We start from the raw sequence: 72,089 nt of genomic DNA, 5'->3' as shown, positions 1-72,089 counted from the left end.
GTTATCATTGAGTTTGATGTTTGAAATTCTTGCATTATATAGGTGCTTGATGTAAACTCTTGACTTTATCATCGTTCGAGGAAAAATGTACCTAAGGGAGAGATATTGTAACATCCCATACCATTCTAACTTATACTAGAACCAAGAGAAAATTTGTGAAAAATGGAACTAGGAGCAAGTCCGCATCATGGACTTGGGCAGGTATTTTTTGGGTAAAATTTTGAGACAGTAGAGTGCATGATGTGTCCACGGCATGGAAAAAGAAAATGGTTGAAAATCGAATATAGGGACCATATTGACCTGGATGTTGATTTTTTCCTGATGTTTGTTTTAACGAGAGGCACTTCGATCTTTTCCCTACCTTTTCCCACTTAATATTTTGGGACCAAAATCCATCCCTTATCAGTATCCTAGGGGTATGTGATCTCATTAACACTTAGATTAATTGAGTGTAAAGATTGGAGAGGAGAAAAGGGCTAGGGTTCAAATGTTCAACTTTCATTCTTCGAGTTCGATTGTTCTTCAATTTTCAGGTATCTAAGGCTACCCAACATACGGATTGAATTCTTCCACGTGCCCTATATCTCTATTGAATCAAGTTGAGTTTAATTTTATGGTTCTATGAATTGAGTTCTTAAGTTATATTTAATTTTTATTGAGTTTTTTTGTATAAATACAGATGTATTGAGGATGTCTATGAGTTGAATATTTGACATATACATTCATGTCTTTATTCACATGAACCCTAATTGAGATTTTATTTTAATTTTATGGATTGATGGAGTTTTTAAAGTATAATTTGTGTACATTTTTGAATAAGAATGATTTGAGTCTGAAAGATTCCTAAACTTCTATTATTTTGAACATGAGTATTTTGTTTATAAATAATGGTTTGACATATAGTTTTGAGGAGTTACGAATGAGTTTGAAAGCATGTTTTAAATGAAAGGATTGATGATTGAGATGGGATTGAGTTTAATAAGAGTCTAATGAGACTAGATGAGATGATTTGATTAAATTAATCTCGTTGAGCATATGAGCACATTGAGTCTTTTGGGAGTAATATGAAGCACCAATTTAGTAAGAGTAAATAACAACTCAAACCCCATAAACTATGTAGCTAGCTTAGGATAGAGGCTATTCCTCTCTAGTCCTAAAAAGAGGACTTTGATTGATTGCGGATCCAATGAGGTTGATCGTCCCTTACTCTTTCAAGGTATTGGACGGCTGCAGCAATGACAGTGCAAAGTGTTGTATCATCACTAGCTCATAAGTAGTGGTTATCGGTTAAAGAAACTCTCTAAAAATTGAATAGTTTGATTTGGTTGAGTTTTATATCATTGAGTCAATATTTAAAGCACTATTTATTTGTAAACTTTCATGATGATTGAGTTGAGTCATTATCAGAGTGAGTCTCTTGAGTTGAGTTGCGGGATGTTGAGTATTGTTGATTGTATTTTCTTTCAGCTATTTTACATACTCGTACATTCCATATACTGGCGTCATTCGACATGTATCATTTTATGATGCTAATACAAGTGTTAGAGATCCTCAATAGATGCTTTGTTGAATATCACCTGATCCTAACTTTGGGTGAGACCTTCTTATTTTTGGATGGATATATTTATTTCATTTTAGTTGATTTCCTTTATTAGATTATCTCTTTTGAGGTAGCCGTGGGCCTGTCGTGGTACCATCCTATCCTGAGTTTAGAGGTTTCATAGACATAGACTGAGACAGTGACAGAGTAGAGTTGATGTTTTCATTTTGAACTTGTTTTGAAAAAAATATTCTTATGATATTGAGTTGATTTGATCTGTTTATTTAAAACCATTCCTTTATTGAGCTGTTGAATTGTTAGACCATTTGAATATCTTCTTTGATTTATCTAAGTCTTCCATTGAGTAACTGAATAAGTGATCAGACCAAGTGGTTCGCTTGGGGCCAACAATTATCTCTGAGTGCCGGCCACATCTAGGGTACCTCTCGGGGCATGACAACTATATAAATAACATGGCAAAGTATGAAGCTTGAATTGAACTATCAGATTTAGAATGGCTATAGATATGAACGTTAAAAAACTCTTGGTAATAGGTGATTCTGACTTATTGGTTCATCGAGTGCAAGTAGAATAGACCACCAAGAATGTCAAAATCCTTCCTTATTTGCATTGCATAAAGGCGCTGAGTAGGAGATTCTCAAGGATTGAGTTCAAGCATGTCCCTTGAGCTCAAAATGAGTTTGCTAACACTTTGGCAATGTTGTCCTCGATGATTTAACATCAAGACAAGAATTACATCAACTATATAAAGATAGAGATATGTGATCAACATCCATATTATTTTCATGTAGATGAGGAACTAGATGGAAAGCCAAGGTACTACGATATCAGGAGGTTGATAGAAGTACGAGAATATCCTGAAAATGCCACAAGAAAGCAAAAATGGAATTTAAGAAGGATGGCCAATCATTTCTTCCTTAACAGAGAAATCCTATAAATGAGAACTCCTAATTTAGGATTTCTGGGATGTGTCGACGCCACAGAAGCAATAAGGCTTTTGGAAGAAATACATGCAGGAACATGTGGACTCCACAAGAATGGTTTCAACTAGCAAAGAAGATTTTACGAGCCGGATGTTTTTTGATGATTGTGGATAAAGATAGCATCCGATACGTGCAGAAATGTATCAGTGCCAAGTGCATGGAGATTTTATATGGGTTTCGAAAAATGAGCTCAATTTGATAGGTTGCTCTTGGCCATTTTCCGTTAGGGCATGGACGCAATTAGACCCATAGATCCTCCCGCATCTACTGGATATCATTTTATCCTAATTACTATCAATTTTTTCACAAAGTGGGTTGAAACTTTGACATACAAGGCAATGACTAAGAAGGTAGTAGCATACTATATTCGCAATAATATTGTTTGTTGGTATGAATTCCAGAATCAATCATAACAGATATTACAGCCAATCTTAACAATGATATTATGAGAAAAACTTGTGAAATATTCAAAATTTCTCATTGAAATTCCATAGTTTATCGGCCATATATGAATGGAGCACTTAAGGCTGCTAATAAGAATATCAAGAATATTTTGAGGAAAATAGTGGACAATCATATGCAATTGCATAAGAAGCTACCATATGCTCTGCTCGATTAGCGCACCACAATCAAAACATCCACTAGAAACTCCTTATATGTTGGTTTATGGTTCAGAAGCAGTAATACCTGCTGAAGTGGAAATATAATCTAAGGATTATTCAAGAGGTTGGTCTAGATAATGCAGAATGGATACGTAGCAAGCATGAACAATTGATGCACATCAATGAAAAGAGGATGGATGCAATCTGTTACGGTCAACTTTATCAAAATAAGATGACCAAAGCATTCAACAAAAAAGTCAAACATCGACAGTTCACATCCGGAGAGTTAGTATTGAAGATGATATTTCCCCATTAAGGAAAAGCTAAAGGAAAATTTGTGCCAAACTGGTAGGGTACCTACATGGTTCATAAAGTAATCTTTGTAGGAGCAGTTATCTTAGAAGAAATAGATGGCACAGTGAGCACAAAGCTAATCAATTCAGATGCCATCAAGAAGTACTACATCTGAAGACATCAAGACTAAATGGTTCTTATACTTTTGCAGTTTTTAATGTAACAAAACTACGCCTCGACCTGACTTCCTATGGTGGTGTACGTAGGCAACCCACATAGGGTCTAATCTTTCTTAGAAAAACCAAAATATCATTTTTTTTGTATTCATAACTATGCTCGACCTGACTTCCTTCATTGGGATACGTAAGCAATCCTTGTCAGATTCGGTCCCTTCATATTTTCTCTTTCACATTGTACCTGACTTCATCCTGGCCTGATTATACTTCGATACATAGGTGCCTGAGTCTGGCCCGTTCATTGTATTATTTTCGTTTTTTTTGTACTTAAAATATGCTACGATCTAATTATTCTTTGATATGTAGGCAGCCTGAGTCAGGCTCGACCATCGCATTGCGTGTTTTTATTTTTTTCCCTATAATTAAACTATATCCTGACCTTATTCCACTTGGATATATAGGTAGGTTGAGTCAGGCTCGATCATTTCATTGCATAATATTCAATATTTTGCACTCGACCTATGTACAAAAGTTATTCCCATTTAGGAATTTATAGGCAACCTTAAAGGTTCGGTCATACCTGTAGGAAACCTTATTTTAGTTATGTATCATTAAAAAATGAATGGTATCGCGAAAAGGTCAAGAGAAGCATTATCAAAAGGTAAGACTATGAGAAATATTACATTTGGATTTGGAGAAGCTCGATGGATTTCGAAGCATGTCATAAACTAAAATGATAAAGGATTACTCTCTCTTTCTCTCTCTATCTCTCTCTCTCTCTCTATATATATATATACACACTCTTTTACTAAGACAAATCTATTATTTTTTCAAAATATTTCTTCAGTATTCCACCTACCAAGTCTCCAGGGAAGGAAATCGTGTATAACTAAGAAGGTGCTGAAGGATTCTAGTGACAAGGCCTAAATATGTGAGTCAATACAAATCAACACTTTCTCCTAAACTAAAACAATTTCTTCAAGCGCAGGAATACAAGAATAAAAAAGATAACATCAAGTCTTAGAGAAAAATCAAAGACGCCATTTGACTTATCACAATCATAAGTCAAAATATTCACTCCCTACTTTATTTCTTGGAAGTAATTTAATCTGAATCTTATGTCTAAAAGTGCTTCATCAAAATCTTTGCAAGTTTGAAAATGATTAGGATCAAAATACTGAAGACAAAAAGGCCCCATAGGACAAATAGGATAATTTCCTTTTGTCAAAAAATAACTCCACCAGCTGGAGCTTGTCATCTGACCTCGTCAATAACTCCGCTAATCGGAGACCACCATTTGATTGTGTCAAATAAACACAATCAATTAGAGAATGCCATCAAACAACATCAAACTCCATCAATCATAGGTTGTACATAGAAAACATTGTCCAAACTTTCAATTGGAGGCTGTACATAACTAACATCATTCAAACTCTTCTGATCGGAAGTTGTACATAGCAAACACAGTTCCAACTCTGCCAATCAGAGGTTGTACATAGTAAATTTCATTCCAAATCTGCTTATCAGAGGTTGTACATAGCATACATTGGCCAAACTCCGCCAATCAGCGGTTATACATAGAAAACATCATCCGAAATCCGCTAATAAAAGCCTGTATATAAGCAAAAGAAGCATCACTCCGCCAATCAGAGACTACACCATAGCAATGTTATTGAAGATCCATTAATGAGGCATGCATTCTAGCAACACCATCATACAACAACAATTAGTCTTTAAAATACAAGCTTTGTCTCTCTATATGAAGGCTTTACATTACAACCGCCTTGACAATCGGAGGCTCTACATTACAAGCTTTGCCTTATCCAATAAAGGCTTTACATTACAACCGTCCCACCAATCTAAGGCTCTATATTACAAGTTTTGCCTACCAGAAGAAGGCTTTACATTATAAGCTTTGCTCCTCTAGACGAAGGCTTTACATTACAAATGTCCCGCCAGTATAAGGCCTCTAAATTACAATATCCTTTTTCTATATCACATTCATCCCACAAAATAGAGACATCAACAATCATTTGAATATCTGCACTTTACTCTTTACATTATTATCTTAATTTAGAATTTTTGAACCACAATAGGTACTTTTCACCCTTTTACCTATTTTGCAGGACAATGCATTACATATGGAACTCCCTCTAAGCAGCAAACTAGGGAAAGCTAGTGAATGTCAAGCATCCCTAGCTACGTCAAGGATTCGCTTGAAGAACTCAACTCTTTTTTTTTTTAATTTTTTATGGGAACAGACCCTACACGAGGCTCCCACCTCTCGTGCACAGTCAGGGGTTAAGTAACACCCCCAAGCCTTAACATAAATAATCAAAATAAAAATACAAGGAGGGGGACATAAACCTTACCTCCGATCCTATGGTGGTTCATAAGTCGGCTAACCTATTAAGGTCGGCTAACTCATCCCCGATACAAAAAAAAAGAGACTAACTATAACTAGAAAGCAGTAAACCTATGAGAGGACTCCTCCCGGTACAATTCAACTATGAAAGCATAAATGAGGGAGACTCTCCCCTTCTATGAGAAAACAGGAAAGTAACCTACACTAGTCCTATTCAACTATGCTACGTACCAGACATAGCTACATTGAAGAAGAACAAGTATACGAAACTTCTATCTCGCATGGGATGGGAAAATTCTTTTCATCTTTGCTCTTTTTAGTCTTGTCGTACCAAGAAAATCCAGGTGAAATGTGCCATTGCATCAGTATCATGATTATCAGCTATGGGGGCTGAAAGGAGAGGAAATATATGGATCTATAGTATCCAACAGCCTTGGAGTTGTGGAGAATTAGGTTCAGTAGTAGATCCCTCTTTTGGTACCTGCACAGGCAAACAACACCAGAAAAACACACAAGCAAACTATTGTGTGCTGCATATGTTGTATACTGCTGCTGCTGTGCTGCATATGGTAGGTACAGATGGTGGGTGATGATGATGGCTGCAGTATCCTTGTGAAGCCAAGAATTCTCAACTTTGAAGTTGTAGCAGGTGTGCATCAGTGAACCTGCATTAGCAATTAACAAAGGGGCAAGCAATTGTGGGAAGAGAAAAGGCTGATGCATGTTTTTGTGCAACTCCTTGTTGCTGCCTTTGTAGTTAGGCTGCTTGTTGGTCTTTGTTTTGAGGTGGTTAAGCTTCTTGGAGTACCTGCACACACAAATAAAAACAACAAACCACACAACCAAAGAAATCTGGAAGCTGCTGTAACCATGTTTCTTGTGTGCTGCAAGTTGTTGGAATTGTTGCTGCAAGGGGCTCCAAAAAATTTGGTGTTGCTGCAGGTAGTGAAAATTGTTGGAGGGTGCTGGAGAGTTCCTGGTATGTGGACATAGACATACAAAACCAGAAGAGTACAGAAACAAGCAACTGTGCATCTCCTTGGTGCTTCCTTTGTGCTTTGGCTGCATGTTGGTGTCAATTATACAAGAAGGGAGGTCCTTTGTTGTGATCAGGTTCGGCTTCTTGGAGTACCTGCACAGACAAACAAAACCAATAAGCCACACAACTAAAGAAATCTGCATGCTGCTGTAGATAGCTTGTATTTGTTCCTTGTGTGCTGCAGGTTGGTGGAGTTGTTGCTGGGGTGTGTTGATAATAGAGAGTGTGGTTGGCAAGCTGAGTGTGCTTCTCCATAGAAGCCCCAGGTTACTGCAGCCCTCATAGCATTGCCAAAGAGATTCTAAACAAAAACTGTCAACCAAAGACAAGCAACAAAGCAAGCAGGTGTTGAGCTGCTGCAGGTGTTGCAGGTGTTGAGCTGCTGCAGGTGTTGAGTTGCTGCAGGTGTTGCAGGTGTTGAGCTGCTGCAGGTGTTGAGTTGCTGCAGGTGTTGTCCTCTATGTATTTGTTGTTAAAGCATGTTGGTGTATATCTCCAACAACCTGCAAATACACAACAAATAACCAGGAACAAGCAAAGATCTGTACAGGTTAATAGAGAAGAATGGGTCTCAAAGAGAATTTTGGAGCCTGTGAGCAATTTCCATGTCGCTCGACTAACGTCTCCACTTATCCGTTTGAGCTGAAACTTTCTGAAGTTTGCATATATATCCTTTCCTTTAGCCATGCAAAGTTTGAAGGCTTGTTTCCCAAGTTGGAGCTTCCATTTAGCAAAATTATTCCTTTTTAAGCTTAAGACAGCTGATTGTTTCAAGCTCGCTCGCCTAACGTCTTGGATTTGAATCTTATTTATAACTCCTTCATGTCTCAGTATCACCATAACTCGACATTGGACAACCCTTTCAAAATTCATGTTCATTTCTATATTATAGGTTTTTAGTAAAAATTACTACAAAGCATTTCTCATTTTTAGTTATTCTTTAGAATTACATCCGACCTGATTTCCATATCTTATGATATGCAAGTAACTTCAGTTTGAGTGTGGCCGTATTCACTCCATTCATGCTAACATCTTTGTACATCATTATCCTAAATAATTTAGTATTACCATAATCTAATACTAGGGAAAATTTTAAATTTAATTAAAATTTGTTGTGATTCTATCCTCTGAAACTACTTATGGCCTGATTTCTCATGAAAGCTAAGATGTGTAGGCAGTTCAGAGCTACAGCTTGTCCATAAATAATCTTCATATCATGTTGTTACTCAAAAAGATGTTTTGGTGGTCAGCAAAAATTAGATTGTGTCAATATTTCTTTGTCTACGCCTTCTTTACTCTCCTTTATGGACAAAGAAAGAGAAAGTTATTGACACCCTTGGCTTTTCATATTTAATTAATTAAGCATCAGTAAATACTAATAATAATAACAATAAAAATAACAAAACTTTTGTAAGGGTAGGAAAATATATTTTTGATAAAAACTCCTTTTCATTTCATTCGGCATGTTTATCACACACACACTACCTGCTTTATCATTTTTGAGAAATTTAACCAAGTAAATATCATTCTTAAGGGTTAAACCAATTTTTTATTAAATATAATATCTTTTATAAATAAATATTTTTCATATATTATTTGAATTTAAGAAGCTTAATTAATTAAATAGTTACTAATTCATACCAATTTTATCAAATAAGTTACTCTTGCAAAGTATTTATTTTCAATTCAATTAATTATTATTATTATTTAATAAAAAAAGGGGGTTATAATTTAAATAGGATAATTGGAGCTAAAATATGGAAATTCAAGTCCGTTAATATCAACCAATACGTGTATGCCATGTAGGAAGCACAAGGATTGTGTGTTTCTTCATCTTTAATTTCACCCCTCCAATTTGATCTAATGGTCCTCATTAATTCAGTCTTTCACCCATCGTTAGTTAGGTGGGACTAAATATTTTGTGAACTAAGCTAACCGGACCTGTACAATTCCTCCATAGCAAAAGTATTTCTGTTACAACTGTGATGCCATGGAGGCATAGGTCCCGCCATAGTGGGACAATTGGGGGAAGAATTAAAAGACCCAAATTCTTATTTCCTCCTTCTTTCCTTAAGTGCCAAAACATACGAGGGCCACCTTAGAAACCATCAAAACATTGCTCTTGTCTTAGAGAGAAGGGAAGAAGAAAACTCTAGCATGAGAGAAGCTACAAACCACAGATTTCAGGTCCGACTCCATTGTTTCTCCTTCCAAAAAATAAGAATCGTGCGATAATCCTTCTACAGCTACTTGGCGCCCAGGAAGGATAGGTTTCTCTAATTGGAGTAGTTGTAACTCTATTCCCATGCATATTATACCATAGTTTATGGGAGATTCCATGCTTAGGCATTCAGGCACATAGTTTAGATGGCTAAAAGTCATTATTACTATGTAGGATAGGAATGTATGTGTATACAGGTCGTGATTAGCCTATGACTAGTAGTAGTAGAACCGTGTTTGAATATGAAACTTGGTAATACCATGGAGGAAGTTGATGACCCTGTGTGGTTAACTATAGAGTGATTTTCGGGTATATGTGTGATCTAAAGTCTTCTGGCGATCAAAGGGGGAGGTTCAATATTTATTATTAATATATATAGAGGAATCAGCATGAATGTATAATTGTAGGTGATGATTTATATTCTCGTATGTGCTATAGGTGCTTCTTATTGTAACTAATCATATTTCTTGAATATATGAGACTAGGAAAGTGTAATTAACTTAAGGAAATGACTATTGTAATTAATTACATGTAATAAAGCAAATACTTGATTTGTAAATTGTGAACTATTCATTGTGGATTGTGATTGTGATTGATTATGATTATGATATTGGATCGGGTGTCACGTTTTGATATATGCGTTAGATTGAGTGTCATATTTCGACATATATATTGAATTGTGTGTTACATTCTGACATATACATGGGATCAGGTACCACACCTATACAAATAACAATTTCAGTCTGGATTCCATGAGAGAATTATTGTTGCTTGAATACTTGTGATTGAATATGAATTCCTGTGCATGGATTGTAGTATTTGAAATTGGCATAACTGTAAGTGATCAGACCCATCCTGTGCAATAGTTAATGCTAGAAGATCAGAAATTGGAATATTACATGTGCTATTACTCCGTGGTAAAGTCATCTGTCAAACTGTATAATGCTTATGAAATAATAGTTAGTAATATGCTATTGCATTTGCCTGTTTATCATATTATGGTGATTTGATGTGTTCCAGTATCCCAGTGTGGGAAGGGGTACAAACAAGAATCGAGATGGTTGACTTGAGGACGAAGTGGCTAGTAGAAAGTGTGTGAAGAAGTTTAGTCTAGGGTTGTTATTAAGTTTTGATATAGTATACTATGTGGTTAAGGGCCAGTTTGGGTGGTGGAGATTTACAGAAAATACAGTAAACGAACTAGATGGTTTGGGGTGATGTGTAGTCGGAAGCTCATTCATGTGTGATGAAAGGGCTAGGTCTTGAACTGTATTATAGTTGGTACGGACCAACTAGAAGGGATGATTACCAAGATTTAATGGCTTAATGAGGCTAGAAACAAGTGTACTAGTTACGGTCCAGGTAATTGGGATGGTAAGAATTATGTGCATAAAGGTTGGGCAATGTATTTTCTTAAGTGCATGCTTATTTGGTCAATTATTGTATATTATGTGATGGTTATCGGGTTGACCAATGATGTCTATCAGTACTTGTTGTTTGTAGTGATACTACTCTTGCTATGCCTCTTTGTATAGTCTAGTTACAGAGTCAGTGATGTTTCTTAGGTAAAGACGATGATGATTCTCCAACAGTTTCTACTCTTTCTTCCTTATGGTGGGCGTTGTGCCATTGTCCTATGTATATATTATACCTTTAGAGGCTCTTGTACCTGTTTAGACTAGTATCCTCGGGGGTATAAGAATGTTTCCTGTAAATAACCTTGGAGTTCTAATTTAATAAAGATGGTGTTTTCATTCCTATTTTTTGGTAATATTTTTTTGTATTTTGTTAAATTTTCGCATGTTGTTCTTCTAAGGGATTGAGGGTTATCCTACATAGGTGTCAGAGTAGATGACTGCACAGTCTTATGGGTTGGGTCATGACTAATTGATATCTGAGTCCGGGTTACCAGTCTCCTAGTACAAAAGAAAATGTGGAATAGACTCCTACAGATTGATGTGTTGACATCCACACTTAATCTTTGAGAATATATGAAGCATCATATGAAGTTGTTCCACTTTTTCTCTCTTATTTGTAGTTTGTCGGTTGTGGTATGGGTTAAGTCTAATTGGAATATCTGGATTTCAATTGATATCTCAACAAAATAAAATTGGATGCCATTGTCACCATTGAAGGGACACAAGCAAGGGAAAATGGAACTAAGAAGGTTTCAATTGGTATTTGGCCTTACAGGTTGTGTAAGTGCATGAATAATCAACTGATGGTCATCTATGAAGCGAACTAAGTAAAGGATCTGACTTGCGTCTGTGAAGTAGTTAAAATTGTGACTATGTGAATAGTGTTGTACGCCTGATTGACAATATGTAAAGTGCACTTATATGAATAATATGATGTGTGAATTATTCTTGGATGGATAATATGATATGTTGTTAACCTTAGGTTATCTGAGATAAATGTCTACTTACGAAAGGTACTTGTGTGAATGTTGAAATTCGCAAGGAGGCAGAATCGCTTGAACCTCTATGAACTTGTGAATAGAAAAAGAGTTGGACTTGTGAGAACAATAGTCTAGTACAATTCTATAAGGTGATTAATAAAGAGATTCTTGTGATGTGCATGTTATTTATGCTGGGATAATAAGGAAAATTCTTGTGTGTGTACTGCTGGGTTCGATCTTGGGGTGAACTCTAACAAGTCTATTTAATAGAAAGTTAATTCTTTGGCTTTATTTGACCCCGAAAGTCAATAAGTAATCCCAAGAGCAGGGAGGGAGGGGAAAACCTTCTGGAAGTTTTCCCCAGAAATTGATCCCCTCCAGGGCCGCCATAGCAGGTTGACCCCATCGTAGTGGAAATTCTCCCACTATGGAGGGACAAGGGAAGACAAAACCTAAACTTGTCTCCCCTATTTTGCCTGTTTTGCAACTCATTTTTTAGCACGTAATGGCTAGTTCTATCTTTCAGACCAGTGCCCAATAATAGAAAAATGAGTTTAAAATAGACTAGTATTCAATTACGATTAAGGGAAATGAGAATTCAAGCATCCATGTGCTTAAAAAACTGAGTAAAAATAAGAATAGAATTATTGTTTGTTATATTTCCCAAATGGGGCAAACACAAATTAGTATCAAGATATCTAACTAGAGGGAGGGAGGTGTCGGCATTAGAATATAGGTCCTTTGAGGAAGACTCACATGTCCAGTACCTACTCAAATGAAGGTACTCTACGAAATCGTCCAGGTCAAGTCTGGGGAGCTTTCTCTAGGGGAAACACAAGAGAAGATAATCTTGATTGTCTTCCACATCTTGACCATCAAGCGATCCCTTTCTAGGCTCTTTCTTTTTTTATTCCTCAACTTTTGGTGGAGCATCTCAACCTCGAGAATAGGGGAAGGTGGAACCGAGGATGAGGACCAAGAAGTGGTACCTCCAAAGGCCCTCTAAATGGTGGCCAAGTCATCCTTCAGGGGTCGCCGGAGAGTGGGTGTTGTGATAAAAAAGGGTGGGCATTCTCATCCTCTTTCTCCTTGTCCTCCGCCTCTACAACCTCTCTGCTACTCTTATCCCCACCTATCGTCTTCTTCTTATTATTTATAGTGGAAACCTGTCTGATCAAAAGGGGGTGGATGGGGGGATTCATAGGGATTAACTCTTTAGCATCCATGAGTGGCACCTCTGCCTACTTGCATATTGCTGTCACGAGCTCTGGTAGGAAGAATATCTTCTTGTTGTCCCGTAGAACATATTTCATTCTGACATTATCTATTCCCCCACATTCAGTATGATGCTGCTTATGAAGGAAGCCACCATTAAAGCCCGAGGGTATGTCACATCGGTCCAGTTTCCCGAAGGGCGAATCCTTCTGGCCACCAGGTTCAGCCACCTCTTAGCATTGGCTGACTAACACATGCTATTAATGTCCTTGGGGTTACTCCAATAGACCCAGGTACTCACCCCACACTAGTGTGTCCCATAGACACACCAAGTCCGTCTTCCTTAGCTTGGCCTCTTAATTAGCATTTGAAACCTCCAGTACCTCAAGCATAACATTGATGAATTGTGTGCTCATCGGGATGTCTACCCGCGAATGCAGATGGAGGGGTTGGTATCATCCCAATGCACACTGGGTAGGATAGTGTAGAACTCTCTCACCCATCTGGAGAGTGTTTCAGGTGGAGACTTTAGTAGAGGACCCCATCTAAACTCTGCCAATCGTGCACAAAAGGCTGGAGCTTTCCCTCCAAGCCTAGCATGTGGAAGGTCCTCTTACAAAGAAATTTGTTTTCTCTCTAGTCCTAATATAACTCTCAACTGGCCTGGTCGGGGAATACGATAAAGGGAAGGCTAGAAGCATTAAGTTCAACCATTGATGTTTTAAGAAACCTGCAATTCAGAAGAGTTTAGGTTAGAAACTGGTTTATATAAGAGAATGTGTGTAAACGAAGGGGTTGGGTTTGGCCTAGGAGGCCACTATTTTTTGGCTTCCTGCCATGGAGAGGCCACCATAGCGAGAGAAAGGCCGCCATTCAAAACAAGCACCCATTTCCATCAAAACACTTACACCCATGATTCCTTCCACACTTGGTGCACATAGGGAGAGTAGTACCACTAGCATTCACACCTCTATCTTAGCCCTTAGGGTATGGTAACCTATCCTTATCAAATCTTTGGTCCAAAGTTTGAGGGGAACCTTGACTTTAGAATCTTTGGCATTGTTGAAAATGGCCATTATCCTCACCAGTCTTAGCATTAGAAAATCTACTTTCAAATCGGGCCCTCTTAGACTCCCTCGTCTTTCTCTCTTCAAGCTTCTCTCCTTCTATTTGTTCAACATAGGTCATGATCCGAGATATGTCTATTTCTTTCATAAGCATAGCGGCTCGGCATTCTCTAGCAACTAAGTCTGACACCTCTGAAATAAACTTTCTCATTCGGGCACGAGAATCAACTACCAAAGAAGGAGAATACTTGGACAACTTTGTTAACTTGAGGGCATACTCCCTCACACACATATTACCTTTCTTGAGGTTGATAAACTACAACACCTTTACCTCCCCCAGCTCAAATGGAAAGAAGTGGTCAAGAAAAGCAACTTTGAAATCCTCCCAACCTATAAGGCCTGTTTCACCCCTTTGGGCCTTCTATTGGTCACACCAAACTCGAGCGACACCCTTAAGTTGGTAGTCCGCCATCTCCGCCTTCTCTTTAGAAGACATCCCCATAATATCTGTAATCTTATATACCTTATAAATAAAGTCATGGGTATCCTCATCCCCTTTTGAACCATGGAACTCAGGAGGGTTCATCCTTGTGAAGTCTCTAACTCTTGAAGCCGGTGTGATCATATTTGGAGGAGCCATTAGCTTGAGGGATTTGTCTTCTTGGAGTCATGTTCTAAAAATCACAAAGAATAATCGTTAGGAGGGAAGGGCTTAGAGTACCACTATATCATACGATATAGATCATAAAAGAAGTGAGGATTTCCTAAGATGCCTCATAGCATCCTACTCATAAGTGTGGCGCCCTTCACACCGATGAATAAAATACTACTTAACACAGTATGTTGGACACCCTAGGACACTTGAACCTTCTGCTCTGATACTAAGTTTGTCACGATCCAACCTAGGTCCTAGTCATAACAAGGCGATTGAAACCCCAAAGGGATCCAACCAAGACTCTTGTACATATCATAAGCATACATAAGGTAAAATAAAAGAGGAAACATCATAAGAGAGTCTAAACCATGAGTAGAAAAAGAAGAATTTCACATGACAACATAGACTCGAAACGTTAGTCCAACTAGATGCCTCTATTCATGAGCATGGACAGGGACTAAGACATGTTCCTATCTCACCCACAATATCAAACATAACAAAGTTATTTAAAAACAATAACCAACTCGATGACTAGTCCCCAATAAATGAGGACTCACCACAAACACCACTGGATAGGAAAACTTAACTAGTCATGTGGACAAATATGATCTTCAACCTCAAGCCCTACATTATGAGACAATGTAGGTAAAAAGTATGCATTAGTACATTGAAATGTACTAAGTATAAGGGCATGACATGCAACGTAAATCATGGGATGTAATGGTCAAGTAAAATACATTATAAGATGAGATAAGTAAAGTCATGAGAAAATCATAATGACCAAACCATTTAAAAAGCATAATTGAGATCATAAAAATACATATGAGACCATACATATGTGGGATAAGAACCATAACCGACAATAAGACCATTTGAGCTATAACATGGAATCCCAATGTTACCCCTACATCAAAGGAAAGGAGAATCTACTTTCCCAGGTAGACCCTACCCCGCTAGGCGGATCATACATACACTATTTTTGGATCCAATAGCTAGGCCATGAAGGCAACCTATGGTGGCACATAGTTTAAGAGACATAAGGTTGCTACGAGGGCTTTTGGTAGGGCCCCCACCTCAAGTCCACTCGGTGCTAAGTCAAATATCACGGAATACATACATAGCATAGAGATCATAATTACATATATCATAGTCATGATCATAGCTTTGAAATCATAGAGTAGCTCAATTTCATAACATAAGTGAAATGCGGGTATTGTCCTTCCACATTACAAATCATACATACATAGACATAAATCATACTTCGAAATTCCTTGGCCCTCCTCATTACTTTTTTGATTATGTTTCTCTTGATACATTAATTTATTTATATATATGTTTACATATATGTGAATATTCATACTAATATCTCTTCTTTTTTTTAGATTTTTATGTGGGCTAATATTATTTGTTAATAAGTTTAATAGTATGTTTAGGTTTAATAGTATATTTAGAATAAAAAATTGAAATTACTCTTTAAGAATAGTTGAACATTTAGTTTACTTGTCAATATTCATTTAAGCGTTTAAGTTAAGTAAAGGGGATAAGAAAACTCATCGCTTAAAATTTTCAGATGTGTTTTGAAACTAGTTAAAAGGTCTAAAAGATTATCTTTAGAAACATATCTTTAAGAAGGGAGGTTGGTCTCATATTTTATTTACAAAATTAATGTAATTATGGAATAAGCCCCAATAGCTAGGCTTATTTTAGATTCTTTAAATCAACCCCTTATGAAAATCTGATTGATTATTATTATTTTTCAAAATAAATATAGCTTAATTATTTTACTTTCTCTTAATATTATATCATGATTTTATATTTTCAACACAAGGTATATACATATATATGTCATGCACATGAGGTATATATCTATATTTACTTTTTCTATATATACTTGAAATATTACTTTATTATTCTTTCATATCTGTTATCTATTTTGTTTTCACTGTTATTCTTCTTTTATAAAAAGGTTATAAATTCCTACACTTTCATATATCATACATATCATTTTTAATACATACATATATCAATTATTATTTTGTCCATACATGTAAATAAAATAATAAGCTCATTACTCCATATGACCTTAAACATACATTTATATTATTAATATATAAAATTTTCATCCATTTTGAGTATATTTATTTATTTACTTTACTTTACTATATAATAAATATATCACATTTAATTTTTTTCATACATATTACAGACGTATATATGTCATATCTTGTATGTCTTTTCTCAAATTAATGAAAATTTACTTATCACCAATTTTTAAAGTAAATGAGTGAATAAAATATCCCTAATTAATTGTTTTTTAAAAAAAAACTAACTTTAAGGACTATCTTCAGATAGGCTCTGAGGGATGCTTAACACCTTTCCTTTGATAATTAAAACCCTTGCCTAGAATTTTACTGGTTTCACAAATCAAAATAGAGTTTAGATTCACATTTTTCAAATAATGATTTTCCCAATCTTTTCCTAAAAAATAGGTGGCGATTCTAAACAATTTTCAAAATCAGAGGCATAGTCAGTTATGTTGCAAACTATTTTGATCAATTTGACAATGGGGTGTGATATTTTTTATTATTCTTCCACCAATCCATTGTGCTAAGATTATTTGGATAGAACTCTGGGCACTGACTCCAATAATAATTAAGCTCGTTTTGATTTATGCTCCTTTATGATGTAGGTTGTATTCTATTCCAAAAGATATATTAGTAACACAATAGGCAGCAATACCTTGTGTCTGACTTTTAAACGATAATGATTCGTCAGAAGGACGAGATAGAGAATAATATGAGTAGGGTAGCATTGTCAAGTAAAAACTTGAAGTAGATCAAGATTTCATCTATAAATACAATCACAAAGGAGTCTAGAAATAACTTGAAGATGACATTCATCAAACTCATTAAAGTCATCGGCACATTGGTCAATCTAAACAACATTATTCAAGAACTCATAATGCCCATATTGAGTCCTAAAAGTTGTATAAGGTATATCCTTAGGCGTAATTTTCAATTGATGGTACCTTGACCTTAAGAAAATCTTTGAAAACACTGAAGCATCCTACAACTGGTCAAATAGGTCATCTATGTGGGGTAATGATACTTATTTTTTATGATAATCTTATTCAATTAATTGCCTGCAGTCTATACACATCCTCATACTACCATCCTTCTTTTTTCACAAACAAGACTGAAACACTCCAAGGAGAAACGCTAGGATGATAACTCCTTATCTAGAAGTTCCTAAAGCTTAGTTTAAAGTTCTCTCAACTCTTCTAGAGCCATATAATAAGTAGGAATAGAGATTAACCGAGTGCCTAACACCAAATCTATGCATAGGTCAATGTTCATGTTTGAAGGCATACCAGGCATATCCATAAGGAATACCTCTAGAAATTCCTTAATCATTAAGACCAATTCAAGAGACGGGGACTCCGCACTAGTATCCTGAAGATAAGCCAAGAAGGCTAAACAATCCTTCCTGATTAGATTTCTATCCCGAATAAAGGATATGATATTCGTTGGGTTAGGCATATACACACCTTTTCACTTAATCCATCCCTACCCAAAATCTCTAGATTATTTGTCTTAGAATTAGAGTTTAACATAGAATAATAGGGAGACAACCTAGTCGTACCTAAGATCACATCAAAGTCTAGAATATTCAAAGTAATAAAATCGATCCAAGTCTGAAAATACACAAACACCATCGAGCATACAGGATACATATGGGTCACTTATACAAACTCCTCAACCGGGGTAGAAACATGAATAGGAATATCAAGAACATCACAAATTAAGTCTATGCCCAAGGAAAATTTAATATATACATAAGAATATTTGGAATTCGGATTAAATAAAATAGAAATTATCTAGTCACGGACAAGAATTGTACTTTTTATCAAAACATCTTATGACCTGGCCTCAAACTTACCCGAGAAGGCATAGCAATGGGCCTTATCATTGATCTAGGCAACCCCTCTAGTTATCTCGGTTGCTCCTCTCCCCATATTATCATTACCTCAGTTTCCACGACCTCCCTAGTTATTAGCTCGCCTACCCTATGGGCATCCCCTACCATAGCCACCTCTACCTATTGGAACTACAACATTGGTATGTTGCTGCATCTGATTACTGGCTTGTTTTAGAGGGCATTCACTTTTAAAATGACACCAGATCACCATAATGAAAACATCATTAGTCTAGAGAAGGCCTGATGGTGGAAGAATAAGAAGCTCCCTAAACGTTAGGAGCCGTAGACTGTTGAGTGACTCTCGAATAACCACCCATAAAAGCTGGCAAGGCTTACTGAATAGGAAGAGCCGAATAAACCTATTGGTTGGGTCATCTGAGTAAAAACCATTGATGTTACCCATACTTAAGGGGTTCTTAGTTAAAATATTAGCCTACCCAACCTTCCTAAACCCCTCCAATTTCTTTACATAATCAGTCACCTCATTAAAATCCTTCCCTGTAGAACTCATGTAAATATATAGAACTTGCACCTCTGTATTCAGACCCTTAAAAACAGACAAATCCTCTCCTACCCAGTTCCTAATAGTTGGGTGGCATAGTGAGATAAGGTATGAAATTTAATCTCATAAAATACAATAGACATGCTTCCCTTTTCCAGGGTTAGAAACTCATCCTTCTTGCGATTCTAAGAGTACGGGGCACATATTTCTCCATAAATAGGGCACGAAACTAGGCCTAAGTCATCAGAGGCAAAACTGATGAAGGACACTCCACATGAGCCCTTCCTCACTGCTTTGCATCACTCTGCTGCTGAAAATTAACAAATACCACCCAATGTTGTACATAATACCCAACTTATGCAATCTCTCATAATAATTCAGAATAAACTTAAACACATTCTTATTCTCTTCAAGAACTTGGTCAACAACTCATGCTCAATCCCGATCATGACGAGGCCTAGCACCAGATGGATAATTACATCTATACATGAAGCTTTATTTATTTGAGGGTTGTGGTAACAAAAGGATGGCAACCTCGTGCCTGATCCAATATTCATCAACCCACCCAAGAATGCCATAGCCGGTATAGTGGAAGTGACTCTAATACTGGCCAACCCACCCAAGAATGCCAGTACCTGCTGAATAACCTCATCCAGCATAGGGGGAAGGCCTAAACCTCCAACCAGTGTTACAACCTCTGATTCCGCATTATCTTCAAACACTACCTCAACCTCATCCTCAACATGATCCTAGGGTAGGGGAGGAGTCTTTATCCCTGGCTCAGTCTTTTTCTGAGATCCTTCCCAAGCAGGTGTTACTCTACTCTAGTTCTTCCCTTGCCCCTATCTCACCCTCAAGCCATCGTTCCGCAACTGGAGCTACTACTTGTGCTCCACTCTGCCTAGTGTTAATCATCTGCAAAAAGAATAAAGGAAGTTAGATACCGATTTGGATCATCATATACCAATTAAAATCAAGTTATAGCATGAAATAAGGAAATAAGAGAGTTTTCTAAAGTCCTGTAGCCACTCAAAGAAAAGTACATACGTCTTTGTACCATTTCTTAAGACTCTACAAGACCATTTTGGTACGAGACCAATGAACTTAGGAATTTGATACCATCTTTGTCATGACCTAAACTGTTGTGAGAGGTATCTATACTAACCCTCGTAGGGAGAACCATTTACCCAAGACAACACTTAACCTATTAGCAGTTAAAAAAATCTAATTGTATTAATTCAAACCAAAATGTCTAACTAAAATCGTCAATACGTGCAAAATGTAATTCCCCTAAAATCTAAAAGTTGTGTACCAAAATATCTAACATAGTCTAAAATACGGGCATTCAAATCTAAGTCTATACAAATGGACTAGAGAGAGAATAGATGAATATAACATATCATGTTATTCTAGCCTAGACGGAGTTTGAAAACTATGAGGAGAGTTGATGAGATAAACTGACCCGGTAGACCACGAGTGTTCTCTATGACCTTAGAGAGTTCTACGAGTCATAGGGATGACATGTATATCTTCTAAACACTTGGTGAAATTTTTGGACTTGAGATCCATTTCTACGATTGACCTTACGTTTCATAAGGGTTTCCATGAGTTGTAAAGATGACTCATAGAACCTCTTGATGCTTAGTCAAAATTTAGAACTTGAATTTATTCTTAGAGTGGAGTCAACGACTCATCAAATAGTCTAGAGTTATAGACACGACTCGTAGAAGAGATTTAGAGACTCAGGTTTTAAGGGTATGAGAAGTTGTTAGGACGAGAGGGGTCTAAGACCCGTAGAAATTGTTACAAGTCATATAATGATGTATGGGTTCCATCCCAGTTCAACGACTGAACTTCTACAACCCATAGAAGCATCTATGAGTCGTAGAACAACCCGTAGATGGCCAGATTCAGTTTTTAGTAAAGGGTAGCTTGTTATTTTCCCATCCTTTTCTAAGCATAGCCTCGACGTTTTGGGATAATTTTGAGTCCCTTAACAGTACCCTTTACGCCAAGAGCTCTCATTAACACTTAATCTTTTTGAGAGAAAGAATTGGAGAAAAGAATGGGGGCTAGGGTTCAAGCTCTTCAAGTGAGGCCATCAAATTTTTGATTTGTTCTTCAAGTCCAGTTATGTAAGGTTGAAATAAAATATGGACTTTGTTCCTCCATGTACCCATGATTGTGATAAATTGAATGTGAATGGATTGAGTCCTCATAATTGTGTTTCTTGAGAATTTCTTTCTTAAACTTAACATGTTTTACTGATTATTGAGAAATTAATGCTTTTCTATGAACTAGATTCGTAAACAAATGATTTGAACTACTTTTTACATAATCCCTAATGGCATATTGATGGATATTGAGTGTATATGCTTAGGGATCGAGTCTAGAGCATTGAATTTATGAATGCATGATTGTGATTTGGATGTGAGCATGATGATAGTATTGATGAACTTGATAATCCTTTATATTTCATAATTGAATACCCGTGAATGGTCTCAACTGAATATTGTCATAAATGAATGTTCAAAATTCTATTAAAAAATATATTGGGAATGATTGAGAAATTGATTCGTCGAAAGGATTGACTTGATAGAATTGATGAATTGATAATAGCTTATTTGAGACTTATTGATTTGATTCGATTTAGATTGATTGTCTTGTGAGATTTGAGTCTTGGGAGGAGTATCGAGCACCGAATTGGGTAAGAGTAAGTAATACCTCAAATCCAATAACTACATCGACAAACATAGGAAAGAATTGAACCGTTAAGTCAAATGTCTCCTAATTTATTATCCTTACATGGTAGGACTTGATTGGTTTTGGATCTATGATTGGTTGATTCGTTCTTTCCCTGGCAAGGTATTAGATAGACATGGTGTCACGACCCAACCTAGGTCCTAGTCGTAACACGGCGACTAAAACTCCAAAGGGCTCCAACCATGTCTCTTGTACATATCATAAGCATTCATAAGGTAAAGCAAAAGAGAAAACATCATAAGAGAGTCTAAACCATGAATAGTAAATAAAGAATATCATATGACAACATAGATTAAAAATATTTATCTAACTAGTTGCCTCTACTCATGAATATAGGTGGAGGCTAAGACATGTCCCTAGCTCACCCTCAGTATGAAACATTACAAAAGTCTTTGAAAATAATAACTAATTCGATAACTAGTCTCCAATAAATGAGGACTCACCACGACTGCTGGATAGAAAAGCTTAACTAGTCATGTAGATAGATATGATCTTCAACCTCAACCCCTATATTATGAGACAATATAGGCAAAAAGTATGCATTTGTACATTGGAATGTACTAAGTATGTGGGCGTGATATGCAATGTAAATCATGGAATACAATGGTCAAGCAAATCACATGGTAAGATGAGGTAAGTAAAGATATGAGAAAATCATATTGACCCAGAGCATTTAAAAAGCAAAATTTAAAATCACAGCATACCTAAGAGATCATACATATGTGGGATAGGAACCATAACCGATAATAATACCATGCAAGCTATAACATGGAATCCCGTTGTCTCCCCATACAACGAAAAAAAAGGGAATCTACTTGCCAAGGTAGACTTTACCCTGCTAAGCGGGTCATGCATATGCTATATTTGGATCCACTAGCTAGGACATAAAGGCAATCCTACAATGGCACGTAGTTATAAGATAAGAGACTTTATATAAGGACCCCGTATTTTGATTCCCCACCTCAAATCCATATTCAGTGCTAAGTCAAATCCCATGAAATACATACATAGCATAGAAATCATAATTTCATATATCATAGTCATTATCATAGGTTTGAAATAATGGAGTAGCTCATTTTCATATCATTACAATCATACTTACATAATTCATATCATTTGGCCTTAGGTCACCACATAGGGCCCTAAGTCACCTTATTTCATAACTTGCATGAAAATCATCCTTCAAAATATACTTATAGTCCATGATCATAATTGAAATACATAATCATAATTCATACTTGCAAATTTATGATCATAGCTTATACTTGAAACTTAGGTAAGACATGAATGCATGATCAATTGATTTAAAAATCATGTGGTTGACTTGAAAACATGCATGATCATAAACTTTATATCAAACCATACATAATTTATATAGATAATATCATTAGGAAGTATAATTGAAAATACTCATAATTTTCATCATGAACCCTAGAGATCAAAATAGGAGAATTCATGAGAAAACTCTTCAATTCAATGCAATAACCATCAATTTATATCAAAATAGACTCATGATCATACTTTGAATCAAAATTAATGCAATAGGAATAGAGATCATAAAACTCATAAAATACAAAAGTTTAATTTGGTAGAAAATCTTGAGAAACTGATTGGGCTTCATGGATGAAAGAATTCATAAATCAATACCCACATACCTTAAGTAAAAACACCAAATAATTTGAAAGAATTTAAGATTTTTGATGGAGAGCTTGAGTGAATTTACTTGAAGTATTCAATGGAGTCCTTGAGAGTCTTTTATAGAGAGAGAAATATTTGAGTAGGAGAATTGTAGAAGAATGAATAGAATTAGAGGTCTAGGTTAACTTATAGAGTTGAATTAGGTCCTAAAAATATCTAGGTTATTATCTAATAATTTGGAAAAAGTCTAAAATGCCCTTACTAAAAATCCAACTCAGCCAGAAAACCCTTTCCAGGTCCGCGAAAAGTTTGCATTGTGGACCTTTCTATTTTGTGCGGTTTTTTGAGAAATGAATCTTTCGATAGTCCTAAAAATCCATCGGAACTATTTTCCTGCTGGTTTTGACCCCCTAGTAGATATTCCGAACTCAGATTTTTTAAAAAGATTAAGAATAATGTACTACTTGAGCGGCCTATTCCCAAGGCATTCTTAAGGAACTCGTGAGTATTTTTCAGGGATGTTATACGTGGAAACAACGTCGGTTTATTATAGTATCACTAGCTCATAAGTGATGGTTGTTGGATAAGAAAAAATCCCATATAGGTCTTGATAGTACTCTAATTGGATTTGATTGAATTGGATTTTATATGATTGGTCTTTGTTTAAATCTTATTCTTATTTAGACTTGGGACATCTTGATTGAGTTGTTCACCTTTCCGATTTTAGATTTCTTAACTAATTTGATTCTACCTTGATGTATGTTTCATTCTACTATATTACATACTCGCACATTCCATGTACTGATGTCAATTTGGAACTACATTGTTCATGATGCAAACATAGGCTCTAGAGATCACCAACAAGCACCCCATTAAAGATTTGTTAGTTCCTAACTAGTTGGTGAGTCCTCCCCTGCATTTGGAGATCATTATGTTTTATTCTTTCTTCGAGACTATTCCTTCTATTTTATTTGAGGTAGACATAAACCTATCATTGGCATCAATTAGACAGTTGTTAGAGGCTTCATAGACTAGATTGTTGATGTTGTTGATTGGTATTGTCTTTTGACTAGTTTCATTCATACTAGTCTTATTGATTTGATTTAACTAGATTATTGGCCTTTGGCCTTATGTGGAGTTATTTTCCTAATGACTTAAGTCTTCCGCTAATAGAATGTTGATTGAATGAATGTGTAAACGGAATAAATAGTTCACTTAGGGACTAGCAATTATCTTTGAGTGCAAGCCACACCTAGGGTACCCTCCCGAAGCATGACAAACTTTGTATCAGAGTACAGAGTTTGAGAGTCTTAGGGAGTCTATGAAGCCATGTCTAGTATAGTCTTGATGATGGATGTGTTGTGCACCACATTTATAATCAAGAGGCTATAGGACATTAGAAAATTATTTCACTTCTTCACACTCTGGGTTCATTCTAAAGAGTTTAACTCTAAAAGTTCCTTCCTAATTCATGTGCTACACGTTTCTAGATAATGCCTCCTAAATATACCACTAGCCAAATAAACACTAACATCACTGAGGTTATATAGACTGAGATGCCCCTACTATCTGGAGTGAGAACTAGGGGCCAACCTATAAGGTCTACTAAGGCACCCCAAGAGCCTACTACTCAGCCTGCTCTTACTTCAGAAGGTGAATTCAGAGGTGTTATCACCATGCTCATTCCACTAGTAGCTGACAAAAGAGGCAACCAGAGTACATCGGTTCTTATCTCTAGCTCCCAAGAGCCATCAACTTCGATAAGGATCTGAGATTTTTTGAGGATGAACCCACCGGTTTTCATGGATTCTAAGGCTGAGGAGGACCCCTAAAATTTTATTAATGAGATATGGAAAATACTGAAGGTAATACATGCTACTGAAGTTGAGGGGGTTGAGTTGGATTCCTATCAGCTCAAAGATGTCGCGAATGTATGGTATAACTAGTGGGAAGAAGGTAGAGGTGAGAATGCAGAGCCTACTATTTGGGATGAGTTTGAGGGAGCACTCCTAGCAAAATCATCTAGGCATGAGAATGAGTAGAGGCAGAGTAAGGGCAACATGTCCTTCTTTCAAAAAAGATCCTCTAACTATGCTCCATCAGCGGAAAGTGCACCTATGCTACATAATAGGTATGATCAAAAGCTACAGAGTCACCAGAATTTCAGAGCCCAGGGTTCTCAATCAAAAGCTAGTGTTGCTCAAGTTTGAAGGAAAAGCCACCTTATGGAAAGTGCGGTAAGCTCCATCTAAGAGAGTGTAGAGAGGGAAGGAATGGATGTTACAAATATGGCCAAGTGAGCTATTTCCAGATGAATTGTCCAACATGGGGCAACAGAGCCCAATCTTCTACCACGGCACCACTAGCTAGAGTAATCAAAGAGGTACCACTTCAAGTATGAGTGGAGGTTCACACTGTCTATATGCCATGGGTAGTCGCCAAGATTAGGAGAACTTCGCAGACATTGTGATTGGTATGATTCGAGTCTTTACTCTTGATTATTATGTTTTGATGGACCCGGGTGCTATATTATCATTGTATTTCCTTATATGGCTCATAGATTTAATAGAACTCTTGAGTGTCTTCTTGAACCTTTCAGTGTGTCTGCTTCTGTTGGTGAGTATATCTTAGCTCAGAGAGTCTATAGAGATTGTAATGTGTCTATCTATCATAAGGATACCATTGATGACTTAGTTGAGTTGGACATGGACTGGCTATATGCTTGTTATGCCTCTGTTGTTTGTAGGACTCTGATTGTTAAGTCCAGTTTCCCAAATAAGCCTGTCTTAGAATCTAAGAGTAGTCTTGTTGTGCCTAAGGGTAAATTTATTTCCTATGTTAGGGCTAGAAAGTTGATCTGTAAATGGTGTATTTATCAAATTATTACAGTCAAGGATGATAGTGTTGAGTCCCTTACTCGTGAGTTAATCTCGATTGTAAATGAGTTTCCTGAAGACCTACCCATTATTCCTCTTGATAGAGAGATTGAGTTTGGGATTGATGCACTTCTTGATATGCAATCGATTTCTATCCCACCATATAAAATGGCTCTTGATGAGTTGAAGGAATTAAAAGGCCAGTTGAAGGATTTTCTAGATAAGGGATTCATTAGGCCGGGTGTCTCACCTTGGGGTGTTCCCATCTTATTCGTACGAAAGAAAGATGGGTCATTGAGAATGTGCATTAACTATCATCAACTTAATAAGATCACCATAAAGAACAAGTATCCCCTTCCCAGAAAAACTGATTTATTTAACCAGCTCTCGGGTGTCACATGCTTCTCAAAGATAGAACTCAGATCAGGCTACCACCAGCTGAAAGTGAGAGACCACCAGCTGAAAGTGAGAGAATGTGATATCCTAAAGACCGCCTTTCGAATCCGATATGGTCACTTTGAGTTTCTTAGAATGCCTTTTGGTTTGACCAACACTCCTACAACATTTATAGACTTGATGAACAGGGTGTTCAAATAGCATTTGGACATGTTTGTGATTGTATTTATAGATGATATATTAATCTATTCTAGGAGTGAGGAGGAGAATTCTAATCATCTCAGAATTGTTCTTTAGACTCTCAAATATAGGGAGATGTATGCTAAATTTTCAAAGTGTAAATTTTCGCTTGCTTCTATGGCATTCCTAGGCCATGTTATATCTGGCAAGGGTATACCAGTTGATTCACAAAAGATTCAAATGGTTAAGAATTGGCCAAGGCCCATGTCCCCGACAGACATAAGAAGATTCTTGGGTTTAGCCGGCTACTACCATAGATTTGTTGAGGTATTTTCATCTATATCCTCTCCATTGACTAAGTTGACTTAGAAGAAGGCTAAATTACAATGGTCAGATGCATGTGAAAAGAGTTTTCAAGAATTGAAAACAAGGTTAACTATTGTGCCAATGATATCCTTACTCGAGGGAACGGATGGCTTTGTTATCTATTAGGATACGTCCAGAGTTGGATTGGGTTGTGTATTAATGCAGAAGGGAAAGGTTATTGCATATGCTTCTAGATATCTTAAGATTCATGAGAGGAACTACCCAACTCATGACCTTGATTGACAGCCGTACTATTCTCTCTCAAGATTTGGTGTCACTATCTTTATGACCTGCATGTTGATGTGTTCACAGATCACAAGATTCTACAATATGTGTTTACCTAGAAGGAGTTAAACTTGAAGTAGAGGAGATGGGTTGAATTACTCAAAGATTATAATATGAGTATTCTCTACCACCCAGGTAAAGCTAATATTATTGTTGATGCTCTTAGCAGGTTATCTATGGGGAGCACTGCCCATGTAGAAGAGGGAAAGAAATAATTGACTAAAGAGGTCCATAAGCTTGCACGTTCGGGAGTTGAACTTATTGAATCGAGTGAGGGTAGTACTATCATTCAGAATAGGGCTGAATCATCTTTAGTTGCAAATTTGATAGAAAAGCAGGATCAAGATCCCATTTTTCTCCAACTGAAAGACGATAATCACAAGAAGAAGATAATGTCTTTTCCCAAATGGAGAGATGGAGTATTGAGGTATTAAGGGATATTTTGTATTCTAATAATTGATGGTATTCGAGAGAGGATCATGGGAGAGACCTATAAAAGTACTCCATCCATTCAAGTTCCACAAAGATGTACCAGGACTTGATAGAAGTATATTGGTGGAGTGAAATGAAGAGGAATATAGCAGAGTGTGTGTCCAAGTGCCCGAACTGCCAACAAGTTAAAGTTGAGCACCAAAGGTCTTGTGGAGTTGCTTAGAATATAGAAATTCCAGAATAGAAGTGGGAGATGATCAACATGGACTTCATAAAAGGTTTATCACAATCCCACAGATAGCATGACTCTATTTGGGTTATTGTGGATAGGATGACCAAATGATCCCATTTCTTGCCGATTAAGACTACAGACACCATAAAGGATTATGCCGGACTGTATCTTTAAGAGATTGTTAGACTATATGGAGATCCCTTGTCTATCATCTCAGATAGGGGAGCTCAGTTCATTGCTCGGTTTTGGAAGACATTCTAGAGAGGGTTGGGTTCAAGAGTGAACCTTAGCACTACTTTCCATCCGCAGACAGACGGCCAGAAAGAGCGTACCATACAAACTTTAGATGATAGGTTAAGAGTCTGTGTCATCGAATTTAAAGGTAATTAGGATTAACATTTACCTCTTATCATGTTTGTATACAATAATAGGTTCAAATTGAGCATTCAAATAGCTTCTTTTGAAGTTCTATATGGGAGGAGATGTAGATCGCTAATTAGTTGGTTCAAAGTTGGTGAAGCTGCGTTAATTGGGACAACTTTGTTCACCAAGCCATGGAGAAGGTGAAGATCTTCCAAGAGAGGTTAAGAACTTCTCATAGTCGCCAAAAATCCTACATTGATGTTAGGAGGAGAAATTTGGAGTTCAAAATACATGATTGGGTATACTTGAAGGTTTCACCCATGAAGGGTGCAATGCGATTTGGGAATAAAGGGAAGCTCAGTCCCCGCTACAATGGTTCTTATCAAATTATAAAGAGGGTTGGTAATGTAGCGTATGAGATTACCATCAAAGTTAGCAGCTATTTATCCTGTGTTCCACATCTTTATACTTAAGAAGTGTTTGATATATCTTTTACTTTTTGTTCTAATTGAGAGAATTAGGGTGAAAGAGAGTTTATCCTATGGGGAGATTCTAGTTCACAGTCTCGATCGATAGGTTCGCAAATTAAGAACCAAGGAAGTAGAATTTGTTAAATTTTTATAGAGGAATCAGTTTATTGAAAAAGCTACATGGTAAGCTGAAGAGGATATGGAAGTTACATACCCGCATCTAGTTGTGCCTCCAAATAATGATATTGAGGGTAATGTTTCTTTTTCTAATACTTGAGTTGAGGTTCATTCCAAATTTGAGTATTTGATATGTATTCTTGAGTATGAATAGTTGATTGGTTGAATATTTGATTGTGGAGTTCTTGATTGTATTCGTGCATTGAGTAAACCCTTACCTTGGTCTTTATTTGAGGACGACTGATCTCAATGGGAAGATATTGTAACATCTCGTGTTATTCTAGTCTAGAAGGAGTCCGGAAACCATAAGGAGAGTTGATGAGATGAACTGACCCAGTGGACCACGAGTGCCCTTTATGACCCATAGAGAGTTCTACGAGTCGTAGGGATGACTCGTAGACCTTCTCAACACTTAGTAAAAATTTTGAACATGAGATCAATTCATATGATTGACCTTACGATTTGTAAAGGTTTCCATGAGTCATAGAGATGACTCATAGAACCCCTTGACACTTAATCAAAATTTAGAACTTAAATTCACTCCTACGAGTGGAGTCAATGACTCATAAAATAGTCTATGAGTCATAGAAATAACTCATAGAAGAGATTCAGAGACTCAGGTTTTAAGGGTATGAGAAGTTTCTAGGACGAGAGGGGTCTACGACCCATAGAAATTCCTATAAGTCGTAGAATGATGTATGGGTTCCATCCTAGTTCTATGACTGGACTTTTTCTACACGTAGAAGTATCTACGAGTCGTAGAACGACCCGTAGATGGCCAGACTCAGTTTTTAGTGAAGGGTAGCTTGGTCTTTTGCTACCTTTCCCAAACCAAAGCCTCGATGTTTTTGGGACTATTTTGAGTCCCTTAACAGTACCCTTTACTCCAAGAGCTCTTATTAACGCTTAATCATTTTTAGATCAAGAATTGGAGAAGAGAAGAAGGGCTAGGGTTCAAGTTCTTGAACTTAGGCCATCAAATTTTTGATTTGTTCTTCATGTCCAGGTATGTAAAGCTAAAATAAAACATGAACTTTGTTCCTCCATGTGTCCATGATTGTGATAGATTTATTGTGAATGGATTGAGTCCCCATGATTGTGTTTCTTGAGAATTTCTTTCTTAAATTAACACGTTTTACTAATTATTGAGAAATTGATGCTTTAATATAAACTAATTTCTTGAACAAATGATTTGAACTACTTGTTTCATAAACCCTAATGGCATATTGATGGATATTGAGTGTATATGCTTAAGGATCGAGTCTAGAGCCTTGAATTTGTGAAAGCATAATTGTAATTTGGATGTGAGCATGATGATAGTGTTGATGAACTTGATAGTCCATTATATTTTCATAATTGAACCCCCGTGAATGGTCTCAACTGAATGTTGTCATAAATGAATATCCAAACTTCTCTTAAATAAATTATTGGGAATGATTGAGAAATTGATTTGTTGAAAAGATTGATTTGATTGAACTGATGAATTGATAACAGCTCATTTGAGACTTATTGTTTTTGTTCGATTTAGATTGATTTTCTTGTGAGCTTTGAGTCTTGGGAGGAGTATCGAGCACCAAATCGGGTAAGAGTAAGTAATACCTCAAATCGAATGATTACGTCACCAGATATAAGAGAGGATTAAAGCATTAAGTCGGATGTCTTCTAATTTATTGTCCTTACATGATAGGACTCGATTGGTTTTGGATCTATGATTGGCTGATTCGTTCTTGCCCTGGCAAGGTATTGGACAGACGTGGCAACAACGTTGTCTTATTGTACTATCACTGGCTCATAAGTGATGGTTGTCGAATAAGAAAAACTCTCATATAGGTCTTGATAGTACTCTGGTTGGATTGGATTGGATTGTATATGATTGGTCTCTGTCTAAATTTTATTCTTTTTTAGACTTAGGACATATTATTGAGTTGTTCACCTTCCCGATTTGAGATTTCTGAACCGATTTGTTTATATCTTGATGTATCTTTCATTCTTCTATATTACATACTCTTACATTTCATGTACTGATATCCATTTGGACTTGCATCATTTCATGATGCAGAGACAGGTTTCAGAGATCATCAACAAGCGCACCATTGAAGATTTGTTATTTCCCAACTAATTGGTGAGTCCTCCCATTCATTCAGAGGATCCATATGTCTTATTCTTGAGATTAGTCCTTCTATTTTATTTGAGGTAGACATGAACCTATCATTGGCACCAATTAGACAGCTGTTAGAGGCTTCATAGACTAGATTTTTGATGTTGCTGATTGGTATTGTCTTTTGGCTAGTTTCATTCATATTAGTCTTGTTGTTTTTATTTAACTAGATTTTTGGCCTTTGTCGTTATCTGGACATTTTTTCCTAATGAGTTAAGTCTTTCACTGATAGAATGTTGATTGAATAAATGTGTGACAGGCCAAGTGGTTCTCTTAGGGATTAGCAATAGTCTCTGATTGCTGGCCATCCCTAGGGTACCCTCTCGGGGCATGACAACGAATCCATGGCAGCTTGGAAGAAACAGCTCACCCTTAGATTTAAAAAATGTGTTGATCACAACTAAGGTCACACAGCCGTCTCCTGAATATGCCCTGTACTCAACAAAGAAAGAGCAAATACAGTATTAGTACACAAAAATAACAGTGTACTGGTTGGATCATTGGCCATCTCCAAATATATGAATATGAACATATAACTATAACTTAGTGCAACAGGACAAAACATACATAACCCAAGTCCGTAAATGTAAACCAGAATCTCATTCATCAACCTAACTTAACAATCACATGAGACATGTCCTGTTGCACCACAACAACTATATATATAATTTCACAAGCCTTTCAATTAACTCGGACCACCCACAGATCCCCAAGATATCATTTATGGTGTTTAACATGTAATCTCGATGTACACAAGAACCACGCTAGCATTTAAACACAGTAATCCGACCACTCATAGACTAACATACAAAATCACAATCAAACATTTACCAAGCGTGGTAACCGAGCCAAGCATAATAGAACATGTACCAGGTGTGATATCCAAGCCAACTGGTTAATATTCCATACTAGGCGTGGTATCCAAGACAATCAATAATATGTATCAGGTGTGGTATCCGAGCCAACCGAGAATCACAGATATCAGACAATCAAAATCATAATGAATACAACCACACTTGTAAGACCACAATCAATTAAGAAATTTCATTGTATGAGATTGACTTCCACATTCATTTCTTTATTCCCTAAACACATATTGTATAAGTAATACTAATAAAACAGTTGACGTGCACACATAATAAAAATTGGGAAATAATTCAACCATTACCTACCTCGAATTAAGATAGAATGCTCTACTGGACCTGAGTCTTCCACTTTTGTGAAGCCTTAACTTGTTCTTGGTCTAAAAAAAAATAAAACAACACAAGATCAACCCCAAATGAACTACATATTTCTAGATTATATCTTAATCCCAAACCCCAGGCCAACCTCATCATCTTTCCACTTAATTTAGGATTTTTTTCACCAATAATTCATCTAGAACTACTAATTTTATGGTTACACTAGTGAATTACGATAATATAATCATGACTAAACTCTTTATGAATAAAACCCAAGGTTTCTACATCCAACAATCCTTGTTACACCAAATTTTCCATTCTTAGTCAAGCCAAACTCTCCCCAAGGCCTGTAACTGTCAATTCTAAGGTATAGGAATCGAAATACTAGATTAGGGGAACAAAACACTTACCTTTACGAAGAAATTTTATAAAAATTGATGAACAATTGCCCAAGTCACCTCTACCCTTCCCCAAAACGTTCTTGAGTAAGAACGAATGTTTTTGGAAAAGTTTCTGCATAAACTTTGATTTATCTTGCTGTAGCGTCCCAATCTCGTTATAGCATCTCCGTAGCGGAAGCCATCCGCTATAGTGGGGTTAACCGCCTTTGACTCCCGATATAGAAGGAATTTCTCCGCTATAGTGGTAGTCACTGTAGCAGCGTGTCACCCGCTATAGCGACTTACACAGGAGAGAAACTCGAGAACCCTCCCAATTTTGCCTATTTTGAAACACACCTTCAAACATTGACGTTCCAGACCAACCCTTTCACATCAAGTTGATATTAGGAGTTCTACTCACCCAAATTCACTTTCGGAAAGTCCTACAGACTCCTTAGCGTCTTAGCTAACAGGAAAACCAACTAAAACTTAGACATCTTATACAATCCTTCCCCGGATTTTCCTAGGTTTATCCTTATTCAAATTTCATCCGAACCTAGCCTAACCTGAAATTTTCAACTCCCCAACTTGAATGCTTTCTCACCCAGATTCTTTTACAATTAGCTTACCCATAACAACTGGAAAGGCCGTTACAGGTTTACAAAAGAGTTGTAACCTTAAATTGCTCATTTAATAGTTGATGAGGAAAATCTTATAGGAGATAGGTTGTAACTTTTTCCTCTGAGCGATAAGTTTTCCACCTAAAAATTCATGTGTTGATGTGCTTTTTTAGCACTTTACCTATTGTATAGTTGCTAAAAGGCAGTAGATAACAACAAACTAACAATTGTTATCAGAGTGAGTTCTTTCATAAAAGGATAACACCTTGAAAGAACATAAATAACTGCACCTATAGAAGTACAAAAAGTACTATACAAGGCCACCATATTTCAATGAAGAACAATATGAAGGGTGGAAGTCAAAAATGCAAAAAGCTATATAGACTGGAGATGTAGATAAGATGGTTCATGCAGTCTCTCAATTAATAAAGATGAAGAGAATCAATCCATGATAGATAAACATAATGCTTTTGTAATAATGGCTAACTAAGAATCTGAAGAAGAAAACACAGTACCAACAATCTTGAAAGACTCCTTAAGGGATAAAGAGGATGATGAAGAAGAAGAATTAATAAGAAAAGATTTTCAGGGGTCAGAAATGAGATTCACACATACTCTAAAATTAAATTAGAAATAATAACTCAAACTATCCTCAAATTTGATGTACCATTTTTTCAATAAACAATATTAACTAATGGTTGCTTTACTATTATTAGGGGATAGATGTTTTAAGGTGTGAAATCAGGAAAAATAACATTAACTCTTTTATTATTTAGTTGGTCATAATTGGATACTTGGATATAACAATACAATACCAACTATTTTGTGCTTCTGTTACTAAATCTATTCTTTGTTGTAAAAGATATGCTAATAACAATGGAAGATTATACATGAAATCAATAATATTCAAAAACTGTTCTAATCCTATTTTAGAAGACCAAAACGGAAAAGATATACTAGAAGAGACGCAAAATGAAAACAACTAACCCGTTGGAATGCAAACACATAAAAAGTTTTCTCGCTAGAACAGTTGGTCTTATCATAAGTAAGTAGGTGAACATTATTGGTTTAGTTGAATGAAATGTCTATCATTAATTTAAGTAGGTGAACATTATTGGCTTAATTGAATGAAATGTCTATCATTAATTTAAGTAGGTGAACATTATTGGCTTAATTGAATGAAATGTCAATCATTAATTTGACAGCTTCAAATTACACATTAAAAGTAAGAAGCTTTTTCATATTGTAAAGATTTGGCCCCACCTAATCAAGAAAACGACTTTGGAAGATGGTCCAAAAAGCCACTAAGAAAGGACATTCATCACATATTCTCAATGACTTCCTCTGTTAAAAGATACTCCTCTAGTCGATAACGAGAAATCTATTCACCTCTAAAAAGTTTTTAAAAATTATTGACTTTATCATTTATAAATAATATCTATTTAATATAATTTCTTCGTTGGAGAAAAATAAAAAAAGGTAAAAATACCATTTAATATGAATCGAAGGGAATGCAGTCTTATATATCACTCGCCAATAGCTTTTTCTTCTCGCTATTACTCTATTTTGTTCTAAATTTTAATTTTATATGACGAAACTTGACTTGATATTTTAAATGTGGATAATATTTTTGTGTTTATAAAAGAATGCATGGCACTAACTAAGGTACAGTGAAAATTTAAAAATTAAATTGTTTTCAAATATAAAAAGGTGTTATGTTTTAGAAATAAAGTAATTAGGAATTAATGTCACATAAAATAGAAGAATTATAATAAAGGGTTGTTACATATTTGGCCGATCAGAGAAAAATATTACATTCGCTAACCAAATATACAAGAGATATACACTATTGTGTAAAAAAATGTATATATATATATATATATATATATATACATACTGGCTATTATTTTGATGACCGATACAATAAATCCTATAAATAAATTATTGTACGAGTAGTACACCTCAAGACCCATCCCAACACATACCACCTATACAATCTACAACTTCATTTAGTTCGTTTTCTTGAGAATTAAGGAATTAAGTTTGTGCAAAATTGCCAACTTGTTTACACAATGGTACTTTCAGTCACTTGATGTGTTCTTTACATTACAGTGCTCGCAACAAATGTAGGCCGTGCTCTTCTTATTCTTCTCAATTAATAACCTTACTGTTGCGGTCCGTACCAAATTGTAGTCTAACTGGTATGAAAATTATATGGGCCACCACTTTTGCAAATGGTAGTCTTGGTATGAAAAGGCAGTGAAATATGCTGTTTAATTGGCACCACTTTACCAAGACTTAATTTGGTGCAAATCCTCACATGTTCCATATGGATTAGCTAATGCCCTTAGAATCTAACAGGAATCAAAAGTAAACTTTCAAAATTGTTAGCTAATAGTACTACCTTATTCCATTATTCAGCACCTCCTCTAGACCAATTGAGCTTGGCATACAAAAAAAATGTGAGCATTATTATAGTTTAATTGAATGATGTGTGTATTAATTACACCAAAATACAGATGAAGTAATACTTTTTTTTTCGCACATTAATCGATCTCATATTCAATAATTTCCTTGATATGCCAAAAGCTAGCTAGAACTCTTACCACATACTCATTATTAGCGCGCAGTGGCAGGGTTAGAATTTTCACCATAGAGGTTCAAAATATAATAAAGTAAACACAATAAAAAGAAGCTAAAGATGATTCAACACCTTTTATGTATACATAAAAATTAATTTTAATCATGTATAAGCAATGTAATATTCTACCTCTCGCTCACGTCTCTACTTGGCTCCACCCCTGATCATTAGCTTACTCGAACTCTCTATTATATATTATAATTCAACCGCAATTAGTACACCTCATTAACCCACCTAACAATAACTATTTTTCAATCGGTAACTTTTCTTCTCGTCTATATAGAAGTAAACATAAGCGCGAATTTCAACATTCGGCATTCTGAATTTGAACAACCAACTCCTATACAATGTTGTATTTATTGTATGTTGTTGTTTCTCATGCATTTTTGTTTAGCGCTGATGCGAAGGTGAAGCTACCGGCAAACGCGGTTGTAAGGGCTGTTTATGCATTTGGAGATTCAATTGTTGATCAGGGAAATAATAACTACATCGACACGCCAGTCAAGTGTAATTTTCCACCTTATGGCAAGGACTTTATGGATGGCATACCAACTGGAAGGTTCAGTAATGCCAAGACGCCACCGGGCTTGATAGGTATCGCCTACTATTTAATACTAAGTTATATACATCCAAAGTATATATAAAAATGTCTTACACCATGAATCAGTCATGTAATATATCATAGACGAATCTAGAATATTTAAAATATGTGGGCACTATTTAAAGAGAAGAGAAAAAAAATGCTATCAAGTAGAATTGATCTCTTACTAAATAACTCAGCTTTCAACCTATTGCACTATTAAACCGTTTTTTGTAGTATGGGTGCAGCACGTAATATTAGATCAGTTCCAAAAAAAATATGTACATAACATATTTTATTTTGCAAAAATACCATGGGTTCTTTTGCATAATAAACTTTTTCCAGAATGTAATTTAAAACTAGAGAAAAAACATAGAGTGACATCTGAAGTTATCCTAAATTTTTAAAAAAAACACCTTAACTATACGGACGTTCTATTATTCCCCTAAACAATTTTGAACTGTTATTATTAGATTATTTTTTGTCCATCTAACATAAATAGTGTATGCACTCTCTTCAAGAGCGTGAACAACCTTAAATATTGAATATAATTTTATTTTTACAAATACTTTGTTATAAAAATATATTTTCTTGGTTTTCTTATTATTTTAACTTTTTCCCTTATTATTTTTTCTTTTTCTTTCTTCTTTCTTCTTCAAAAATTCATTGTAATCTCCATTGAAACTCCACACTTTCAATATCCATCATTTTTACCTCAACTTCACTCTCCTTCAAAAAAAAAAAAAAAATCACTCTCCTTCTTTTACTACTATTAGTTTAACTCTCTTCAATTTTAAAACTTTATCTAAATATTTCTTTACATTTCGAACAATTTGATAAACCCATTAAATTTCAAGATTATTAGGAAGTATCATTTAGCTCTTTTATCCGAATTTCAATCAAGCTTCTTTCAATTTTTGAGAATTCATTGATTCTTTCAAAATTATCATTTTCAATTTTGAAGTTATATGAAAAGGAGATAAATTAATTGATGATATCTTCAAAATTTTGAATTTACTTAGAAAAATAATTAGTTTTGTTATCAAGAACTCAACAAAGGCTAGAAATAGTATGAATTTTTTAAAAGAAAAATTCACTGAGAAGAAAAAAAGTTGGCTGAAAAAAGAAAAAAAAAGAAAAATAATGGGGGAAAGGGGGAAGGAGGGGTGGGAGGTGAAGAAGGAATAAAGAAGGAAAGAAAATAGGGGGAGAAGGTCAGCTTGAATGTGGGATGGGAGGTAAATTCAAAAGTAAAGTTAAAAAACAAATAAGTCAAAAAGTAATAGAGAGAGAATTGAAAAAAAAACACAAAGAAACACTTAAAATGAAAAAAAAACATATTATATGCTAAATTAAATTAAACATGTGTCAGGTAATGGATGGTTGTTGCATGATGATATTTACTTTTTAAAATTTGAAACTGGTCAAAAAATAATTTAATAATTTTAATTAAAAATTATTTAGAAGGTAATAAGACACCTACACAGTTAAGATATCTTTTTGAAAATTCATAACAACTTCAAATGCTACTTTATGTCTTTTCCCTTTAAACTATTATAACGAGTTGGTTATCATACTTATTGAAATGCATACAATTCTTAAATTCTAAAAGTAATCAAAAGGAGTTTGACATGGCTTCATGTTGTGCATTTCAGCTGAAGAACTGAGGATCAAAGGGCTTATTCCAGCTTATTTGTATCCAAATCTAAAGGATGAAGATCTCAAAACTGGTGTAAGTTTTGCATCTGGTGGTTGCGGATATGATCCTCTATCAGGTTTCACCTTGGTAAGTTTTTACTCATTTTTCTCCTCTTTTGAGAGCTAAACTAAGGAATCTTTATTGATATTTTTGTTGTTGTTGACCATATAAAAGAAGTGTTTGATATGACCAAAGTCATTTTTCATTAAAAAATATATTTAAATTTTGGCAATTATTTTCCTAAAAAAGGTTTTTTTTCCTTTTGGCGTTTGATTGGTAAATGAAAACAAAAAGTTGTAGAAGAAAAACTAACCATGTATGATATTTCAAAATCAAAGGGTGCCTCAATAAAATTATCATAAAAATCGGAGTGTGTCTGAATGAAATTTTTGACTACTAAAGATTAATTATAGCCCATTATAAGTAAACGAAGTCATTTTCTCTATTTTGATAGAAAATAATTTATTTATTTATTTGGAAAAATATTTTCACATAACCAAACGCCAGATAATGATTTTCTTGAATATATTTTTACTATACCAAACACACCAAACACCCCTTATTTTTGTCCAAAAAATCAACACTAATCCTTTGCCTTATGTTCTTGATTATGTTTATCAGTCAATACTACATCTTTCAGATCAATTAAATCTCTTCCAAGAATACATTGAGAAGCTAAAGTGCTTAGTAGGGAAAGAAGAAGCCACACATATTTTAAATAACAGCTTTTATATGGTAGTTGCTGGTACTAATGATTTTCTCAATAACTACTTTGTCACCGGATTTCGCCAGCATCAATATGATATTAACTCGTATACCGACCGTATAGTGGCATGGGCTTCTAACTTCGTACAAGTGCGTATACCTATAAGGAGTTAATTTTATGATGAGTAATTCTTAGTGTTGATCCTCCAAAATCACATGATTTTTTTTTGAAGGAATTGTACAAGTTGGGTGCAAGAAGAATTGGGATTATGGGGCTTCCTCTATTAGGGTGTGTGCCATTTCAAAGAACGATACTAGGTGGAATCATAGCTAAAGTTTGTGTCTGTTAGAATATATGGTAATATATTCTGACAGATTTGTAACAAATTGTATATATTTAGTTTCCATATATAGATAGTTAGTTTCTTTGTATTAGACGCTTGTATTGTATATATACTTATTGTGTTAATGAAATAAAGCAAGGGATTAATTTCTTTCATGGTATCACAGCTCTAGGCAAATTCTCTCCTTCTTCTTCTAGGTCTCCCGCCGCCACAGCCCCCTCGCCTTCCTCGTCCTTGCTTTTTCACCATGTCTACCTCCAAATCTTCCTTTCATCCTGCTCTTGTTGTTTCCAACATCAAGAACCATGCTCCCATCACTCTTGAGATGGAGAATGTCCAATATTCCACTTGGGCGGAACTATTTAAGATTCATGCACGATTCCATCGGGTAATTCATCATATTATTCCTCCGGCGGCAGGAATGGAGAAACGGCCTCAATAGGAGGAGGACAAAGAACCGTGGTCCACTCTTGACGCCACCGTTCTCCAATGGCTCTACGCTACTATCTCTCATAATCTGTTGCATACAATTCTGGAATCTGACATCACGACGATGGAGGCTTGAAATCGGTTGCGTGATATCTTCCAGGATAACAAACATTGTCGTGCTGTCACCCTTGAGTACGACTTCACTCATGTTGACATGGCTGATTTTCCCAATGTCTCTGCCTATTGTCAATATCTCAAATCTCTGGCTGATCAACTCAAGAATGTTGGCTCTCTAGTGGCTAACGATCGTCTAGGTCTTCAATTGGTCTCGGGCCTTACCGAGCCTTACCAAGGTATGGCGACTCTTATTCGCCAATGCGATCCTTTGCCACAATTTTATCAAGCCCGTTCGATGCTCACTCTTAAAGAAGCTGGTCGTGCTAAGAAAGCAGCCCAAAGTTCCTCCGCTGCATTAGTTGCTCGCTCATCCGAATGTCCCACTGATATTCTTGATAATTCCTCTTCCCACCGCCATAATAGTGGTGGAAAGAGGCACCACAACCGCAATAATAATGGAGGCAGATCTCGCGGCAGCCATGGCAGTCATGGCGGCGGCAGAGGAGCTGGCAGCAGCGACAGTCCTGCTGGTCGTGGTGTCAGCTGGGTGGCAGCAGCAGTCGCGGCAGCACTGGGCAGCATTCAACGGTGCAGCACTCTCTATAATTTTCTCCTTGGTCTGGCGGACAATAGTGGCCATGGCTGGCCTCTTGAGGTCCTTGGGTGTCCCACCATGTCCATATCCGTCAACCACTTGGTCTCGACCCACTTATGGACAGCAGCAGCCACTAAGAACGGGTGTTCTTGGCCCCCGACCCCAGCAGACATACACCGCATCCCCTACGCCTACGGACATTGAGGTCGCAATGCATACTCTTGGGATCACTCCTCCGGATACAAATTGGTACATGGACACCGATGCCACTTCTCACATGACATCCAATCAAGGTAACCTCAAATCCTATTTTAATAAGAGCATTAATCGTGGTATTATGGTTAGTAATGGTCACTCTATTCCAATTCACGGCTATGGTCACACAACTTTGTCTTCCCCGGGTCCTTCCTTGTACTTAAAAAATGTCTTCCATGCACCTCATCTAGTTAAAAATTTGGTGTCCGTCCGCAAATTTACCACTGATAACTTTGTTTCTGTGAATTTTGATCCCTTTGGGTTTTCTGTGAAGGATTTTCAGATGGGGAGGCTGGTAATGAGGTGTAATAGTCGGGGAGAGCTTTATCCAATCACCAATCCAATCACTTTACTATCTACTTTTGCGACTTTGGCACCTTCTCTTCGGCATGATCGTTTGGGTCACCCAGGCGCACCTGTGTTGAATTCCCTTAGGAAGAATAAATTAATTAATTATACTCAAAGTAGTGATGTTCGTATTTGTCATTCGTGTCCTCTTGGAAAACATGCTAAGTTGCCCTTTTATGCATCCACTTCTTTCACTCTTATGTCGTTTGATATTATCCATAGTGATCTTTGGACGTCACCCGTTTTGAGTTCCTCTGGTCATCGATAATATGTCTTATTTATGAATGATTATTCTAAATTCTTGTGGACATTTCCTTTATCATACAAATCACAAACCTTTTCCACATTTTTAAATTTCAAGATATTTATTCGAACTCACTTTGAACGGGATATTAAGAATATACAATGTGATAATGACAAGGAATTTGATAATGTCCCTTTTTGGGACTTCTGTAAAATCAATAGTCTGTCATTTCGTTTGTCTTGTCCTCACACATCCCCTCAAAATGGAAAAGCCGAAAGACAAATCTGTACGATTAATAACATTGTTCATACCTTATTATCTCATGCTTCTCTTCCTCCTTCCTTTTGGCATCATGCTTTACAAATGGCAACTTAACTTCTCAATATTCTTCCTCATAAACTGTTAAACTATCACTCTCCTCTTAGCATTCTTTATCGGAAGGATCCCTCTTATTCTCATCTTCGTGTCTTTGGGTGTTTATGTTATCCTCTCTTTCTCTCAACACTAATAAATAAACTTCAACCCCGGTCAACCCCGTGTATTTTTTTGGGATATCCGTCATATCATTGTGGGTATAAATTCTATGATTTATCCTCTCAAAAGATCATCCTTAGCAGTCACGTACTCTTTGATGAGACGCAATTTCCTTTTGCCAAGTTACATACCCATCAAAATCACACATACCAATTTCTAGACGATGGACCCTCTCCATATGTGGATCATCATATCGCTAACCTTACGAACCCACCAGCTCCACCCCTTTCTGCCACACTGCTACCAGCCCCATCGTGTCCAGCGGGCGAGTCTGCCCCTTGCTTGGGCAGCTTCCTTCCTCGCTGCCTGGGCAGTCTGCCCCGTCTTCCACTCTTCCTCCTCTCTCTTCTCCTCGACCCACTCCCGCCTCTCCCTCTAGTCTACCCACCGGTCCTGTTACTAGGAATAAATATGGGATCTACAAGCCTAAAAGGTCTTTTAACCTTCTTACATCCGTCTCGAAGTCCCCTTTACCCCGTAACCTTGTGTCTGCTCTTCGTGACCCGAATTGGAAATTGGCTATGGATAATGAATATAATGCTCTTATTAAAAATAAGATGTGGGTGTTGGTGCCCCATCCTCCTAATGTTAATATTATTCGGTGTATGTGGATTTTTGCTCATAAAGAAAAATCTGATAGTTTGTTTGAGCGACATAAAGCTCATCTTGTAGGTGATGGTAAAACCAAACAGGTTGGTGTGGATTGTGGTGAGACATTTAGTTCGGTTGTCAAACCAGTGACTATTCGTACTGTTCTTAGTCTGGCTCTCTCCAAGGCATGGACGATTCACCGCCTTGATGTCAAAAATGCTTTCTTACACGACGAGCTCAAGGAGACTGTATACATGTATCAACCTTTGGGTTATCGGGATCCTGATCAGCCTGATCATGTCTGTTTGCTGCAGAAATCTCTATATGGACTGAAACAGGCTCCGCGGGCTTGGTATAAACGGTTTGCTGACTATGTCCATACTCTTGGATTTTCTCATAGTAAGACCGATCATTCCTTGTTTGTTTTTCATCGAGGTTCTTCTATGGCGTATCTTTTATTATATGTCGATGATACTGTTTTAACTGCTTCCTCTGATGAGCTTCGCTAGTCTATCATATCACTTCTTAGCTCCGAATTTGCTATGAAGGATTTGGGCCTATTGAGCTATTTCTTGGGCATTGTTGTCACTCGTCATACAACCAGTTTATTTTTATCTCAAAAGAAGTATGCAGCTGAGATTATTGACCGTGATGGAATGTCCTCGTGTAAGTCATCTCCTACTCCAGTTGATACAAAGTTGAAGCTTGGGGCTACTACCAGCACGCCGTTTGTGAACCCTTCACTTTATCGGAGTCTTGCCGGGGCACTGCAATACCTAACATTCACAAGACCTGATATTACCTATGTTGTGCAACAGGTGTGCTTGTTCATGCATGATCCATGGGATGAGCACATACACGCTATCAAGCGCATTGTGCGCTACCTTTAAGGTACGTTGGAGTATGGTCTTCACTTGTATCCCTCTTCCACAACCAACCTTGTCTCATATACTGATGCTAATTGGGGTGGGTGCCCTGACACACGGCGTTCGACGTTGGGTTATTGTGTCTTTATGGGTGATAACTTGATCTCATGGTCTGCCAAATGTCAGGCTACTTTATCCCGTTCGAGTGCCGAGGCAGAATATCGAGGGGTTGCCAATGTGGTTTCTGAGTCCTGTTGGTTACGAAATTTGCTTTTGGAACTTCATTGTCATATTCCACGGGCTACTTTGGTTTATTGTGATAATGTTAGTGCCATATATCTGACTGGTAATCCTGTTTAGCATCAACGCACTAAGCACATTGAGATGGATATACATTTTGTCCGGGAGAAGGTGACTCGTGGCCAGGTTAGGGTACTACATGTCCCCTCTCGTTATCAGATTGCAGATTTCTTCACCAAAGGCCTTCCGTTGGTGTTATTTAAATACTTTTGGGACAGTCTTAGCGTTCGGCGACCTCTCGCTTCGACTGTGGGGGTGTGTTAGAATATATGGTAATATATTCTGACAGATTTGTAACAAATTGTATATATTTAGTTTTCATGTATAGATAGTTAGTTTCCTTGTATTAGACGCTTATATTAGGTGTATATATACTTATTATGTTAATGAAATAAAGCAAGGGATTAATTTCTTTCAGTGTCGACGAATACAATCAAGCTGCGTAATTGACTAACACCAAATTCGAAGACGAATTTAATTTATTATCAAAAAAGTTGCCTCAGGCCCAACCATTTTTCATCGATAGCTATAATCTTCTAATTGATTTCATTACCAATAGTACAAAATACGGTATGACATCCTTATGTTCTTTCAATTCATATTTATAGACTCATAAGTTTCTTTTTTTTAAAATATAATTATTTGGTTTGGCTGATTAATTTTAGGATTTGAAGAAGTAGAGAAAGGGTGTTGCGGTATAGGAATGATAGAGGTGGGCCCACTATGCAACAAATACAGTACAACATGTGAAGATGATTCAAAATATTTGTTCTGGGATAGTTTCCATCCCACTGAGAAAGGTTATAGAGTTCTCATTGATCACATCATCAAAAATCATATGAACAATTTGTTATAGAGTTCCTCCTTCGTCCATGATCGATTACATTGATAAAGCTTTATTTAGATTCACATGTGAACGTGTCTTTGTGTCTAGAGAATTTTGATATTATTTATATGCATGTGTCGTTGTTCTTCTTCTACGTATACCTTACAGTAGTATGGTATAAGTTGAATTTTAAGAAAATTCTGCTAAATAAAAATAGTCAGCATTCACGAATCATTAGAAGTACTACTTTTGCTCTTGCATTTGTACGTTAGTCAGTAGATTCGGAGTACAATTACTTGATGTGTAGAATGACCACCCTAAATTAAATATTAAATTATTATAGTACCCCCCGACAAAAAACACTTAATTTAGTTTTCTATATTATTTATTTATATTAAATTAAAAGTAGTCACTTTTTCACATTGAAGAGTTGTGACTAGTTTAAGGTTTGCGACTTTTTCGATGAATTGTAAATTTTTCAAATGGTTATGATTTTTTAAAGGATTATATATATATATATATATATATATATATATATATATATAAAAGCAAACACCTTTTCACATTGAACTGTTATGACTTTTTCGATGAGTTGCTACTTTTTCTAAAGGTTTTGACTTTTCTAAAGGAGTGTGACTTTTTTGACGAGTTGTGGCTTTTTCGAATGATTCTGACTTCTCTGAAGAATTGTGACTTTTTTTATAAGGCATAATAAGCATCAGTTCGTACTACCTTTTGTTAGCTATAAATAGTGCGGTTCAATCGGCTCGATTTTTCATTCTTTCATCTTGGTTTGTTATTATTATTTTTGAATATTTGTTCTATATTTTTTTGTGTGTTTTCTCTCTATTAGACTTCTTTAATTTATTTTTCTATAAAAGTTATATTTTTATTTTAGCAAAAAAAATTAGTTCAAATTCTTGAACTTTTATCGTATTTATATTAGGAAAAAAACTCAAATATGTCATCGAACTTTGAGAAAAGACTTATTTATGTCATCCATGAAAAAATTGGCTCATCTATGCCATTAACATATGAGAAAAGACTCATCTATGCCATTATTTTTTAACTACGGTTTTGCAAAACCATACAACAACTTTTAACACTTTTCAATTGGAGTTTTGGATTAAATGTACTCTTTTTGCTCCCTCTTCTTTAAAAACACCAAGAACACATGAAAAACACCAAGAACTGCAAATTTTCACCTTCTTCAATTTTTCACAAAATCACCTCAAATTTTAATAGTAGCATCCCTCCGAGCTAGATATCAAACTCCAATATCTTTTGAGCTCGAATTCAACCTAACTCAACAAGACACACTTAAAATTTCTTCAAAATTTCAAAACTTCAACATCCTTCAATTGTAGAATTTTTTTCACAACTCCACATCACTGGGATGTCAATCTCAAAATTTCAAAAATCTTCTTTGATTCACGTTTTTGTTGTTGTTTTTGACACTAGACCATTGTTCCTTAGTGTTTTTTGAGTCTATATTCAAAATTTTAAATAATTGGAAACAAGTTCCTATAACAAGTTGTCACAACAACTTATAAATATTATAACATGTTTTCGTAGTCATTCACTTCTATAAATAGGACCTTTGTCTGTTCAATTCAAACACACCAAATAAAGAAAGTAATAGAGAGCAGTGAGAGTAATCCACAGGCTTTATCTTAGTCTGTGTGAAAATAATGTGGAAGCAATATTGTAGTGAGTTGTATAAAATAAAAGAGTGTTTTTTTTAAAAAAGAGTAGTCATCTTTTGACACTATCAAATTGTAGTCAGTATTACTTTACACTAGTATCATATTTATCCCGTTATAATATTTGGTATATTTGTTACTCTCTTGTTTTCATGATCCAAACTATACCCTAGACGTGACATGACAATTAGAATTTCGAGGGACTCCAACCAAACCTCTTACCATACATAGCATGCCACACACAACAAGAAATTGAAAGAAAATGTTAAATGCGGCAGATAGTCTGAACAATAGAAACCTCGATATAAAAGAGTTCAAACATAATAGTCAAAATGAATTAAACATACTATTATAGTACGATTATGCCTCGACTAGACTTAGAAGGGGACGTAGGATAAGCTCTAACTCACCCAAAACATAAGAAATAACATGAATCTAAAAGTAAGAAAAATGACCTAATGGGTTCGGTCATGAATCATGAGGACTCATCAAATCTAGCAACACCAATGGAGATTGGAACTAGCCACATGGATAGGAGAGAGCATTGTGACATATATTATGAAATGATATAGGCAAAAGTATGTGTTAGTCCATGGAATGTACTAAGTATGTGAGAAGTATGCATAACATAAAGCATGATATCATGATAAGCATAAACATGAGATGCATGAACAAAAGATCTTGAAAATGTGATAAAGTCAATACATCATAAAAGACACCATGAAAAGCTTGTAATAAAAACATAGGCATTTTATGGGATATGACCTTAACCGTTAATAAAATTACGTGAGCTATAACATGAAGTCCGGTGTAACTCCTACACCGAAAAATGAGAGGTTAATATACAAGGTAGACCCCATATCTTTAACATCATGAGCTATATATGGATCCACTAGCTAAGTCATTTAAAACAACCTATGAGGGCACGTAGTTTGAGACTAGTGGTTGCTACTAAAGACTCCCTTACCAAGCTTCCACCTCAGTGCTAAGTCAAATCCCAATGAAATAGATAAAAATTAATTATCAACATAATATTAGGAAAGAAAATAAAAATATACCAATCCACATTCATAAAATCATATAAGAGTATCTTATTAAATCATGATTTCATAACATTATTCATAAAGACACCCACCTTTGTAAGCATCTAAATCATGATTTCATCCATATTGTGAGAAAACCTTTCATAATTCATTGATACATACTTGAAAAACATCCTTGAAACATAATTCATCACTTTTATAACACATTCGTAAATCCTTCATAAGGTTTATGATCATAATTCATAGTTCATAGTTGAAATCATAGACATAATGCATGGGTCCATGTGAAATCAATTGAAAATCATGTAATGTAGTAAATTCATGCATAATATAAGATAATAATATTAATTGCATTAAAATAGAAAGGACCCATGACATTCAACTCTCATTGAATTGAGTGAAATTGAATTTGGAGAATTGAGATCTTTTGGGACTCAATGGATGAAAGAAATCCATTGATGAATTTTCATATACCTGGATAATCAAGTCCTTAATGTAAGCTCTAACAATGGAGACTTGAACTTGACCTTGTTCTTTACTTGGAAGGAGAACTTGAGAGCAAACTTTAGTGAGAAGAAATCCTAACTTGGGAGAGTGAGAGTTAATGTGAGTTTAGGAGACTTGAAAATCAGATATACTCCCTTAATTAAGTCCAAAACAATAGGATTCGGGGTTAAAAGATTGGTTAGTGACTAAAATACCCCATTGAGAATTTAACTAAAATGACTCCCTACATGAAACCCTATAAGGTTCGTACAAGTTTTCATGAATCGTATAGGTGTCTGTGAAAAAGAGTAGATCTTGGGCTCCTGGGTTGATCTTACACAGAAGGTTCTACAGATCGAATAACCTATGATTGGCCGTATAGGTCCTCGTGAAGGGCCACCCAAAAACTAACTTTCCTTAAGGTGTTCTACAATTGGTCATACAATTCGTATAACTTTGTACGGATTGTACACTCTTCTGTAGAAACCTAGTCCAACATATTTTTCAAATTTACTTGGCTTCCTTTCTACAGTTGCCTTCTACGGGTTGTGTGACCTTGTACAGTCCATAGAAGGCCTCATCCAAGTCGTCTGTGGCTAATTTTTCCCAAGTCCCATATTTCTTGTTTTCACGATTGCCCTATACGGACCATGTAGCTTTGTACAATTCATATAGGGCCACATGTAGGTCATTCACTAGAAACTTCTGTAGCTTTTCTTCCCTTTTCGACTTTTCAACTTCTACGGTCTTACACTTTGTATTGTTATTTGGCGTGGATACAATTTTGGATGGATTATTTTTTATCAATGTGGTATTAGAGCTATGACAAATAATAGTCCAATGTCTTTTTAGTATCTCCATCTCACAAAAAAAATTATATTAAAAAAATAGTGTCTACGAATGAAAGTCATTCATAGCTCTCAAGATGTTTGGGACATTGTAAATAATGGGAATGCAAAATCTGCTAATGAAATTTTTTTGTCTCCAATAAAAAATGTATCTTTTGTTAAAGATAAGAAAGAAAGATTAATAGGCCCTCACTTTCATCCATCAATGTTTGGACGATGACATGTTTGAGAAAGTGGTTGATGATGCAACCACCCAAAAAGAACCATGGAAGATTTTGCAAAAATTCTCTCTAAAGAGTTCATAAGGTGAAGAAGGTAAAACATCAAACTTTAAGAACTGATTTTGATGTTTTAAAAATGAAAGAATCCAAATCCATTTCGAATTTCTGTTCAAGAATGGTGGATGTTGTGAATCAACGAAGAAGGTATAAGGAGGAAGTAAATACTGTGCGTGTGGTAGAAAAAGTCATTCGCTCTTTAACACTTAAATTTGATTATATGGTGTGTGCTTTTGAGGAGTCTAAAGATTTAGACTCTACGATGGTAGAGCAATTGAAAGATTCATTACAAGACTACAAAGAAAAGATGAAAAGGAGAAAAGAAGGCACTGAAGAAACTTCTTAAAACACAATAATGAAGATAAAACCCATCATTCATTCAGAGTTCGTGATCATAGACAACAAGAAGGAAGGCTCTGGCTCTTATTAGGCTAACAATGAAATGAGGTATGAAGAATAAAAAAAAATTAGACATAAAGACAAATTTATGGAGATAAAAAAAATGGTGAAAGGTAATGTGTCGTTTGGAGATACCTCAAAATTCGAATTGAAGGAATAGGTGGAATTCTGATATCCTGTAAAGATGGTAACCATAAATTGATTAACGAGGTTTACTATTTGCCAAAATTTAAAAAATATATTATTTTGAATTTGGATCAAATTTTTAAAAAAACTATGATATTCATATAAAAAATATGCATCTTTGGCGTAGACATTTAGGTAACAACTTAATTGATAAAGTGCATATAACAACGAATAAGTTTTTCCCTTAGAATCTTAAGATCATTGATGCAAAGTGTTTGAAGGCTAATGTGCAAGACAGCCCATGGTGTTGGCATATGCGATTTGGACATTTGAATTTTGAAGCACTCAATCAATGGGAGACAAGAACATTGTTAATGGCATTCCGTCAACCAACTATCTCAAACAGTTGTGTGAAGCTTGTCTTCTTGAAAAACATGCAAGGAGGAGTTTTTCAAAGGAGACCACGTCAAGAGCAGCCAAGTCACTTTTGTTTATTCACATTGATGTTTGTGGTCCAATTGATCCACCTTTATTTGATAAAAGTATATTTGTTTTCTCTTTATTGATGATTTCAATAGAAAGATTTAGATATATTTCTTGACGCAAAAATCTAAAACTTTTGTTCCTTTTAAATTTTTTAAAGAACTTGTAGAAAAAGGAATCGGCTATTAAAAGCATTAAGGTCCAATAAAGGAGATGGATTCACTTCAAAAAATTTAATAACTTTTGTCAATATCATGAAATTCGCCGTCCTCTAACAGTACTGTTATGACCCAAAATTGAGTGTGGTGGCACTTATCCAATCCCACCAAATAGGTCAGCATAAAACCAAACAATTACAAAAAAATAATCATGGGAAGCAATTTAATTAAGGCATATTTATGTAAAAGTGAACGTCTTCATCAACTACAATAACCTCTCAAAAACTGGTTGTCACATGTACAAGCCTCTAATACAACGGAAATGAAAGATAAGTATAAGTCTCAATGTCTTTGTTTCTCAAATAGAACAAAGCGTAATAAAATGGATTAGGGAGATCGCCAGCATCGATCTACTATCTCTCAAGTCTCGTCCAAAGCCTCAGAATAGAAAAGAGAAAAATGAATCATGGTCCGAGCTCGGAACCTACACAAGTGTAGATAGCAAGGAGTGAGTACCAAATAGTACGATACTTAGCAAGCCAACTAACAAAATTAAGTAAATCTAATAGAACACCAGAACTCATTTCACCCCAACTGAACCTCCTTAACTACAACCTGCACAAAAATCAGCCCAATCTAGACTACACAGTTCATATAGCACATAGATAAATAATAGCTCTATCACGATCCAAATCCGAGTGTGATGGCACCTGTCCTTTTTCCTTCCGACAAATCAGCCTAAAAATCATAATTTATGAAAAATAAAGAGGAAACAACCTAAATAAGTAATTGATAAATAAAAGCCGAAGTCTTTCAACTTAAATACCCCTAAAGATTGATTGTCACATGTACAAGTCGCTAAAATAATGATACGGAGAAATACAAGTCTCAATATATATTCAACTCTCAAAAAGATAAAGCATAAAAATGTAGAGAGTGCGAGAGTTCACTGGATATCAATGGCTACCTCCCTCAAACTTCCAGAAGCCTCGAATGATCAGAAAAAGACGGTGATCAAAGTCCAGGTTCAGAACCTACACAAGTGTAGAAGCAAGGGTGAGTGTCAAACAACACGGTACCCAGCAAGATAACTAGAAAAATTAAGTAAATCTAATAGAAATCACAAACTCCTTTTCCAACCCCAACCGAACCTCCAGAATACAACATGCATAAAAATCAGCCCAACCTAATAGTTCACATTAAACAGTTTAATAAGGTTCAGATCACAACTCAATATCATAAGACATATCGTACAAATACTCACAAGTCACAAATAGGCATCAAACTGTCAATACAGATATATAGAATATGTGTATGCATACTCAATGATCATGCAAGTATGCAATTGTTGGCAAAGACCTCCGTATAATAAACTTTAATGACCTCGATCTTATAATCTCAGATCAAAAATGACTTCGGTCCCACAACCTCACTGGAAATGACCCCGACCATATAATCCATTCAGAAATGACCTCGGTAAAGTAATCCAGCCGAAAATGATCTCGACAATATAATACCATCGGAAATGATCTCTGCAATATAATCCCGCCTGAAATGACCTCGGCCTATTAATTTCACACTGGAATGACCTTGGCCATATCATGTCTCTAACCGAAAATGACCTCGGTCTCACTGAATGCAATTAACATGCTCACAAAAGTAATGAGAAATAATCAATTCAGACAAACCACAATCAAAGTTATACTATCAAGTATTTCATCAAATATACATAGATATCTAGATTATGACATGTAATATACAATACTCAATAATATTACACATCGTCTTTTATTAACCCCGTCAATTCATTTTAGATTAGTTCATATCATAATTAAATTCGTAACCTCATCCACATTATGCTCCAACACATATACAATGGGACATTCGAGAACTCTAAGAAATTCACAGAGTTTTACGAGTCCACTTACCTTAGACAATACGTGATCAAAGTGGATTTAGACTTAAAACAACATTCTCAAGGAAGTAGATTCTTCTTTTGATCAATTCCCAAACTATTTTTCGAACTTATTTGGGATTTACTAGTGAAAATTGAAGTGGATTCGGACTTACAATGAGCTCACAATCATCAAAACATTGAGACCATTTCAAGTTCTTGAAAACCCACTTTACTTACTCACAATCCCCGAATTTCATGTTAAAATCCAAACTTAATAAATTGGTAATCAAGCTTTTTGTGTTTAGAGTCAGTTACCCCAAAGTTTCTCCACAAAATTCCCTCTGAAAATTGCCTCCCCAAGTTTCAAAATCACCAAAAATGGTGAAAATAGGCTAAATCCCGTATAAAACCCTCTCAAGTATCGCTTAAGAGACTCAGGGTTCGCTTTAGGAGACGTTTTCTTAAGCAAATAGTGGTCCGCTTAAACGAACACAGCTCAAGTGACCTAGTTCGCTTAAGAGGCACCCCTTTCACTTAAGCGACACTCCTTTTGCTTAAGCGGGGAACCAAATATTAGCAAACTCAAAATTTCACCAAGTCTCAAAAGTCTCCGAATTGACCCTCAAAATTAGATCGGTATTTCGTATACACAAACCATATATTCAACCCCTACTAAATTTGATATTCCAAACTCAACAGAACCCTCGAAATTTGATTTCGAGGCCTCCTTGAACCAGAAATCAAAAAATTATAACTAAACCAACATTATGCCTTAAAAGACTAAAATGCCCTAGGAGCTTCCGAAAAATATACAGGAACTCTCTCTAGGCCTAAAACTACCCTCCGAATTCAACGGAGTCGTCAGAATTCCATTACGAGCATTCGATCCTCAAATGTTTAACAAAAGTCAAACTTATGGCTAAAAATTCAACTATTTCCAACTCAATACCTCAAATCCATGATATGACCCCAAATGTGATTCCGTCAACTCTGCTAGACCAATTTCAACATTTCAAAACTGATAGAACCAATGGAGTTCCGTTCTGAAACTCAAAAATCTGAATAACCTCAAATATCAATTTTGAGTCATTCTAAACCTCTAAAACTCAAAAATTATCAAAAATCTCAACTTCTTAAGAAAACTACGAAATCGACATTAGATATTAATCAAATATAACTCAGGAAATTTACCGGGAGAGTAAAAAATGGTCATTTTATAAAAATTTCTAAAAATGTCTTTCAGGGTCATTACATCATCCACCACTAAAAATCATGTTCGTCCTTGAACATAAAGTAAAAGAAGAAGAATACTCACCGCTACCAAGAGTCTGAGGCATAACCTCCAAGTTCAGTATGTTTCTTCGCTAAGTAAACCATCCTTAGATCATAGCATCCGAAACCACTACCAAACTGAACTTTCAATCAAACTGTGGTGGATCTACAAGTCAAGAGTAATTCCTACGTCACGAACTATCCCATGTAGCCAGTCTAAATCAAAATAGTCTAAAATGCAGCATAACCATCAGGACCACTCTTCCATCACATAACCACGAGAGGATTCTAAACCAATACTCACAAAAAATCAAGGTGAGCCTGAATCATCCACCACCCACAGATAACACACGAACCATCACAAATTCTAGCAAAATCAAGTTCCCACAGCCAAATCTTCCCACAAGCTTAAGTTATACAAACCTGATTCTTTGACATTAGGTACTCATCAAGGGGAATTAAATTTATCCGACCCAAAGGATGTGGTCAAGCAACCATCTAGTGAGAGATACCCTCGAGCACACAGAACTTCAAACAACATTATCAAATTACCAGATCAGTAGTTGTGATTATAAACAACCCATTAAAGTGATAGCACTAGGCCCAATGACCCCTCACATTCAATAATACATAATCAAAACATGAACTCAACGACAAGATATACAATAAGACTGTCAATCGGTGCTAATATATATGGTAGCTCTTTGATAAGTTTTTATAAGCAAGGTGACACTTGTAAAATTTCTAAAACCCTTCAACCGGCCCAAGGCAACACCAAATCCGCCATATTTGAACTGACCAAACCTACGAAGCATCTTATCCTACCAAGAGGGAATGGATAGGTACATCCGGTCAACCACTGGGAATTCATCCACGAAAGTAAAAACAGGCATGGGCACATATAGGGTATCATGCTCCAAAACCATGGTGAAACAAAGTAAGTAGTCATATAAGAATGTACAGAACCGAAGTCGAATGACTCAAGATATTTCTTCCATAGTGTCCATATCAAATATTTTCATCCATCTGATATCGCAATCAACCAGTCTGGTCTCATAACTATCATAGGCATACTCAATCTATCAACTTCCTTATACCCTTTCTGTGCTCTATTGAAGCCAACACTCTCAATACTACCAGAACATTATAGTCACACTGGGCAGTTACTTTACCCTCTGACCATACTCTTAGCAACATATTGTTGTATCCCATCATATACCCCATGCCAAACTTAAAGAAATTCTTGGTCACCCCAATAATTATGCATACCATGGGCACATAACCTCTATTTAACATCAATTATCACCATAGTCTAGCTAGTCCCATCAATAGAGTTAGCAATCCTACTCAAGATACTCAATAACCAAATAGAACTATAAGTTCTTTTGGTGGTGCACCCATAAGTCACCTCCCATAATTTGAACAATCAGACCCAACTCAAAATGCATAACCTCTCATACATCACTGTTCATCACCAACACCAATACCAGGTGTTCAGAAAGTAGCTAATGACCCATCATACATATATACTGAACCAGTCACCTTGCATTATTATATCTAAACTCAAATGCAAAAATCCATACCATCCTCAACCTTGAACTAAGGATTTACACGTGATATCATTTTTCTTCACATCTCTTTAACTTGTAGCCATTGCCCAAGACTCTTGTTTTATTCCACAACTCATTTATCATTATTTCTCCTTTTCCAAACATCCACTGCATAATAACTTTTACCTTAACCCAAACTTCTCGAATAGAACTTCATCGAATCCTTTTACAATCAAAATTAATCAACTTTATAACTCAAACTATGCAGAAGTCCTTCCAAATACTCGATGATCGACACAAACAAACATTTCTTACCTTGTTGATTCATACCTTGACAAAACCACCTACCATAATTGTAGACTTATAATGCAACACCTGAATTCAATTCAAACCAGGTAAACAAATCTCATTCATCACTCGACATTAGTCCATACCTTAAAGATTTTATGAAATCACGCACCTTAGCTTATCATCAAGCACCTATCCATTGATCTTACCATGTTCCTCATTAGGAACCTAAACTGTGCTGATCTTCAAACTCGATATTACAATAGAACTAACCACAATACTAAAGCCAAATGTCTATAGGCTCCACTCTCGACGTATACTCAATTCGACCGATGAATAAAAATATTATTTTTATAACCAAAGAAAAATGGATGAAACCACGAGTTTCTGAATTTAACTCATGAACTCTCAGAAGATAAATCATTATTCCTTGCAATCGAAATAGTTTCTTTTGCTCTCACAACTTTCTGAAGGTCAAACTATATTCCATTTACTCTATAATTTGAACTCCTCTCGATTCTACTCGAGCATTTTCCAACACATCATACACTTTCCATGCAACTATGCTACCTGGTAGGTAATATCAAATTGCAACCTTAGGCACCCACAAGTCATCCTTATCATTCTGTGTCTTTTTAACCGAAAGCCCCTATCATTAGATGAATTCTAATCTTGGAACATCCCAAACTCTTATTACTATGTTCAGTAATCTCGTCATCATTTCGAAGTCAACCCTATTACCCACAGGATACCTTGTACCTAATTATAGTGACCACATCCAAAGGACCAGCAACATCCCCAATTATCTTCACACAAGTATATTTATTCAAACTTTTCTTACCCATAGCTCATTATTTCAATATCAGTCTACCTCTTTTAGTCTGATTATGAAGTCATCAGTTCTCAATATAATAATGCCAACTGTAGTGGTGTACCTTACAAAGGGATATGATACGATCGATGCACTCGATTTACCACTATAATTTTCCTTATAAATAATGCTTAACTCAAGCGTTCATAGTAACAACAGCTTGATTTCTCAATCCAGAATGCAACATCAAACTCATTACCAGAGTAGGTGAAACAACTTACAACTCCTTAGGTGCCTCTGCTTTTATAAATCACTAGTACCACATTGTGAACACCCGCTAGATCCACCACTTTATCACATCATATCCATTAAGAAGGTCTCACTCAAATAGATTGTATATTTATACCCATTAAATAGCTGCAAAACATTTCCAAAGCATTCCAGTTTCCATCCGTAGGCAATATGCCCAATTCTATAAGCTAGGACGATAGCAGAAGCAACACAACCCATAACCCTAACCAAAAGAATACAAGTACCATTATAACAATTAAATTATGACCCTTCCTGATACACACAAACACTATAAAACAACAATAGAAAATATGATCTCGATTGGCAAAACGTTATTATCATAATACACCACACAACCCATTCCTTTTTGACAAACTTCACAGACTGTAGTTTCTAACGTCACAGTGCGCATAACACAGTCATTCCCTTAATTATACCATTCTTAATTGTTGAACCACTTCAAATATCGTATAAGCCATACAAGCGCTATCCCCGCTATTGAATAATTGACTGGAAGGGTAAAACATTCAGGAAGTCTCTCAATCCTCGCTCATCCTTAAATACCATATCCTCAACACATATATTTGAACCATAACCTTACTCTTCCCTTTCGAATCGCAAAATATTCCAAGTCTGGCCACATATTCTTTTAGTAAATATATCACTTTCACTTTAATACCAGATCCAACACTAAAACCACACGATGATGTCTCAACTGTACACATGAGGGACCAAGAATGATCCATCACGATAAGTAGGAGGATGGAGTGAAGCGATAGATATTAGATCAGACCAAGAACACACAATAGAGAATCAAGAAATGAAGGTCTTTCCTAACAGACTTCATAGCCTCCCAAAAATAAGTACAGACGTCTCCTTATCGATCCTCGAGACTCTACTTAGACTTGGCTTGTACACGTGAGACCTATGAACTTGGGGCTTTGATACCAATTTATCACGATCTGAATCTGAGTGTGATGGCACTTGTCCTTTTCCCCTCAGACAAGTCAGCCTAAAACCCATCATTTAAGCAGAATAAGGCAGAAACAACCTAAATAAGTAAATAATAAACAAAAGCATAAGTCTTTCAACTTAAATACCCCCAAAGATTGGTTTTCACATGTACAAGCCGCTAAAATAATGATACAAAAATAAAAATACAAGTTTCAACATGTCTTCAACTCTCAAACAGAGTAAAGCATAAAAATACAAAGAGTGCGAGAGTTCGCTGGATATCAATAGCTACCTCTCAAACTTCTAGAAGCCTCTAATGATCAGAAAGAGATGGTGATCAAATTCCAGGATCAGAACCTACACAAGTGTCGAAGCAAGGGTGAGTGCCAAGCAACACGATACCCAGCAAGCTAACTAGAAACACCAAGTAAATCAAATAGGAATCACGAACTCCTTTTCCAACCCCAACTGAACCTCCAGACTACAACCTGCACAGAAATCAGCCCAACCTAGTAGTTCATACTAAACAGTTCAATAAGGTTTAGATCACAAATCAATATCACAAGACATATAGTACAAATACTCACAAATCACATATAGGCATCAAACTATCAACACATATATGCAGAATATATGTATGCACACTCAATAATCATGCATATGTGCAATTGTCGACAAGACCTCAGCATAATAAACTCTGACCAGAAATGACCGCAGTCTCATAATCTCTGATCAAAACTGTCCTCGATCCCATAACCTCACCGAAAATGACCTCAGCCACATAATCCCTAATCAGAAATGACCTTGGTCGTAAAACATCACCAGAAATAACCTCGGCCATATAATAATGCCAAAAATGACCTTGGCAAAGTAATCCCACCAGAAATGACCTCGACAATATAATCCCACTGAAAATGACCTTGGTAATATAATTCTGCCGAAAATGACCTCTGCAATATAATCCCCCAGAAATAATCTCGGCCTATAATCACTTACCAGAAATGACCTCAGCCATATCATATCACTAATTGAAAATGACCTCGGTTTCACAATCACGTACCTCTCATCACAGTGTTTTCCAAACAGCATGCTCAAGTAATGAGGAATAATCAATTCAAATAAACCGCAATCACCATTACACTATCAAGTATTTCATTAAATACAAATTGATATTTAGATTACGACATGTAATATTCAATACTCAATAATTCCACACATCGTATTTTATTAACCCCATCAATTTATTTTAGATTAGTTCATATCACAATCAAACCCTAACCTCATCCCTATTACACCCCAACACATATACAATGGGATATTCGAGAATTCTAAGAGATTCACGGAGTTTTAAGAGTCCACCTGCCTTAGCCAATATGAGATCGATCAATCCACATGAGCCTTCCCCTTTTGAATGCACTCTGAATCATCATAATCTATGCAAATTAAAAATCCCGATCAAAATACGGAACAAACGATATACATATCATATTTTTAAAATTCGGGTCGAAAATGACTCAAAATGCCCGAAAAATCCAATTTTGAAATGAGCAGAAAATTCTAGATATTTTTACACGAACAACATCCTCAAGGTATTTGGGATTTACTAGTGAAAATGGAGGTGGATTCAGACTTAAAATGAGCTCACAATCATCAAAACATTGAGACTATTTTAAGTTCTTGAAAACCCCACATTACTTACTCACAATCCCCAAATTTCATGTTAAAATCCAAACTTAATCAATGGGTAATCAAGATTTGAGGTTAGAATCACTTACCCCAAAGTTTCTCCACATAATACCCTCTGCAAATCGCCTTTCCGAGCTTTAAAATCACCAAAAATGGTGAAAATAGGCTAAATCCCGTATAAAACCCTCTCAGGTATTGCTTAAGCGACTTAGGGTTCTCTTTAGCGAACAGTGGTTTGCTTAAGTGAACCCTACTTAACTGAACCAGTTTGCTTAAGCGTCACCCTCGTCTCTTAAGTAGAGTTCACTTAAGAAACACTCCATTCGCTTAAGCGGGGGCACCGAATTGACTCTTGGAATTCGATCAGAAACTCGTATTCACAAACCATATATGCAATCCTACTACATTTGACATTCCTGACTCAATAGAACTATTAGAATTCAATTTCAAGGCCTCTTTGATCCGAAAGACCAAAAAATTGCAACTAAACCAATATTATGCTTTAAAAGACCAAAATACCCTCAAATCTTCCGAAGAATACACAAGAACTCTCCCTAGGCCTAAAACCACCCTCCGAATTGAACTAAGTTTTGGGAATTCCATTTTGAGCATCCGATCCTTAAATATTAACCAAAGTCAAACCTATGGCCAAAAATTCAACTATTTCCAACTCAACACCTCAAATCCATGATATGACCTCAAATATGATTCTGTCAACTCTCCTAGACCAATTTCAACATTTCGAAACTGATGGAACCAACAGAATTCCATTCTAAAACTCAAAACTCTGAATGACCTGAAATACCATTTTTGAGTCATTCTAAACCTCTAAAACATAGTTTATTAAAAATCTCAAATTTTCAAGAAAACTATGAAACCAACATCAGATATCAATCAAATATAACTCGGAAAAATTATCGAGAGGGGTAAAATAGTCTTTTTATAAAAATTTCTAAAAATGACTTTCAAGGTTATTGCAAGCTCATCAACAACATCGTATTAGTCACATCAGTGTCAAATATAACAATCACAAAGACACAAGGGGGTATATACTCAACTCCACGCTGATAGATAAGATGTATTGCAATGTAATGTGATGCCACATAAAGTGATGCATATCTGTCCTAATGACACACATCTATTGTCTAGCAAGCCGGACCTTGTGAGGGATGCACAAGGTCCATGTATCTGCCAGAACCATTTCCTATCGGCATCATTAGAACTATTTCCCATCGGCACAAGTATCAATTGGATCTCATCACAGCGTTTCAGAACAAATACAATTAAGCATGTTCACACAAATAATGAGAAAATGATAGTGTTCACAGTCACAATGCAATTCATATCAATGCAATTCACACCACACTCTCAACAGTATATTAACATCAACACTTACATCATTCATATCATCATAAGTCATCAAGTTTCCATTTCATTACCCTTTTATCACAAATAGAATCAATCAATGAGCAAATAATAATTCAAGTTTATTCCTATAATCAACAATGAACAAAAGATATTTTCATCAATTTCATGATCACATTAAAACTATCATAACAATTTATCGAGTTCACATCATGTTCAAGTCAAGGTGTTCACATTTTCGATCACAATCCTAGAACACATTCGCTTTTATTTACCATATTCTTTCATTAAGCATAATTCACATGATTAACATTCCAAACCTTGTCCCATTACTCCGTAACACACATACGTAAGAAGTTCAAGTATTCTACATGATTTATGGAGTTTTAAAAGTTCACTTGCCTTAATCAAATCATGGTTAATCAATAATTTGAGCCTTCCCTTTACAAATAGAGTCTGAAATACCACAATCTATTCAGCTAATTATTCATAGTAAAATTCTATAACTATCGACACTATAATCACAAAATTCGGTACAAGGATAAATATGGCTTAAAAACTTGATTATGAAAATGATGTTTAAATCTGGAAATTTTTATATGAAAAAGTTCTTCAAGCAATTGGAATATATTGTTAAAAATTATTTTTAAAATGGAGGTCAAATCAGTTCATGATCGTCATTTAATCAAAAACTTCAAGTTCTTGAAAAATTCCAATCTTTATAATTCAAAATAACTAATTTGATGTTAAAACTCGTAAATAATCAATGGGTGAGGAAGGTCTCGGTTCAAAAAATCTTACCCAATACCTTTATAAAAAAATTCACTTGAAATAGCCCCTTTCTGAGATCCCAAGGTCCAATAATGGTGAAAAATGGGAAATTTTCAACTTTGGAAAATGTTTTTAAGTTTGCTAGTTATTGTTCTATTAAGTCGCGGCAACTCCTTCTGATTGCGGCGAAGGAGCTTCAGAACCTTTTGTATTTACGGCATATGGCACGCGTTCGTGATGAAGTGATCTGGTGAGCATTGTGATCGCGCAACTTGGCCCGCGATTGCGGGAAAGAGAAAAACATGAAGCCTCGTTAGTGCACCACTTGGCTCGTGATCGCAGAGAAGACTTCATCAGGCACCAGAAAACAACAATTACACAAGCAATAAGTCTCCGAATTAACCATTAGGATTTATTCAGAATCTTGTACACACAAGCCTTATATGCCATCATACTAAATTTGATATTTTGGACTCAATGAAATTATAAGAATTTGAATTAACATCTCCTTGAGTCGAAATCTGTTTAGTCATAACTAAACTAGTTTAGGACTCAAAAAGAACAAAACGCCCTTAACGCTTCCAAAAAAATACATAGATAGGCCTAAAATCATCCTCAAATCCAACAAAATTATCGAAATTCCATTCTGAGCATCCCAACTTCAAATGTTGAACAAAGTCAACTCTAGAAGCAAAAACTCAACATTTTCCAACTTAGGACCTCAAACTCACGATATAACCCCAAATTCAATTTTGTTAACTCTCCTCGATCAACTTCCATATTTCGGAGCTGATATAATCGACAAAATTCTATTCCAAGACTCGAAACTCAAAATAACATCGAATAACACAATTTGATAACTTAAGCATTCAAAACTCAAAACTTTCAAAAAACCTTAACTTTTGAAGGGATTTCACAAAACCAATTTCGAATATAGATTAAATATGACTTAGGTTAACTACCGAGAGAGGTAAAATGATCATTTTAAAAAAATATCAAAAATATCTTTTAGGGTCATTACATCATTAACCACTAAAAACCATGTTTATCCTCGAATATAAAGTAAAAGAAAGTATTTGAAGCCTCAAAAAGATGGGGATATCGGGCACACATATCATCTTCCATCTCCTAAATCACCTATGCGACTGAACGATGCATCTATTGCACCTTTACTGAAGAAATCTCCTTGGTCCTAAGCTTATGAACATGTCTATTTAGGATAACTATGATCTCTTCCTCAAATGTCAAATCTGGGCTCAACTCTACGAAATCAAGTGAGATCTCGTGAGACTCATCCAGAACATACTTTTGGAGAAAAGAAACATGGAAAATGGGATGTACCGCTAATAAGATATGTGGAAAGACCAATTTATAAGCCACCTCTCTCAATCACCCCAATATTTCAAATGGGCTAATGAACCGAAGGATAAGATTGCCCTTCTATCTAAGCTGCATCATGCCCTTCATGGGTGAAACTCAGAGCTAAACATGATTACCCTCCATGAACTTCAAAGGTTGAACTCTATGATCTGCATAACTCTTCTGCCTACTATGCGCTGTCAAGAGTCTACCCTGAATCATATAAACCTACTCCATGACATCTCTAAGAAAGTCTGTTTCTAAGAAGTCCATCTCAACTGAATCAAACCACCCAATATGAGATTGAAACTACTTATTATACAATGCCTCGAATGAGGCCACCTAAATACTGGAGTGATAAATATTATTGTAGGCAAACTCCGCTAAAGGCAAATATTGATTCCTCCTAGTACCAAAATCAGTAACATAGGCTTGAAGCATATCTTCCAATACCTGAATCATTTGTTGGAACTGGCCATTGGTCTATGGGTGAAAACTTGTACTTATATTATGCCTAGTACCTAAACTATATTTTAATTCCCTCCAAAAGTGTGAAGTAAACAATGAACCCCGATAAAAAATAATGGATATAGGCACCCTATAAAGTTGAACAATCTGACTGATGTACAAATAGGCTAGTTTCTCCGCTGTATACTTTACCCGGACATGAATGAAATAGGTAGGCTTGGTCAGTCTGTCAGTAATTACCCAAATGGAGTCATAACCACCCATGTTGGTAGCTAAACACACAACAAAGCCTATAGTGATCCACTCTCATTTTCAAGTAGGAATAAACATTGTCTGAGTCACACCCCTGGGCTTCTGGTGCTCACACTAGACCTGTTGACAAGTCAAACACTTGGACACAAACTCTGTGATGTCCTTCTTCATCCCACGCCACTAGTAGTGCTAGCTAAGATTGTGATACATCTTCGCCGCACTCAAGTGAATAGAATATCAAGAACAATGAGCCTCCTCTAGAACTAATCTGATCAAGTCACCCACCTTGGGCTCACAAATCCAGCCCTGAATCTTCAAAACACCATCTGATTCAAGTCTAGCCTTCTTGGCTTCATCCCTCAACACTTTGTCTCAAATGAGACATAACTTCTTATCATTAAATTGTCACTCCCGAATTTTCTTAACTAATGAAGAGCGAGCCTGAATGAAAGAAATAAAACCTCCACTCTCTTCAAAAACCCGCAACCAGATAAAGCTGTTGGCTAACCTTTAAACATCCCTAGACAAGAGCCTCCTGTCAGTACTAATTGTAGAGAGACTCCTTATAGTAGAAGACTTTCTACTCAAAGTATTGGTCACCACATTGGCCTTCCCCAGATGGTATAAGATACTCATGTCATAGTCCTTCAATAAATTAAGCCATTTTCACTATCTCAAGTTCAAATCCCTTTGATTGAAAATGTACTAAAGATTCCGGTAATCGCCTGACAATGCACACCATACAAGTAATCAAGACACAAATTTAATAAAAATACCACCGTCACTAACTCCAAATCATGAATAAGGTAGTTCTTCTCATGAGCCTTCAACTATCTAGAAGCATAGGAAACTACCTTTCATTTCTGCATCAACACTCCACCTTAACCACTTTGGAAGCATCACAATACACAGTGAAGTCCACACCCTCCTTGGATAAAGTCAAAATAGGAGATTAAGTCAATAAATTCTTGAGCTTACAAAAGCTCACCTCACACTCATTGGACCAATGAAAAACTATTACCTTCTCAGTTAGTCTAGTCAAAGGAGACACAATAGTAGAAAATCCCTACACAAAGAATCATGGCGAATCTTGATTGATTGATATTAAGAATCATGGCATAGTCCAGCCTCTATGTCACACCCGAGAGGGTCCATTGATGGCCCCAAGCGAACTACTTGATTTAATCACTCACTTAATCAGTTAGTTAAAAACTTAAAAAAATCAACTAAGACACTTAAATGGGATAACAATTCAACAACTCATTAAAAGAATAGTTAAAATAAACAGTTCAAATCAACTCATTATCATTAGAATAGTTTTTTTCAAAACAAGTTTAATAATAGGAACATCAATTCTACTCTGTCACTGTCTATGAAGCCTTTGAACTCATTATAAGAAGGTAAGAAAAGTCCCACCACTACCTCAAAAGAACTACTCTAATAAAGAAAATAAACTAGAATGAAAGATCTTTGTAAACGCAAGGAGTTCTCACCAAAATCTAGATTTGAGTGATCTTTAACGAAACCCCTGGTGAGGATCTCTAACACCTATATCTGTATCATGAAATGATACATCACCGAATGAAGTCAGTACATGGAATGTATAGTATGTAAAATAGATGAAAGGAAATAGGATCAACAATACTCAATATAATGCAACTTGATTCAAGAGACTCAACTCTAAAGTCGACTTAACTCAATAAGCATATAAGTTTAAAAATAAATGGTGCTTTGAAAATAGACTCAATGATATGCAACTCAACCAAATCAAACCATTCATTTTTAGGGAGTTTCTCTAACCGACAACCATCACTTATGAGCTACTGGTCATACAATGCTTTGCACTTCCATTGCCACATCCTTCCAATACTTTCTCAGAGTAAGGGACAATCAACCTTATTGGATCCACAATCAATCAAAGTCTCTTTTGGGGACTAAAGGGGCATAGCCTCTATCCTACGCTGGCTACATAGTTTATGGGGGTTTGAGTTGTTATTTACTATTACCCCAGTCAGTGCTTAATACTACTCACAAAAGACTCAATGTGCTCATATAACCAATCACTTTAATTTGTTCATATCATCTCATCTAGTCTCATTGAACTCTCATCAAACTCAATCTCATCTCAATCATCAACTCTTTTATTTAAAACATTCTTTCAAACTCATTCATTTCTCCTCAAAACTCTATCTCAAATAATCATTTATACTCAAAATACTCATGTTTAAATATTAGAAGATTAAGAATCTTGCAAACTCAAATCAGGCTCAACTCACTCTCATTAAAAAATGTTCACAATTAATGCTTTAAAACTCCATCAATGCATAAAACATAAATGCAATCTTAATTAGGGTTCATGTTATTGAAGACATGAATGTATACCTCAAATACCTAATTTATAGATATCATCAATACATATTATTTATACAAAAAAACTCAGTAAAAATTATATATAACTCAAGAACTCAATTCTTGGAAACAAAAAATTCAAACTCAACTCGACTCAATGAAGATGTAGGGCATGTGGTCAAACTCAATCCAACATTATGAGTAGCCTTACATACCTTGAAATAGAAGAATAATTGAACTTGAAGAATAAATATTGAGCGCTTGAACCCTGGGGTACAAATAAGAGACTAAATTTAGTCCCAAAAAGCCTGGGTTAAGTTTGGGAAACATGGAGAAAAGACATTTTTTTCCTTCATTAAAACTGACGACAGACAAAAACTGACCCTCAGGTCCGCTACTGATCCCTAGCATCAGTTTCATAGTTTTTGTCCTTCTCCACGATGCGAACACATCATGCACTCTATTGTCTTAAGAATTCCCAGAGCCAAAAATAATCGACCACAGACCTGGTCCCCTTATATCATTTTTCATAATTCTACTCTTCGTTTTGGAGTAATTTAAGTTAGTATAGTATGGGGTGTTACGATATCTCCTCTTGGGATTATTCGTCCTTGAATGATGACCAAGTAAAGAATTTAATCAAAGAATGATTATAATGCATGAACTTCAAACATCAAACTCAAGAATAATTCACTCAATCTCATCAAACTCTAGAAGGTACTAACTTAGATATAAGAATAGGAAGAGGAATAATACATTCAACATCGACACTAGGAGAAAAGAATAGATGTGGGTACTTGGCTTTCATAACCTCTTCATCTTCTCTTGTAGCCTGCTCAATAAATTGATTCCTCCATAAGACTTTAACGGATGCAACCTCTTTGGTCCTCTACTTGCGAACTTGATAATCAAGAATCTGAATTCGCATTTCCTCATAAGTCAAACTCTTTTTCACCCAATGCTCTCATTAGGAATGACAAGTCTTCCAACACTTCTTAAGCATAGAAATGTGAAACACATGATGAATAGTTGCTAACTCTGATGGTAGTTGCAGCTCATTGGCTACCTTACCAACTCTCTTCACAATCTGATAAGGACCAATGTAATGTGGACCAAGCTTTCCTTTCTTCTCAAACCTCATCACACTCTTCATAGGTGAAACCTTAAAATACAACCAATCATTCACCTCAAACTCTCAATCTCTTCTCCTACCATTAGTGTAAGGCTTTTGTCGACTTTATGTAGTCTTTAGCCTTTCTTGAATGACCTTTTCCTTCTCCATAGCTTAGTGAAATAAGTTTAGTCCTATCAACTCAGCTTTCTCAACTTTGAACTAACTAATTGGTGATCTACATCTTCTCTCATAAAGATCTTTATAAGGCTCCATCTAAATGATCGAATTGTAAGCAAACTCAATAAGAGGCATGTGGTCATCCCAATTAATTTTGAAATCCATAATGTAAGCTCTCAACATCTCCTCTAAAGTCTAAATCATATGCTCTGCCTGACCATCTCTCTTAGGGTGAAATGTGGTACTAAGGTTAACTCTTGAACCTAGACCTTTCTAAAATGACTTTAAAAAATGAGAAATGAATTGAGCTCCCCTATCTGAGATGATAGAAAAAAGAACTCCATTAAGTCAGACAATCTCTCGAATGTACAATCTGACATAGTCCTTTTTGGTTTTGATACTCTTAACTAGTAAGAAGTGGGCTTATTTGGTCATTATATTCACAATTACCCAAATTAAATTATGTCATCTGCGAGATTGCGGTAATCTTGTAATGAAGTCCATATAAATCATCTCCCACTTTTATTAGAGAATCTCAATATTCTGATCCAAATCACATGATCTTTGTTACTGAACTTTGAATATCAAAAGATATGTGCCTCTATCGTGATTCTTTCTCAAAGTCCTTTATTACTCGGAATACATAATCTTCCTTAATACTTTAAGACTCCATCTCCTCCTTTGAAAAAAGCCACAACTTTCTGCTTATGAACATCATCCTTCAATCAAAGTATAATGGTTTCTTGGTCTTGCTTTCCCTTTACCACAACAACTAGAGAGGATTAAGCCCCATTTTGAATAATAGCACCACCTTCACTAGAGTTAATAAGCTGAACTCCCAAACGTGCTAGTGTATGCACCTCTTTATCCAACTCCCTCTTTCTTTCCTCCACGTGGGTAGTGCTCCCATTGATAACCTTCTAAGAGCATCAGCAACAACATTAATTTTACCTGGGTGGTAGAAAATGCTCATGTCATAATCCTCGAGCAACTCAAGCCATATTCTTTGTCTCAAGTTAAGATCTTTTTGACTAAACACATATTGTAGGCTCTCGTGATCAATGAACACATCCACATGCACACCATATAAATAGCGACGCCATATTTTTACTGCAAACATCACTGTTGCCAATTCGAGGTCGTGAGTCAGATAATTTCTCTTATGTATCTTAAGTTGTCTAGAAGCATATGCTTTGACTTACCTTTCTGCATCAATACACAACCCAATCCAACTTTGGACGTGTCAAAATAGATCACAAAGCAATTAGTTCCCTAAGGTAGGATCAACACTAGAGCATTAGTCAATCTAGTTTTCAACTCCTGAAAACTTTTCTCACAAGTATCAGACCACTGGAACTTAGCATTTTTCTGAGTCATCTTAGTCAATGATGATGATATAGATAAGAATCCATCAATAAACCTTCTGTAAGGGATGATCAACATCATTAGGTCAACAATAAATCAAAGTCTTAATTTTGGGACTAGAGAGGCATAGCCTCTATCCTACGCTGGTTATATAATTTATAGGGTTTGAGTTGTTATTTAATCTTACCCAAATAGGGTCTCAATATTACTCCTATAAGACTCAATGTGCTCATATGCTCAATCAGGTTAATTTATTTAAATAATCTCATCTAGTCTCATTTAACTCTCATCAAACTCAATCGCATCTCAATCATCAATTCTTTTCATTTAAAATATTCTTTCAAACTCATGCATATCTCCTCAAAAATATATCTCAAACAATCATTTATACTTAAAATACTCATATTCAAATAATAGAAGTTTAAGAAACTTTCAGACTCAATTAACTCTCATTCAAAAACTTTCACAAATCATTATTTAAAACTCCATCAATGCATAAAAATTAAATACAATCTCAATTAGGGTTCATGTAAATGAAAACACAAATATATACCTCAAATACCCAACTCATAGACATCATGCACACATATGTATTTATAACCAAAAGCTCAATGGAAATTATAGATAACTCAAGAACTCAATTCATAAAAACTCGAAACTCAAACTCAACTCGACTCAATGAAGATGTAGGCATATAGACGAACATAATCCTACATTATGAGTAGCCTTACATACCTGGAAATCGAAGAACAATCAAACTTGAAGAATGAAAGTTTAACGCATGAACCCTAACCCTTTATCTTCTGTCCAATCTTTGTTGTCAAATAATCTAAGTGTTAAAGAGAGAAAATACCCCTAGGGTACAGATAAGGGGAAAAATTTAGTCCCAAAATGTCCTAGAATAAGGTTGGAAAAGGTGGGGAAAAGACAAGTTTGTCCCTCATTAAAACTGGCGACTAACAACAACTGACCCCCAGGTGGGCCATCAGTTCCACAACGCAGATCTATTCCCTAGAACCATTTTTAAAGTTTTTTTCCTTCTCCAAGATGTGGACACATTTCCTACTCTACTGCCTTAAAACTTCCCAGAGCCAAAATAACAGCCCAGGTCAGCGACACAGACCAGGTCCCATTACCTCATTTTTTATAATTTTACTCTTGGATCTTGGAATAATATAAGTTAGAATAGTACAGGGTGTTACACTCGAACTGCCTCAATATTGGTTTGATCCACTCTAATACCCTTCTTGGACACCACATAACCAAGAAATTCCATAGAATCAAACCAAAACTCACATTTTGAGAACTTTTCATATAGCTTCTACTCTCTCAAATTCTGAAGCACCAACCTCAAAAAACATATGATCCTCCTCATCTTGGAATAGACCAAGATATCATCAATGAAAAAAATCACAAAAGAGTCTATATAAGGGTGAAATATCCCATTTATCAACTCCATGAATGTTGTCAGGGTGGTAGTCAGCCCAACTGACATAATTAGGAAGTTATAATGTCCATAATGGGTTAGGAAAGCTGTCTTATGAATATATGATGGCCTAATACTTAGATGATGATAACCAGACCTCAAATTGATCTTAGAGAACAAAGTCTCTCCCTAAAGTTGATCAAACATAATATTAATATAGGGAAGAGGATACTTATTCTTGATAGTCACCTTGTTCAACTTTCTATAATCGATGTACATCCTTATGGACCCATATTTCTTATTTACAAATAGAATCGATGCACCCCAAGGTGAACATTAGGGAAAATAAACCCCTTACTCAATGAATCGTGCAACTGTTCTTCCAACTCAGTCGGAGCCATGTGATAAGAGAAGTCAAAGTATTGGAGCTCATTAATCTTTGATAAGTCAACATAGGAATGACGAACTATGCTAAGGAATGTCGTACCACCATGATTGTTAAAGAGATGAACATATCTCATCTCATGACCTTTTCCAAATAAATTGAAGAAGAAAAGCTCAAGGAGATGAGAATGAGGGCCCAGTATGAAAGTGGGTTCTCTAATGCTAGGAACGGTGGTGGTAGTAGTGGCCTCTCTTAACAAGGACAAGGTTTGGGGAGGAAGTTTACTAAGGATAGAGTGTCATATCGTAAAGTACAAAGAGGAGAAGGTGTGATTATTAGTAGCCCTTCTTTTTTATAAGTGTGCAAAGTATGGAAAGAATCATGCAGGGAAATGCTTAATGGGAATGGGTGCTTATTATGGATGTGTAAAGATGGGCCATAAGCAATTCGAGTGCGCTCATGTTTCCAAAAAAGGTGGATAAGGTCTTTCTCAGGGAGGCCAAGTGCAACAAGGTTCCCAAGCTCAACCTAAGGGTGGCCAATGCAACAACCGATTCTATGCTCTTCATGCTAGGCAAGATGTGGATGAGACTCCTGATGTGGTCATGGGTATGTCGCGGGTCTTTAACATTGATTTTTATGCATTGCTTGATCTGGATGCCAGTTTGTCTTTTGTTAATCCTTTCCTTGTTATGTGATTTTATGTATGCCCTGAAGTGTTGTTTGAATATTTTTCAATTTATACTCCCGTTGGTGATTCAGTGTTAGCTAAGAGATTTTATAGAAATTATCCCATGTTGGTCTTGCATTAGATATGATCAATTTTGAAATTATTCTTGGTGTATTAGTTATATGCCTCTTATGCATCCATTGATTGTATAACTCAAGGGTCAAGTTTCAATTTCATAATGAGCCTATTCTTGAATCGAAGGGTAAAGATTCGGTGGTTAAAGGTAAATTCATATCATGTCCTAAGGCCTAAAAAATGATTTCCAAAGGGTGTATTTATCATATTGTGTGAGTTAGGGATGTTGATTCCAAAACTCCTACTCTTGAGTCGGTTCCTATAGTTAATGAGTTTTCCAATATGTTTCCCGATGAGTTGTCTGGTGTTCCTCTAGAAAGGAAAATTAACTTTGGCATAAATCTCCTTCTCGATATTCAATCTATTTCTATTCCTTTTTATCATATGGCTCCGGTGGAACTTAAGGAGTTGAAAGAACAATGAATAACTTGTTGGATAAAGGTTTTATAAGGCCAAGTATATCACCATGGGGTGCTCCCGTGTTGTATGTTAGGAAGGAATATGGGTCGTTCCGAATGTGTATAGACTAACGATAACTAAATGAGGTGACTATAAAGAACAAGTATCCAATTTCGAGGATAAATGATTTGTTTGACCAATTACAAGGGGCGAGTTACTTCTCAAAGGTTGATCTCCATTTCGGCTATCATCAACTAAGGGTAAGGGAGTGTGATATTCGTAAGATAGTGTTTCGAACAAGGTATGGTCATTTTGAATTTGCAGTCATGTCTTTTGGGTTGACTAATGCTTTTGCTATTTTCATGGATTTGATAAATTGTATTTTCAAGCCATACTTGGACACGTTTGTGGTAGTGTTTATTGATGACATCTTGATTTACTCCCGATATAAGGAAGATCATATGGGACACTTGAGGATTGTGTTGCAAATATTGAGGGAGAAGAAACTATTTTCCAAGTTTAGTAAGTGTGAATTTTAGCTAAGGAAAGTTGCATTTCTTGTCCATGTGGTATCATCTCTGCTATTTGAATATGGAACATGATAACAACGGGGTGATGGGATTAAGGTTGATCCAAAAAAATGGAGGTGGTAAAGAATTGGCCTAGGCCATTATCTCCTTCGAATATTAGAAGCCTTTTAGGCTTGGCCAGATACTATAGAAGGTTTGTTGAAGGGTTCTCCTCCATTACTTCACCTTTGAATAGTTTAACCTAGAAGAAAGTGAAGTTTCAATTGTCGGATGAATGTGAGATAAGTTTCCAAATATTGAAGGATCATCTTCCGTCGGCTTCTATTTAGACGTTGCCCGATGGTATCGATGGGTTTGTCATTTATTATGATGCCTCATGTGTTGGTTTGGGTTGTGTTTTGATG

The 72,089-nt window shown here is 35.9% G+C and overlaps 1 pseudogene; it reads left to right on the top strand.

The window, feature by feature from the left end:
• Window positions 1–36,449: 36,449 nt before the first annotated feature.
• On the top strand, window positions 36,450–44,834 carry LOC129901626 (GDSL esterase/lipase EXL3-like; annotated as a pseudogene).
• Window positions 44,835–72,089: the final 27,255 nt, after the last annotated feature.

Source organism: Solanum dulcamara, chromosome 8 (genome assembly GCF_947179165.1).
Source record: "Solanum dulcamara chromosome 8, daSolDulc1.2, whole genome shotgun sequence".
NCBI lineage: Eukaryota > Viridiplantae > Streptophyta > Magnoliopsida > Solanales > Solanaceae > Solanum > Solanum dulcamara.
The sequence above is the reverse complement of the archived record's forward strand: the minus strand, read 5'-3'. Positions and strand labels throughout refer to the sequence as shown.